General features: G+C 43.7%; 5 protein-coding genes across 7 annotated transcripts; 2 read left to right on the top strand and 3 right to left on the bottom strand.

The window, feature by feature from the left end:
* Positions 1-1,679: 1,679 nt before the first annotated feature.
* LOC115198872 (podocalyxin) lies at positions 1,680-16,700 on the bottom strand. 2 transcript variants are annotated; one of them, XM_029761258.1, is made up of 8 exons: positions 16,216-16,700; positions 5,127-5,820; positions 4,724-4,929; positions 4,597-4,623; positions 3,465-3,597; positions 3,209-3,252; positions 2,954-3,076; positions 1,680-2,806 (listed from the first exon to the last, which is right to left on the bottom strand). In XM_029761258.1, the coding sequence occupies exons 1-8, from the start codon at positions 16,285-16,287 to the stop codon at positions 2,612-2,614; spliced, it is 1,494 nt and encodes a 497-aa protein (XP_029617118.1). In that variant the 5' UTR covers positions 16,288-16,700; the 3' UTR covers positions 1,680-2,611. The 2 variants fall into 2 exon arrangements, with proteins under 2 accessions (XP_029617118.1, XP_029617117.1); XM_029761257.1 differs by having other exon boundaries at positions 5,127-5,864; positions 16,216-16,695.
* A 14,192-nt stretch (positions 16,701-30,892) lies between these two features.
* On the top strand, positions 30,893-32,189 carry LOC115198871 (histidine ammonia-lyase-like). The gene is made up of 4 exons (XM_029761256.1): positions 30,893-30,922; positions 31,059-31,096; positions 31,258-31,380; positions 31,844-32,189. Coding segments are annotated over exons 1-4 (288 nt in total). The 5' UTR covers positions 30,893-30,920; the 3' UTR covers positions 31,969-32,189.
* A 1,937-nt stretch (positions 32,190-34,126) lies between these two features.
* Positions 34,127-36,340, top strand: LOC115197959 (histidine ammonia-lyase-like). The gene is made up of 10 exons (XM_029759625.1): positions 34,127-34,273; positions 34,406-34,501; positions 34,659-34,717; positions 34,848-34,928; positions 35,136-35,201; positions 35,378-35,462; positions 35,632-35,766; positions 35,872-35,980; positions 36,084-36,153; positions 36,263-36,340. Exons 1-10 carry the CDS (start codon positions 34,153-34,155, stop codon positions 36,338-36,340), a joined length of 900 nt encoding a protein of 299 aa, XP_029615485.1. The 5' UTR covers positions 34,127-34,152.
* Positions 36,341-36,371: 31 nt separating this feature from the next.
* LOC115198870 (zinc finger protein RFP-like) lies at positions 36,372-38,782 on the bottom strand. The gene is made up of 2 exons (XM_029761254.1): positions 38,589-38,782; positions 36,372-38,340 (listed from the first exon to the last, which is right to left on the bottom strand). The coding sequence occupies exon 2, from the start codon at positions 38,336-38,338 to the stop codon at positions 36,701-36,703; it is 1,638 nt and encodes a 545-aa protein (XP_029617114.1). The 5' UTR covers positions 38,339-38,340; positions 38,589-38,782; the 3' UTR covers positions 36,372-36,700.
* A 215-nt stretch (positions 38,783-38,997) lies between these two features.
* On the bottom strand, positions 38,998-42,174 carry LOC115198869 (nuclear transcription factor Y subunit beta). Of its 2 annotated transcripts, none has more exons than XM_029761253.1 (7): positions 42,076-42,174; positions 41,321-41,417; positions 40,742-40,872; positions 40,065-40,262; positions 39,872-39,950; positions 39,603-39,682; positions 38,998-39,514 (listed from the first exon to the last, which is right to left on the bottom strand). In XM_029761253.1, exons 2-7 carry the CDS (start codon positions 41,415-41,417, stop codon positions 39,482-39,484), a joined length of 618 nt encoding a protein of 205 aa, XP_029617113.1. In that variant the 5' UTR covers positions 42,076-42,174; the 3' UTR covers positions 38,998-39,481. The 2 variants fall into 2 exon arrangements, with proteins under 2 accessions (XP_029617113.1, XP_029617112.1); XM_029761252.1 differs by having other exon boundaries at positions 42,051-42,156.
* Positions 42,175-57,302: the final 15,128 nt, after the last annotated feature.

Here is a 57,302-nt window from a genome sequence, read left to right as displayed (position 1 = left end):
TTTAAACTCAGTTTTTCACAATTCCTGACATTTAATCCATGTAAAAATTCCCTGTTTTAGGTCAGTTAGGATCACCACTTTATTTTAAGAATGTGAAATGTCAGAATAATAGTTGAGTGATTTATTTCAGCTTTTATTTCTTTCATCACATTCCCAGTGGGTCAGAAGTTTACACACTCAATTATTATTTGGTAGCATTGCCTTTAAATTGTTTAACTTGGGTCAAACGTTTTGTGTAGCCTTCCACAAGCTTCCCACAATAAGTTGGGTGAATTTTGGCCCATTCCTCCTGACTGAGCTGGTGTAACTGAGTCAGGTTTGTAGGCCTCCTTGCTCACACACGCTTTTTCAGTTCTGCCCACAAATGTAATATGGGATTGAGGTCAGGGCTTTGTGATGGCCACTCCCAATACCTTGACTTTGTCCTTAAGCCATTTTGCCACAACTTTGGAAGTATGCTTGGGGTCATTGTCCATTTAGAAGACCCATTTGCGACCAAGCTTTAACTTCCTGACTGATGTCTTGAGATGTTGCTTCAATATATCCACAACATTTTCCCTTATGATGCCATCTTTCTTGTGAAGTGCACCAGTCCCTCCTGCAGCAAAGCACCCCCACAACATGATGCTGCCACCCCCGTGCTTCACGGTCGGGATGGTGTTCTTCGGCTTGCAAGCCTCTTTTTCCTCCAAACATAACGATGGTCATTATGGCCAAACAGTTCTATTTTTGTTTCATCAAACCAGAGGACATTTCTCCAAAAAGTACGATCTTTGTCCCCATGTGCAGTTGCAAACCATAGTCTGGCTTTTTTATGGCGGTTTTGGAGCAGTGGCTTCTTCCTTGCTGAGTGGCCTTTCAGGTTATGTCGATATAGGACTCGTTTTACTGTGGATATAGATAATTTTCGCACCAAAGTACGTTCATCTCTAGGAGACAACACGTCTCCTTCCTGAGTGGTATGACGGCTGTGTGGTCCCATGGTGTTTATACTTGCGTACTATTGTTTGACAGATGAACGTGGTACCTTCAGGCGTTTGGAAATTGCTCCCAAGGATGAACCAGACTTGTGGAGGTCTACAATTTTTTTTGTCTGAGGTCTTGGCTGATTTCTTTTGATTTCCCCATGATGTGAAGCGAAGAGGCACTGAGTTTCTAGGTAGGCTATGAAATACATCCACAGGTAAACCTTCAATTGACTCATGTCAATTAGCCTATCAGAAGCTTCTAAAGCCATGACATAATTTTCTGGAATTTTCCATGCTGTTAAAAGCACAGTCAACTTAATTTATGTAAACTTCTGACCCACTGGAATTGTGATACAGTGAATTATAAGTGAAATAATCTGTCTAAACAATTGTTGGAAAAATGACTTGTCTCATGCACAAAGTAGATGTCCTTACCGACTTGCCAAAACTATAGTTTGTTAACAAGAAATTTGTGGAGTGGTTGAAAAACAAGTTTTAATGACTCCAACCTAAGTGTATGTAAACGTCCGACTTCAGCTGTATCTTTAGGGTCCAGCTTCCCTGGTAGAGTAACCCCAGTCCTAGACTAAAAAGCATAGTTGAAAGGGCTCTTAATAAGTCCAAGGCTTTATCTATGTCCAGGAAACCGGCCCTAGGTAAAATTCTTTCGAACTTTCAAATGACTATTTACAGTGTTTTCCCCTTCATATCTGTAGAAGCTCCTGTCCCAGCAGTGTCTCCAGGGACCCTGTTATTTCACCAGTATATGGCTTCTATACAGCAGCCACTGCCAGGTCCTCAGAGCTGAGATTCACTAGTAGTTTAATTCATTCACCAGGATGATTATTTCACTTTATCCTGATGTCATTTTCTCTAAATCAATACTATTGCGATTTAACCATAAAGGCAAGTAGTGTTACAGTTTTACAAAGTTTCAGCTTCCATTTTCTCTTAAAATATAAGACAATACTATGTACAGGTGCTCAAGTGTACAATTCAATAAACTTTTGGGGATTACATTGATTACAGCATAAAGAACATTTTAGTTTTTAGTTCATAAACTCCATCCTGAAATATTGGTGGTTTGAGTGTTTGGTTTTCCCAATTAAATCAATAACTATGTAGCGGAACATCAAGTACCTTAAACACTCAATGGCTCTTAAAATGGGATTGTGTATGTTTGAGAGTTACATTTCCCAAATATTTAATATCTCCTAAAACTGGGCACAATGTTGATTGGTGTAGTATCCACCAAATGCCCTGTTACTTTTCCATGGCCGCAGCGATGGGACTCAGACACCCGTTTAGGCCGGGTGGGTTTCCAGATCCTGTCTTCCACTGGGTGTTATTTTTTTCCAGATTTGTCAGGTGGCATCTGTGTGTTGTTGCCTTGGGTCTGGTTCAATGGGGAGGAACATTTAAAAGTGTTGCGGATAGAAATGCATTGCATAGAACTGTCACAATTGTGCGATTTCTCAAATCCCATTATTTAAGGTTGTATACATTCTATATAGAATACATTTCTACCTGCAACGTTTGGAGCTAGAACCTTCTACTAAACAGGGCCCTTGTAGCGGTGCAGGGAAGGGCGAGTCAGCTGGTCAAGGGATTATAGTAGCACCCCTGTCTGTTCCAGTCCCCCTCTACAGGTGAGTGTCCTCCTCGTCTGGCATGTCCTCTTTCAGCAGGTTGTCGATGGGGACAATCCAGCTGTCGTTGAACTCTCCGTTCAGGGCCACCTTCTTCTCCTGCATCTCCGGCTGCACCTCCATCACCTCCAACGTGGGGTTGTCATGGTAACCGTTCTCCACCGTCTGCATCTCCTCCGTCAGGTGTTGCTGTTGAGAAAAGATAAGGGGAGATTTTGGTGAGGACCCTCCGAAAGCATAGCTCAACTATTATTAGTAAGTACTTTAGGAAGAATGTGGACATATCACGGACAGACATTATTGATTGTAGAGTAGTTTGGTTTTCTAATTGTTTACTTGGTGGTTCTTCCGATAGGACTTGCGGTGGTATGCAGCGTAGAGGGCGAAGCCTACAATCATGGCCAGCAGAGCTCCGCAGGACGCCAAAATGGCAATCAGGGTCATGTTGTCACTTGGTTTCTGACAGAATAGATGAAAAAGTCAATTAAGACCCACTCTGACACGCCTCCCTCCAAATACAACTTTTACATGTTCTCCAGTAGCCCGTTTATGATGACATTCAGGAAGATATGTACACAATGTTAGACTTACTCTGGTGATTTCCTCATAGTATTGCTGGACGACAGAGTTGTCCACTAAAAAAAAATCAGAGGAAACTTTAATTTACAACAGTTCACTTCTGGTACTTGACCTTGACAGCAATTGGCTCAAACCCTCTCAAATAGTACATATTTAAAAACACAACTCATACAACCAAGACTAGCATTGGGAAATGGGGTGCGTTAGGTGTGATCTATTTAATTGCCTTGGAAGCGTCTGAATAGTGGGGACTGGGTAGTTTACATACCTTTGCCGGTCACTACCACGCTGTCAAAGGTGGTGTGTCCGTTGTTCTCGCTCACAGTCAGAGTACAGTTAGCGTCTTGCATCTGAGACATCAGGTGTCGACACAGCGCCTCCAGGTCCTTCCTCTCATGATTCTGATGAGAGAAAACAAACACGTTTGTAAGACTCCATCAAGCTTTTCGTTAGTTTTCAACTTTTTCTAGTAGATTGCGCCAAATGTTTTCATTGTTTTTTGTCCCGTTCATAAACTATCAACATGCCTTGTTTAGTGAATCTCAATCTATCTAAAGAGATTGGCAATTGCTGAGCTGATGTAATTTCACCATGACATCATTACAGCCATCACTACAATGCTGGTTGTGGTGAGTCGAGGGAAAGGTCAAAGGTGGGACGTCAGCGTTTCCCGTGCAGTGAGGTGTCAGTTATTCTTGGCCTTTCTGAAGTAGAGCAGCTGTTCATAGTCAGAAAGCGAGGGAGAAGGCGAGAGAGGTGTGGGAAAGATGGAATCTAGCGAAATGTCAGGAAGGTTTCCCACTAAGACTTTTTCCACCCAATGCCTGCGGAATCCTTTTTTATAACATGATGCACTACTTCCTGTCCTGGCTTTGGAAACAGAAGTGTCGCTCTGTGTTCTGTGTTGAGAATAGACGGGTTGGTTGTTTAGCAACAAAACCGACGCGTGTTCAACTATGGGTCAAAACAGACGGTTTGCTTAGATTGTTGACAACATGTCTCCAAATGTTTATTGAAAGCATAAATATATTTGCACAATGAACAGTTGTTGGTTTGCTAGCAAGTGAATATTTGCCATATTAGAATAGAAATGATATCATACAAAATACTTCAAGACATGGTATCAATAAGATACAAGGAGCTGAAACGCGCCACCTACGATTCCCCACATGGCAGCTTCTTATTGTTGCTAGCCATCTGGCCATCCAGAATCACAACAACACACTGACTTCTGCCCCATTGATGCATGCACATCGTTGTCAGCTAATGTTGCACTCTGTAAGATGGATCTAACTGCAGCTGAGGATTTGTCATTACATTTGTCATTTGACACCGAATGTAAACGCAGACCTAAACTCGTAAGCAAATCTAGGACGACAGTAGAAAGGAGAAACCCTTACCTCTTCATTTCCTTTGTCATGTCCAAACTGTAAAAAGCAGAAACAATCAAAGTTAAGATCATATTTGTGTTATGATTTTTTGAACCAGGCTGACAAGTCTCTTGAAGTAAAACTCTTTCTGTCCTACCGTAAAGCTCCTGGTAGTGGTCACCGTGGTTGTCGTCTCAGCCGTGGTTGTTAACACCATCCCTCCTTTTGCACGGGTTGTGGTGAAAGCAAAACTGCTTCCTGAAACCACAGGGCTGGAGGTGGAGGGTTGCTGGGATGGAGAGGACAACCTTGACCATGGGATTGTAAGGTTTGGACTATATCCCCCACCAACCTGTGTGAATGCTTCAAGAACCATAAATAAGAGAATAGACAATTTTGTCAGTGAAATATTCTTTCACTTCCATCATGTAATCACACATGACCGCATATGAACATGTATGAGGTGCATGTGATAAGAACTGTTCAGCTTTTAGATTACAGCCAAACTCTATGCTGGGTGAGTGATAGGTGTTTTGAGGTGAAATGGTGGTGGGACTCACCTGTAGTGGAGTGCGGGGGGGTCTGAGTGGGGGTTCCTGAGGTGCTAGTGGAGTGCCGGGTGGTCTGGGTGGGGGTTCCTGATGAGTTATTGGAGTGCGGGGTGGTCTGGGTGGGGGTTCCTGAGGAGCTAGTGGAGTGTGCGGTGGTCTGGGTGGGGGTTCCTGAGGAGCTAGTGGGTTGCGGGGTGATCTGGGTGGAGGTTCCTGAGGAGCTAGTGGAGTGTGCGGTGGTCTGGGTGGGGGTTCCTGAGGAGCTAGTGGAGTGTGCGGTGGTCTGGGTGGGGGTTCCTGAGGAGCTAGTGGAGTGTGCGGTGGTCTGGGTGGGGGTTCCTGAGGAGCTAGTGGGGTGCGGGGTGATCTGGGTGGGGGTTCCTGAGGAGCTAGTGGGGTGCGGGGTGATCTGGGTGGTGGCTCCTGAGGAGCTAGTGGAGTATGCGGGGGTCTGGTTGGGGGTTCCTGAGAACCCAGTGAATTGCGCGGTGGTCTCAGTGGGGGTTCCTGAGGAGCTAGTGAAGCCCGGTCCAGCAGCAGGTATGGTGGTGGACATCACATTACCACTGGACCTCCCAGAGGTAGAGGTGCTCAGCGTGGCCCCAGTTGGTACGGTAAGGTTGGGAGGTGTAGTCCCGGTCCCACTGGGGGGGATAGTGGATGTGGCAGTAGAGAATCCGGTGTTCTCCGTGGGATCTGAAGACTTAGAGGGTGTTGGATCAGCATGAGTACAGTGAAGTAGAAAACCTGGAGTGAACAGACATGAAACAGGATTAACGGTTTAATCCAAAACAAATATTACATAGGCCTAACTAAATGTAATCTACTTGGCATTTTTTCCATTTAAATTGAGCCATCTCTAGTCTCTAGAACTTGGTCCATCGTCAATGTGGGTTGCATACAGTTTTATAAATATTTTGTATTTCCAAGAGAATATCAGCGATGAGATATTGAGGAGCCTCTGTGGTGAACTCTGTGTAAACCTGTTGTGGTTTATTTCCTTCTCTCCAGACAGCTGTACAGTAGTTGTTCTCTTTGTTTCTCTATTTATAGTAAACAGGACAGGATGCTCCACACAATAACCTAGGAAGTACCACACCCAACCTATGGGCTTGCCCTAGCGCACCGTAAACAATCCTGGACCACGTTCTTAGGCTGGGACCCTAGGGATTTAGAACAATGGCTCCTATAGGATGCTCAACCCACACACACGTACCGCCATAGCATTAGGACTACTACTTCCTTACTCATACTCAGTCATACACATACCTGGGTGGACAGTCACACACTAAAAACACTCATACCTCTCTTATCTCACATGTTCATACATAAGGATGTGTACCTACATTACCAACACACTGCACACTAAATAGCATACATTTCAAAGGCTGCATACAGTGAGGGAAAAAAGTATTTGATCCCCTGCTGATTTTGTACGTTTGCCCACTGAGAAAGAAATGATCAGTCTATAATTTTAATGGTAGGTTTATTTGAACAGTGAGAGACAGAATAACAACAAAGAAATCCAGAAAAACGCATGTCAAAAATGTTATAAATTGATTTGCATTTTAATGAGGGAAATAAGTATTTGTGAATCACAATATTGTCGTGCAATATTCATGCCGCAAGAAGATTCATATCGCATGCGATATTTTGAAACACCGCTCAGCCATGTGTAGTGTCCATTTTATATAGTTCACTTGTGGCTGCTTCCCACTCACACAAGCCCCGCCCCATCAAGCAGCCCAGTTCCTCCTCTTTAGATTCACTAGAAGTTTGCATGCTGTTCTGTTAGGCCAAATGCAGTCAACAGATTGTTCCAAGTAACAACAATGACACTTTTTTGCTTTTTAATATAAATCATTCTGTTTCTAGGATTCCAACAGTTCACCCAAGTGTTTTCATCTACAGGTTACTGCCAAAATAAAGGAAACACTTGAGTAAATGACAGAAAGTATATGTAAAGCAGGTGCTTCCACACAGGTGTGGTTCCTGAGTTAATTAAGTAATTAACAACCCATCATGCTTAGGGTCATCAGAGAGGAAGAGGTGAAGCAGTTTTACTCCACCCAAAATCTGTCCACGGAAATAAGCCCACGACGTAAGTAATTTTTGTATGGAGGTCAATGAGAGTGTGTCGAATTTGGTCAACAAAAATGCAATTGCTAGTGTGATACGTGAGGCTTATTTGACCGAATAGAAGTTTCATAATGGTTAGGTTGTTACGAATGCACTTATATATGTGGCATTTCGGCAACTTACCCAAAAACGATTATATCGGAGTTGTGCCTGTTGTCATAGAAATACAGTGCATTCAGAAAGTATTCAGACTCCTTCCCCTTTTCCACATTTTGTTATGTTAGAGCCTTATTCTAAAATGGATTAAATATTTTTTTCTATCAATCTACACACAATACCCCATAATGACAACGCATAAACAGGTTTATAGAAATTGTTGCAAATGTATTACAAATAAAAAACAGATACTTAAGTATTCAGACCCTTTGATATAAGAATCGAAATTGAGCTCAGATGCATCCTTTTTCCATTGATCATGCTTGAGATGTTTCTACAACTTGATTGGAGTCCACCTGTGGTAAATTCAATTGATTGGACAAGATTTGGAAAGGCACACACCTTTCTATGTAAGGTCCCAGATTTGACAGTGAATGTCAGTAGAGCTCAGAGACAGGATTGTGTCGAGGCACAGATCTGGGGAAGGGTACCAAAACATTTCTGCAGCATTGAAGGTCCCTAAGAACACAGTGGCCTCCATCATTCTTAAATGGAAGAAGTTTGGAACCACCAAGACTCTTACTAGAGCTGCTCCCCCGGCCAAACTGAGCAATCGATAGAGGGGGCTTTGTCAGGGAGGGGGAAAAAACGATTAATCAATTTTAGAATGCTGTAATGTAACAAAAGGTGGAAAAGGTCAAGGGATATGAACACTCCAAATGCACTGTAGATGGAGGACTCATCATGGATATAACCTGTTTTAGCATGGACATTGCCATTGAAGGTTCCACCATTTTCAAGTAGTCAACTGGATGGGGATTCCTATGAGTTGGGAGGAATCAGCCAATGAAGACGTTGACTACTTTAAAATGGAGATAGCCTCAATAGCGCTGCCCATGCTGTCACAGACGCTATAATTGCACAGACACAAAGATTAGATTAGTCCTCTATATATCTCTATGGCCTGTTTATCTGCTCTCTCATTAGCTAGAATGGTCCCATCTGATCTCATCTCTTCCTGCCTGCCTGTTATCTTTGGGAACATGTATTTCCATTGTTAGAGCGGTAACTTGAATATCTTGTCAATATAATAGACAGTATTTGGGGTGATGTATAAAAATGGCTCGTTGCCCATTATTTTGGCTACCATGGTTAGAAGAGATCTGTGACTTTGAAAGAGGGGTCTCAAAGGAGCATAGGGGGTTTTGTGTGTGTGTCTCTCTCAATCACCAGATCTCAACCCAATTAAACAGTTATGGGAGATTCTGGAGTGCCGTCTGAGTGTTTTCCACCACCAACAAAACACCAAATTATGACATTTCTTGTGGACGAACGGTGTTGCATCCCTCCAATAGAGTTCCAGACACTTGTAGAATCTATGCCAAGGCACATTGAAACTGTTCTGGTTGGTGGTGGCCCAATGCCCTATTAAGACACTTTATTTAGGTGTTTCCTTTGTTTTGGCGGTTACCTGTATATTGCAAGTCAAATCGCAATATTTGGTTAAAAAAATCACAATTCGATTTTTTTGCAAATATTGTGCAGCCCTAAATTCATACACACAGGATGACATTGTTTTTTAAACAGTGCTCAATAATTTGAAATTCCTCCCAAGGTTACATGCACAAACACAGGCCTACAATACATGTAGTGGACAAACTGTACATGCACACCCACACATAAACCATACACCAACACTCTCACCTCCCACTCCACATGTGCACTGTAGGATAAAGAGATGTGGGGACTCTAATCAACTCTATTCAATCCAACCTCATAACAAGGTTTCTATACTACTTGAATCACTGTTACAACATTCCAACCAGATTGTCAATCTCCATATCAATACATATTTTCACACTCTAATAGTCATTGTATTGTATGTGTGATATTGAGTAGAGCCCCTCCTGTTGACCAGCCTGTTAAAAAGATGCTCACCCAGGATGTAAAGATGTAAATCCAGACGTGGTGGGTTGTCATGGTGATTAATAGTGGTTGTCGGAGGCAACGAGAACATTGTCTAAAACAGCCTCTTATCAGTGTCTGATAAGAGGCTGTTTTAGAGGGGTGGTGGGGGAGGGGAGAGGTAAAATCTTGTTGTCTCCATCGCTCCACTTTGACAGGTAGCCTAAACTGTGGCTGCAATCCTAAACTGCAGACACGCCAATTGGTATCAGGCTCCATTAAGCAGCTTAGCAGTCACTATGAGGAGAGAACCCAGAGACACAGACAGCTCTATAGGAGGGGGAAACTCTGATTTTTATTTACTATGTTAGGTTTAGTCTATGAGACCAGGCTGGGTAGCTCGAGAAAGGAGGCTGCTTCAACATTGTAGTCTAACAGGTGGAAGTATCCCAGCAGGACTGAATGACAATGAAAAAATATGTTTTACAGACAGTATTTCTTTGGTACATTTTTTGACAGCTTTTGAAAATGTGTAAATCAGGAGTGATACAGTTAATTTCTGACATACACCATGCAATGTCTTGGGAGTGGACTGTTCTAAACATCTGTACTGATCATGCAGATATTCCGTGTACAGTATGTATTTGGCCTGGGACTGGTGAACTGCTCCTGTGATTTCCACGTGAGACGTGTGTCTCTATCTGTCTGCTCCACTATCTCCCCTCTACCTCTAGCTGTGGTGTCATATTTTGGAGTGACCCTCTTTGACCCCATCTGTCACCCGGGTGTCTGTTTCTTAACAGGTGACAGCAGCACCCCTGATCCTGATACTATTTAGCTGGGGCTGTTTTTACCAGAGACATCCCCCCCCACTCACACACACACACACACACACCAGGATGGCACCTGTAGTCTCTCAAAAACATTAATTCCCTAAGATGACCCCCCCCAGGAGATGGGACGGAAGGTTCCATCTCCATAGCTTCCCTTTCCTCTGCCATAGGCTCCCTAGCTAGTACCCATGATGCTTAGTAGTGAATAGGGAATGAAGCCTCCTTGATGTAACTCATAGAGCACACCAGAGGAGGTTCCTGTATACCACAGTAGGATTACATTACTATCCCCATGAGTATTGGATGTCTGTCTGTGACTACACAGCATAACTGGGCCAACACAGACAGACCTGCAGCAAGGTCTTATTAGCCTCTCCCTCCACCAGTCTATTATTAAGATGGATCGCTAGGTCATTGGGTCCGGTTGGGTCTGCTACTACAGTGGCCTGTCTCTCTCCCACGAGGGGTGCGACCCGGTGTCCCGGACACTCTCAGGGCCAGACGGTAGTCAGAGGGTGTGAGAACCGACCCCAGGCTCCTTCCTGTTGACTCTGTTACGCAGAGATATGGGCTTCTTTGCTCTCTCACTGTGTGGGTGTGTAGCACATGGGGATGTGTGGCTCAGTTGGTAGAGCATGACGCTTGCAACGCCAGGGTTGTGGGTTTGAATCCCATGGGGGACCAGTACGAATAAAAGTAAACACTCGCTCTGGTTAAGTGTCTGCTAAATGACTAAAATGTAAATGTGTGAAACTCCCTCCTCAGCCTGAAGTTTCCCCACTTGCGCCACAAATAGTTAGCTTTTTGCATGGCGCCGACTGGTAAAATGCTTCAAGAGGTTGGTCACGTGTGCTAGTAAGGCAGAGGTCGTGGGTTCGAGCCTCGGTGTGAGCCGAATCAGGAAGAAGTGGTACACGCTAAGCAAGCAGCGTGACGTCCTTCACGTGTGTGCCTGACTTAAACCCAGAGAGCATGAAACACTCTACACACACACACCCTGCTCTGACTCAAGACTAACAGAGACACACACAGAATCCTAGTAAAATACAGTCAGTTACTTCCAGATCTTCAAGATGGAAATGCAGCAAGATGATGATAAGGCCTCTAAATGCCATTCACCATAGGGCTGAGTTCTCCAACTTCCCCAGTGTTTATGTTCCTAACTCATGCCTGTGACAGTGTTACGGCTTGGCCTGTCCCACTGTGACTAACGAGTCAGTAATAGGGTCAGAGGGGTGTCTCCCTCACCCCTGCCCTCCCCACAGGGGTCCTGTTGTTGGGTCCCGGCGGGCGTCAAGCACAGTCCTGTTTCGTGTGAGAGCCTCCATCCGTACACAGTTAAAGCAGAATGACAATCGGCCTGGAGGGTGGAGACTTGTTGAATTGTCCTGCCTTCCTGCCAGCCATATTGTAAAAATAACCTCCGGGCCCCAGGCCCCACACAGACTACTGGTAGAGGGAGGGGAGCAGAGGCTTATGGCAACCAGCCTGGGCACCATCAGTGGACATCTTAAAAATAAAAAGAGCCTTTCTTTATGCTGAGTCCTAAGGGTGTGTGTCTGCCGGTCCACTTGTGTACTGGCATGGGTATGTGATCCTGCCTAGCTATGTGTGTATTCATCTCTGTCCCTGTATGTGTGCCAGCCAGGCCATCCCATAATAAGGCCAGATTTATGTGCGTCTGAGCGTGAACATCCACCATGCGCTGCCAGAGGCAGGAGAGTAAATAAATGTAGCTTTCCCTCCCCAGCCCCGGACGCACAAAGCCACCCTGTTAAGTGGGTGACGGCCCACACAAAAGTCTAGCTTGCCCCGCGTTCGGCTCTGCCAGGAGGGGGTTACTCCCTCAACCCCGGCCCCCTGCTGTGGCCCAGGCTTTTTAGGAGCCCAGTAGTCCCCCGCCTTCCTGGGGTGTCCCATTGAGAGGGGTAATTCAGAATTGGAACTGGGGGAGGGAAGGGAGATGAAGAGGAGGGAGGCCGTCTTTACACAGGACTTATCCAATAGGCTCCTCCGTTAAGGAGAGGGGCTGTGAATGTAAAATCACTGTATGAATAAAAGGGAGAAAGCGGGAATGAGGAATGGGGGAGGTGGGTAGAGGAGAGAGAGGGTGGAAAAAGGGTGTTGGTCTCTGATGGTGTAAATCGTATTTTATTTTGTTTAACCTTTATTTAACTGTCTGTAACTACACAGCATAACTACACATGAAGATTATTAGTTGCCACACGGCGTGGGTTCACACACCCAAACACAGGCACATTTCTAGTGCTGTGATGCCAGGGTGATGTTTGTGTCTATGTTGAGCTGTGGTGTGCACATATGGTCCAGCACTTCTACAGAACTTTAGTCTATAGAGGTCTGGGTCGTTCCACGAAATTAGTCCCTTCTGGGTAGTGTAACTTAGTGAATGAAAAAAAGTTTGATTTCACCTAATCTAACATTCCATCATGAACAGCAACTTAATAAAAGTTTTAATCAAGAGATTAAATTTAAAAAAAAAAATATATATATATATATATATAAGTGCCAAATAAATTAACAGGGTTGACGATTTAGTCATAAATCAGCCATAAATCCCCTTTTGACAGGGTTGATAAAACAATTCTAGCCCGTCTATCTACGGGTAACAGGGTAGACATGTTATGCTCAACACCCTAAGTTTTCCACTAGAAAATGGCCAAAAAGAGTAGAACCTGTTCACCTGCTTATACACTCTGATTTTACTCATGTTTATGTCGAAAGTATTTACAAAGGAGTAGTTTCACCATATTAAAACGAGAGTTTAGTTCACGTAACAGGGTTGACCTTAAAATGAGGGAGAGGTTTTTTTCACTTAAAATGATTCACTAATCGCGTGAATAAATAATACTCTTCAGGAATGACTTTATCAAAGCAACAAAATAGCTAGCGCTTTACAATCATGTTGAAAACTTGGGCTCAAACTTTATTTGGATAGTCCCTCTGTAGATTCTCTACAGATGGTCATACTATCAGCAAACCAACTGTTGGTTTGCAACTGCTTGTTAAGGTTAGGGTTAGCTTTAGAATGAAGGTTAGGATAGGGGTTAAGGGTTAGTAGATAGTTCATGTTACAGATGGACTATTCAAATAAAATGTTACCAAGCTTGGAGAAATGTTGGGGTTAAAATCTTCCTAGAAGTCACAGAGGGTGCACAGAGGGACATGTCAAAATGCCGAATTTTGGTACTTTAGCAAGTCTTTATTCATAATAAAAATCAAATGAATTGAATGTTCCGTGTGGTCTATATTAATAGGCACTACATTTTAAAGAGACATCCGGAACTTTGTCGACTACCTAAGTATTTTTTTAAACCTCCTGCCTTGGGCGGGATGTGCCAATGTTTAGTTCATGCATGCATAATCTATTAGCAGAATTACTGTTATATCTCAATTAGCCATGAAATCCCTAGATTGAAAGCTTCTGGCAGCTGTGTGGCACCATTTTGAGTGCTGCAAGTTTGGCCAGCCCACAAGTTGCACAGTGAAATAAGGCTGGCCCAGGCCTGCCCAGCGTTATACAATGAGGCACATATATGATGTAGTATACCATTTTCGGTGACCCATTTTGGCTCTAGTGCGCTACTTTCAGAACTACTGGGTAAAAGGAATGCAAATCTTCCGGAAGTTCTATTTTAATATAACAGGTTTTTACTACTTAAAATATCAAAGAAACTCATTTGGTGGAACGACCCGTCTATTGTCTTTAGTCCTGTGTGTTGACTGGCTTTGAGCTAAACTAAGCAATGCAGCAAGGAATGCTGTATGCTATTAATCTATTGCCAGTAAATACATTAGGCAAGGAATGTTGGTAGACAACAGTGTGGAGCAGTTGACATCATGGAGGAGTTTGGAGTGATACAGTGGTCACTGACACTTCAATTAAGGCCAACTCTTTGACACACACACACACACACACACATGTTTTGTTTGCTTGGCACTTATTACGAAACATCCGCTCTCTGTTTTCTTAGAGGCAAAGTAGAAGGGAGTTGCCAGCCAAGGCAGAGAAAGGAGTGTGAGGAGAGAGTGAAAGTGGGAGGGAGAGACCTTGTACATGTGCGTGTTCCTGTATGTGTGAAATGAGAGAGAGAGAGATGAAGCAGGGAGGCGGTAGAAATGAGGAGGGGAGCTGGGTGAAGGTCTGTGATGCATGGTGCCAGCCACTGGCCTGATTAATGTCCACCTGGCCTGGACATGTAGGAGTGTAGGCTGCTCTGGGGTGAAGATAGAGGTGGAGGGTGTGGTGGTGCTTTATCATCCACATCAAACAGTGATGAAACACAAGGCTTTACTACACTTACTCCCTAGAGGAACTGGAAGCCTCCCTCTCCTGTACTGTTCCCCAACGCTGCTGTTAAAACTCCAATCCCCTGAATGTCGATAGTGGATCTAAATCCCCTGGCTGCCTCTGAAATGGCACCCACCCTTTATAGTGCACTACTTCTGACCAGCGCTGTAATGGGCCCTGGCAACATTACAATGCACTACTTTTGGACGGCCCGTAGGGCTCAGGTCAAAAAGTAGTGCCCTATAGAGGTAATAGTGTCATTTCAGACGCACAGCCTGTTTATTGTCCTGTTTCCCCACACTTTTATTAGGTGAATTTCCAGGGGAGTGAAGGAGTGAGGACTCCGTCTCCCTGTCCTTGCATTTGAGTGAACCAGGCTGTGTGTGCGCGTGAGGAGATGGAGAGAGCTCATGGCCGGCTCGTCTCAGGATGGGAATCTGGTGCCACACCTTCCTTGGGAACAGGGATGTTGTTAAATGAGTTTTCCTATCTATTGTTCTCCGCTAGCGCTCTCCCATAAGCTTGGCCTAGGGAGGATAGCCGTGGCTGCCAAGCCGCATCCCGATCATAACAAAGATCCTGGCTGGGTTTACCTTTTAGGAAAACACATCACATGACATGACCTTCATGACCCCAAATAGAGGATGAAAAGGACTGGGAAGTGGTGTGTGTGGGGTAGGCTCTGGAATGATATGGTCTGGTCTGGGATATTTTACCTTTTCTTTTAATAGCACTATGGTTAGTTTGCAGATTGAAAATGTTTTATAAATGGTTTGTGTTCTATCAAATGGTATTGGAGGTTGATTTGTATCCAAGGAGGACATTATTTTTATTAGTGCCTATATGCTTGGCAAGTTAGTTTTAGGCCTAACTCATTATGTGGTCTAAAAAAGTTTTGGAAAAAGGGCTGACCGTGAACATCCAGTCTGTTTTTGTTCGGCGACAAAAAAACATAAGCCTCTACTTTTCATTAATTTACAGTGGAAAGAGGCAGGTGCGACCTGCGCGTAATTAAAGAATAACACTCAGCCTCACCATTAGGCATGAGGGTCGTCTCGAGCAGGTCACGGGGGCACTCATTATGCGGTCCCGTTGTCTCCCTCCCGGCTCTTGAGCACAGTGTGAGTGGAGAGGACCAGGGCGTGAAGAGGGGGTAGATGTTTCAGCTGCGCGGCCCTGGCCCTGACTCCCCGGTGCCACTCCCTCAGGTGCCAGTCTCTGCCTCGCACTTACAGTGCAACTCCCCCTCACTCACTCCTCGATACCGAAATTAGAGCAGCATGTTGTGAAAGCGCGCAGCTGGTATAGACTCTCACTAGTATTGATGGGATAGAGGGCTAATAAGATAACGGTTTAATAGGAATTATATTTATTTATTACTTTTATTATTTCCTAGCAACATGTTCTTTTAGCACCGATGACGGAAGAAAACGACAATAAGGCAATCATATAGACGGACTATAACGAAAACGATTTAATTTTTTATGGAAATTCCATTCCATTTTGTTTTACAGATTAGGCTACACACTTCAGTGCACCATTAACTGTAGGCTATTGATGTGCGCACCTGTTGCTGAGGAGAAACACAGACACCTCTCATAATCAACATTGTTTTATTTAGTTGTTTTTCTTTTATTATGAATTGATAAATTATGATACCAAATGTGATCTCCTCCTATGTTAACTTCTCTCATTGAATGTCTTCAATTGCTCAAATAAAGGAAAGGTGGTGATGGGTTCTTGTGGGTCCCCAAAAATAAAACCAACTTTGATCAAGTGAAATAAAATAAATAAAATACAAAGAATAGACACTTACCAAGTGGAATAAGTGCCCACGTGATTCGCATTTTCGTTTCCATTCTGTTTTTTTTACGCAACTTTGTTTCATTCAGTGTTGCTGCAGCACCAATCCGTGGTTTTAAGTATTCAGAATCAGAATGTTGAATAAAAGTAGCGGATTCTTGCTGGAGACGCGTTCCGTTACGCCTATCTCATTGAATTTGTATTTGAAGTAAATTATTTTCCCAAAGTTATTGTTTTGCTGAAAGCTAAGAATGCTTTTGTTTGGCGCTTCTCCCCTTCTTTTCTCCCCCTCTCTGAGTCGGGAATTTGGGGGAAAGTTTTTCTCCGGTCTCCTTGGCTGCGCTGATTGTGTTGTTGTTGCTGGCTCCCTCTCCCGGAGTGGCTTGAAGACGTATTGTGCTTTCAAAGCGCAAGCCCCGTGGCCAGTCCAGACCCCAGTCTTCTTAACAAGTGTTCAGCTGTTACTCACAGGCCCATGGCACTGCCCATTCCAGCTTGTCATGCGAGGCCAGGGGAGATCCAATAGAAAGCGTTTTTGGGTGGACTCTCAAACTGACCAACACTTTGAATAACAAAGGAAACGACTCCCAAAGACTTATGTTCCTCCAGTTTGCCTTATTCCAATAATGGTCAATGAAAATAAATAACTGACGATTCTTAGCATGCTACTTCTTTCAGACACACGACATGGTAAGACATGTTTCCCAAATCATTCATATCTATAGTCCTCCATTCATTCACCATATTAGCCAACAATGATAGATTCATTTGCTTGGGAAAGTGGCATATAACCAGCAGGTGTGATGTTTGTCTTTTGGATTTGGTGATCCAAGCCAGGCTGGTTGACCCTAAGGAGAGAGCTGAGTTAATTCCACTCAGAAGCCATGACAACGGGAATTCACAGGCTTTCCTGGAATTGCTTCGAAAGCGCTTTTGATATGCCCTCTTCAAAGATCAGTCAGTCAAAGACATTTGGATCCAAAAGTTAATTTATTTTCTTTTTTTCTTTTTTGCAAAAATGCTTGATTTGCCTCAACTGGCAGCTTCACGTGTTAGACAATATTTAATTAATATCTTGAATAACCTCTACATCAATCCCTACTTGTAGCACATGATGTCTGATATAAGATCCAGTGGCTGGTCTGGTGATGGGAAATTGGGGGGAAAATAGTGGAGATAAGATCATGGGTGTGGAGGTTTTCCTGGGCGTTTCTATGGTCTGAAATAGTCGCTCATTATTAAGCTGTTTAGATGTGGAGCTTTCAAAGCTATACTAATAGTACTCCCTCCCATGGTCCATGTCAGCCTGGGTTATTCGTTTACCTTCAACAATATACAACTTATTTGGCTGAAAGAACACTTAAGAGTTTAGTGTAGTTTAGTGTAGTTTATGAGTGTGGAGTGGTGGTACATACACGGTGTGTGTGCCCTTGTTCATTTGTGATTGACTGTGTGTGCGTGTGGCAGAGAGTCGACAAGTGTTTTTACACCTGTACGAATCTATGGAGCTTGTGTATGTGTGAGTGAGCGAGCGAGCTGGTGTGTGACTGCCGCCAATCGTCGCTAATGCCAGCAGCTGGTCAGAGGAATGCTGTGTTGGTGTTAGGGATCCTCTAAACTCCTCAAATGTTACACCCTCCAGTACCATCATCTGACTGAGGGCTGATGCTGCACCTCACCTCACCAGGCTGGCCAGACACAGGGCTGGGAGGGGTATCACAATGGGGCTGCTGACAGGGCTGTCATGTAACCATGAACTATCATTTTTGTCTCTCAGCTCCCTTCAGTGCCAAGTCGCCCCAGGACTGTGAGCACCTATGGACATGTAGTACATTGATTTCATCTTTGTTTATTAAAGCTGTCTTTATCTATTAATCTTTTTCATTTGGCCACTCCTATTGATGGTGCGTTATAGAAATACTATAACTTATTCTAAAACTAGATTTAAATGAAAAAAGCTATGTTGTAAAACTTCTCAAAGATCAATGTCAGTTTGGCAGATTAGCCATGTGACTGTGTGCCTGTCCCAGGTGATGTATGTGATTGTTGGTACCAACATCTATGTCACAAAGGGGAAGTCGACCCAGGGATAGTGTCCACCCAGTTGCTGTGAACTCATACACATTCTAAAGACATGATTACTTAACCACAATGAGTTGTATGTGTGTGTGAGAGAGCGATCTGCTGGCTCTGAGCCATGCTTTCTCATGTCCAGCGTTTGGAATTCCTCTCCCGTTAGCTCACTTTACCGTGCCGGACGGCGTCCCGAGGGTTTTGTCTCTCTCGCCCCGGAGCAGCACTCACTCGCCTCATTAGCCTCCTACAATGGTGCGGGCATGCCTGGAATGTGTGCACGCGTTCTCTCCTCAAACTCTCCCTCACACCTTTCCAACAACCCTTCTCAATTCGGTACTCCTCTCCCCTTACATACCAATCCACCCCCCTCAGTCCCTTCCTCCACCTGTACCCCTACACCTCCTTTTGTTCCTTCCTTCCTTACGCCCCAAACGCCGCTACAACTCCCTAAGTCCGACTTACACCTACATCCCCCTACGTTCCTCCACATCCCTCCATCTTCCTAGACGTCCTCAGTCTCTTCAGAGAGACACCGTGGGAGGTGCCTCTAGGTCTCCTTCTCACCTCACCCACATGAATATCTCCCACGTCACAACTCCCCGCTTAACCACAGTGCTCCCCTCATACACCCTTACCATGTGAGTCCCCTCCTTGGACTCGCCAAACACAGAAAGTCGAAGGCCAGGTCCTCCCTTATATGATGAATTCCATGTTTGGAAGCACAGATTGGTTTATCAGGACATTTATGGCAGGGGTTAGTTACATGTGAGTGTATTGATGGTGAATGATCCTGGTAGAACCATGTGAAGATGGGCTGTTGTGGTGGACACTGTTGCCCAGGTTTACTCAGTAAACAAAACATTGATTCAGTTACCGACTAACACTGAGTATCCACTGGTGATGGAGATGAAATGAATCAGCCCATAAAATGAGATCATTTTAAAACACTGACCGAGATTAGATTGTGCAACAGGTGCTTAACAACAACGGATTCATTTGGTAGCTTCTCCATCAACATGTTTCCCTGTTCAATTTCCATTAGGATGTCTCCAATCCTAAAGTGATGGAACTCTCCCCTGATTTACTTTCAGAAAACAAAGAAGGTGATCAAACAATCAGACTTGATGAAGACTTCAAGTACAGGAATTTTAGTCTGTAATTGGGCACTGTGTCCTCTGCTGCGGTAACATCAGGGAGACTGAGGTATGTGTAGGAAGAAGTTTTGCTTTAGTACATCATTCACTCTTGGATTTTTGCCCCCCCCCTTTCCATGGGTAGATGAATCCCAGAGCCCTGTTGGGAGACAGCATCTGAGGCCTACGTACTCCTAAAAGTATTCCACCTCCACTGCATCCTGCCTGAGCAGGTCAGGGGGAGAACTGGGCTGGTATGGAGGGGGAGACACCCTGACACACAAGAATGTAACGATTTGTTAAAACATCTACAACACATCAAACACAACCTTTTATACAACGCACACCCTTCGAACCAGAAAACACATCCTTTTTGGCTTGAAATTTGTGCTCCATTTGAGTAACTCTTCCGTGTGTATCTGCCTTTCTGAGTATAAAAAGCTGCTGGTGCTTCATCCAGGAGGTTACATATTTAGTTTACATATAGCTGAAGGATTGCATGCAATTTAAACTAGGTAAATGAAGAAAGGGACGTTTCACAAATATAATTGAAGGGGAGTCACCTTCTTTACTTACACACTGTGTTCTCCAAATCAACGTTTATGAAATAGAAACAGGGCAGCCGTGTCTGTAGGCGACATCTTGATAGTTTCAGAGTGTGTGTGTGTGTGTGTGTGTGTGTGTGTATGTATTTATTATGGATCCCCATTAACTGCTGCCTCGGGTTCAGCAACATTAAGGCAGTTTATACAATTTTAAAAACATTACAATACATTCACAGATTTCACAACACACTGTGTGCCCTCAGGCCCCTACTCCACCACAACCACATACTGTATCTACAGTACTAAATCCACGTGTATGTATAGTGCGTTTGTTATCGTGTGTGTGTGTGTGTGTGTGTGTGTGTGTGTGTGTGTGTGTGTGTGTGTGTGTGTGTCTTTTCCAATGTTTGTGTTGCTTCACAGTCCCCGCTGCTCCATAAGATGCTTTTTTACCCGGTTTTTAAATCAAATTTTACTGCTTGCGTCAGTTACTTAATGTGGAATAGAGTTCCATGTAGTCATGGCTCTATGTAGTACTGTGTGCCTCCCATCGTCTGTTCTGGACTTGGGGACTGTGAAGAGACCTCTTGTGGCAGTAGTCAAGGTGCGACAAAACTAGGGCCTGTAGGACCTGCCTTGTTGATAGTGTTGTTAAGAAGGCAGAGCAGTGCTTTATTATGGACAGACTTCTCCCCATCTTAGCTACTACTGCATCAATATGTTTTGACCATGACAGTTTACAATCTAGGGTTACTCCAAGCAGTTTAGTCATCTCAAGTTCCACATGATTTATTACAAGATTTAGTTGAGGTTTAGGGTTTAGTGAGTGTTTTGTTCCAAATACAATGCTTTTAGTTTTAGAAATATTTAGGGCTAATTTATTCCTTGCCACCCACTCAGAAACCAGCTGCAGCTCTTTGTTAAGTGTTGCAGTCATTTCAGTTGCTGTAGTAGCTGATGTGTATAGTGTTGAGTCATCCGCATACATAGACACTCTGGCTTTACTCAAAGTCAGTGGCATGTTGTTAGTGAAGATTGAAAAAAGCAAGGGGTCTAAACAGCTACACTGGGGAATTCATGATTCTAACTGGATTATATTTGAGAGGCTTCCATTTAAGAACACTCTTTGTGTTCTGTTAGACAAATCAAATTTTATTTGTCACATACACATGGTTAGCAGATGTTAATGCGAGTGTAGCGAAATGCTTGTGCTTCTAGTTCTGACCATGCAGTAATATCTAACAAGTAATATAACCTAACAATTTCACAACAACTACCTTATGCACACAAGTGTAAAGGAATGAATAAGAATATGTACATAAAAATATATATGGATGAGTGATGGCCGAACGGCATAGGCAAGATGCAGTAGATGGTATAGAGTACAGTATAAACATGAGATGAGTAATGTAGGGTATGTAAACATTATATAAAGTGGCATTGTTTAAAGTGGCTAGTGATACGTTTATTACATCAATTTTTCCATTATTAAAGTGGCTGGAGTTGAGTCAGTATGTTGGCAGCAGCCACTCAATGTTAGTGATGGCTGTTTAACAGTCTGATAGCCTTGAGATAGAAGCTGTTTTTCAGTCTCTCGGTCCCAGCTTTGATGCACCTGTACTGACCTCGACTTCTGGATGATAGCGGGGTGAACAGGCAGTGGCTGGGGTGGTTGTTGTCCTTAATGATCTTTTTGGTCTTCCTGTGACATCGGGTGGAGTAGGTGTTCTGGAGGGCAGGTAGTTTGTAAGTAACTCTTTATCCCCATTATAGCAAGGGGTGTAAAGCCATAACACATACGTTTTTCCAGCAGCAGACTATGATCAATAATGTCAAAAGCTGCACTGGAGTCTAACAAGACAGCCTCCACAATCATTTTATCATCAATTTCTCTCAGCCAATCATCAGTCATTTGTGTAAGTGCTGTGCTTGTTGAGTGTCCTTCCCTATAAGCGTGCTGAAATTCTATTGTCAATTTGTTTACTGTGAAATAGCATTCTATCTGGTCAAACACAATTTTTCCAGAAGTTTACTAAGGGTTGGTAACAGGCTGATTGGTCGGCTATTTGAGCCAGTAAAGAGGGCTTGACTATTCTTGGGTCGAATGACTTTTGCTTCCCTCCAGGCCTGAGGGCACACTCTCTCTAGTAGGCTTAAATTAAAAATGGGCAAATAGGAGTGGCAATATCGTCTGCTATTATCCTCAGTAATTTTCCATCCAGATTGTCAGACCCCGGTGGCTTGTCATTGTTGATAGACAACAATGTGTGTGTGTGTGTGTGTGTGTGTGTGTGTGTGTGTGTGAGAGCTCGTAGTGTAGTTGTGTGGAGGAGGTACACTACAGGCTCAGTGACAGGACACAGAACACTCCACACCTTATCAGAAGCCTGGTTCCGACCGGTGCCACTCCTGATATCTCTGCCTGTTCCTGTACATGATCATGTGTGAAAGAATGTGTGAGGGAGGTTTTTAGCTGGTTTCTAACTATTGAACGCTATGTTGCTCACCCTCCTCTCTTTCTCCTCACCTCTATCAGGCGGTGGGATGGAGGTAAGGACGTGACTTAGGATGACCCGGGTGGCGAGTAGTGGGGTGACGGGTTGGTATCTGGGGGTGAGGAGTTGGGTTAGTAGTTTGGGGGTGGGTGACATCTCTGTGGGTCCCATGGAACATTTCCAAGACCTGGGGTCTGAGAGGAAGCTATCAAAGCTGAGGAGGTATCAGTGACCCCTACAGCCCCAGGGCTTATCTGGAGGTGCTACTGTATGCGAACATCACCACTGACACTACAGATAGTAAACGGGACAGCCAGATCTACACCAGGTCTCTATTTGACTCAGCCTGTCAATGAAGCTCCCTTTCTGGGTTGAGATTCTTGAGGAGAGGCTACTCGCGAGCAGTCTCTGGACGTGTCTTGGGGAGAGGCCTGGACTAGGCTTCCCGCTGTGTGACGGATGAGATGGATATAGTTATGTTATTTTTAGTATGTCTTGGATGGGATGAAGCTGGAGAAAAACGGGGAAAAGGAAAGGGTGGAGGTTGGTGCGTGTGTGTTTGAAAGGTGGATATGCAGAATAGAATTCCTCAGACACAGAGAGGAGACATGGCAAGGGGGTCAGGATGTGTGTGTGTGTGTGTGTGTGTGTGTGTGTGTGTGTGTGTGTGTGTGTGTGTGTGTGTGTGTGTAAGCATTGTTGTGAGACACGCAGACACAGAAATGTTCTGTTTATTCACAGACTGGGAGCGGCACAGGAAGTGGCCAACGGGAGCGTCCCGGGGAAAAGCGAGGGGCGATCCCACGTTTCTATAGAAGGAAATGGAGCATGTGGGAGTGTACTTGACAGAGACCACTTCCAGTCTGGGGGCCCAAGGTAAGACTGGCTGAGCCACTGGGGGGAGATGACCGCAGAAATATTTGGAACACGGTCATGTTAGCGTCATTCATAGGAAGTCATGGTCACTATAGAAGACTATAGTCATACTTATAGTCATGATGTCATATCACCTGACTGTTTCAGCTTTAGCCATCTCTGGTTCCCTATTAGTAGCTATGGAGCTTGCCAGGCTTGCTATCTGTGTGTTAGCCATGCACCCAGCCCTGAGGCACTAAGGAATAGCAGCGGTGGTGAAGGAATGTCTGTCATCTCCTCTTTCTCTCCTCTCCCCTTCTCTCCTCTCCCCTTCTCTCCTCTCCCCTTCTCTCCAGTTGACAGGTGCACAGCTCCTGTCAACTATGTACACTACCCAACCACACCTGAGGACTGACCAGCCCAAATCCCTTTAACTTTCTCACACACTTTCTCTCTTTTTCTTTCACTCTCTCCCTCTCACACATACACCACTTTCAACCATTGCTCACTCCGCTTCCCCCCCGCTCTCTCTTACATACTCTCCCTATTTTCCTCCCTCTCCTCCCCCTCTTCTCCCTGGCATTGATCTTCTCAGGTTTAATCTCCCATCTCCCCCTGCCCCTTGCCCTACCCCATGCATTCCTCACCCATCACCTCCCACACACCTTATCAGAGATGGCCGTACGGTTGTCTGTGGTTTTAACCCATCAGCCTGCAAATCATGTGGAAGTATGAAGCTCAGACAGGGACAGTAGAGTCCGTGGAGGATGAGAGGTCAGAGGAATGGTTAGTGTAGGGCAGCACCTCAGTTAGGGGGGTCGACTATGGATGGAGCTGTGGTGGTCCCAGTGTTTAGTAACACCCAGAGCTATGGCCCTGCGCTGATAGGGAACAAACTGTCCTGTGTGGTATTGGAGATTGTGGACTCTTAATTGTAAATTAAGGCTCACACACATCGCACAGAATGTGGATCTAGCGTTTGTCTGCCGATTGTTCAGTGCGCTGTGTTTTAGGGACCACCCTCCTTTTTCACGTGATTCCATATGTAAAATTGGTGCGCACTCTGTTCTCAAGTTACATTCAGAAGTGCTAAGTACTCTCGGCCAGCAAATGTTATTGGTGTGTCTGAGCCCTTAGAGGGATAATAGGCTTTGTCTTATAACTCCCACACAAGATGTTCCTGCGACCTGAAGGTGTGTGTGTGTGTGCGTATCTAAAAGAGCCAGGCACCCTGCCTGCGTCTCCCTGGTATCTCCGTGCCTTGCTCCAGCTCCAATTCTCACTCTAATTGACTGTTCTCCGCTGCTGGAATGTTGTCTCTGGAATTCTGCAGTAGTCTATTATCTGGCCAGAGCGCCACCACGCTTTACGCTAATACCACTCTGCCTGAATACCATCCCATAGATACTATCCCATGGATACCACCCCATGGATACCATCCCACGGATACCATCCCACGGATACCATCCCACGGATACCATCCCACGGATACCATCCCATGGATACCATCCCATAGATACCATCCCATGGATACCATCCCATGGATACCACCCCATGGATACCACCCCATGGATACCATCCCATGGATACCATCCCATAGGCATGTCTAGAGTCACTGTTACCCTCTCCGCAGGCCAGCCATATCTGCTGTTTCTTCTGACCCTGATTAATGGCTGTTATGTGTAACCACAAGATGAGAGATTTCTCTGATACATCTCCTTTTATTAGGCTTTGTCCCAAGTGTGGGCTGCAAGTGTTCAAGTGCCTTAAACACGCTGACATTTTGAAAATCTTGAATGAAAGCTGTGCTATGCCGTACAGCTCAAAAGTCCCCTTGGAATGGAAGCTTTTCGCTTCTGTTCTAATCTATTTGAAATGTCAAAAAATGCCAAAATTGCTCTCCTTCGTTGCTTTCTCAGAAACTGATTTTAACAGAAAGAGTCAGGCCCCCACTTACTGACAACTGAATCATCCCACATGTTCTATTATTATTCAACACAGCTCCACCCTATTTCTATAGACACCCGTGACGTATCAGCTGCTTACTCCATTACATTTGTAGTTTCAGTACAAACAAGTACACTACAATCTACCTGTCTGTCTTTGCAGACAGATACACGTGTTTTTGCGTACTTTTGAATGGTCTACATTCAGTATTTGCACAAATGATTATCCAACGCATGAAATAATCCAATTTATTTTGGATCCGTTCCATCTTTATCATATCAGACCGTTATGGATCATGAATGTTGTGACTAACTTGGTGGGTCACACAGGACAATTCCCTCCCTTTACTGGACACAATCTGCTTGGTGGCTGGGTATAGTAGACCTATAATTGCACAATCCTAGAATGAGGGTTGGGTAAGCTTTGGCTGGAACTTGACTGTAAAGCTGACCTTTTTCCATTAATACCATTTCATCAATAAGATGCAGTATAAAGAGGGAACTGATTTGACAGCAGCATCACCTGAGGAGGCAGATGCTGGCTAATCAAGGAGTGGTAAAGGAGTCATGTTAAAAATGTTGAGTAAGCCTTTACACTTTAATTTGATATTGTGTTTTATTGTCATTTTATTGAATATTGGGTGCAGGATTTTTAAAATTTAATATATATATGTGTGTAGTTTATTTATATATATATATATATATATATATATATATATATATATATATATATATATATATATATATATATATATATATATATATATATATATATTGTGTGTTATATATATATATATATATATATATACACATACACATACACATACACACACACACAGTGGATATAAAAAGTTTACACACCCCTGTTAAAATGCCAAGTTTTGTGACGTAAAAGAATGAGACAAAGATAAATCATGTTAGAACTTTTTCTACTGTTAATGTGACCTATAATGTGAACAATTCAATTGAAAAACAAACTGAAATCTTCGAGGGGGGAAAAAAGAAAAACCTTACAATAACCTGGTTGCATAAGTGTGCACACCCTCTTATAACTGGGGATGTGGCTGTGTTCAGAATTAACCAATCACATTCAAACTCATGTTAAATAGAAGTCATTACACACCTGCCATCATTTAAAGTGACTCTGATTAATCACAAATAAAGTTCAGTTATTCTAGTAGGATTTTCCTGACATTTTCTTAGTTGCATCTCAGAGCAAAAGTCATGGTCCACAGAGAGCTTCCAAAGCATCAGAGGGATCTCATTGTTGAAAGATATCAGTCAGGAGAAGGGTACAAAAGAATTTCCAAAGCATTACATATACAATGGAACACAGTGAAGACAGTCATCATCAAGTGGAGAAAATATGGCACCGCAGAGACATTACCAAGAACTGGACGTCCCTCCAAAATGTATGAAAAGACGAGGAGAAAACTGGTCAGGGAGGCTTCCAAGAGGCCTACGGCAACATTAAAGGAACTGCAGGAATTTCTGGCAAGTACTGGCTGTGTGCTGCATGTGACAACAATCTCCTGTATTCTTCATATGAATGGGGTAGGGTGGCAAGACGGAAGCCTTTTCTTGCAATGAAAAACATCCAAGCCCGGCTGAAGTTTGCAAAAACAAACATCAAGTCCCCCAAAACCACGTGGGAAAATGTGTTATGGTCTGATGAAACCAAGGTTGAACTTTTTGGCCATAATTCCAAAAGGTATGTTTGGTGCAAAAACAACACTGCACATCACCCAAAGAACACCATACCCACAGTGAAGCATGGTGGTGGCAGCATCATGCTTTGGGGCTGTTTTTCTTCAGCTGGAACCGGGGCCTTAGTCAGGGTGGAGGGAATTATGAACAGTTCCAAATACCAGGCAATTTTGGCACAAAACCTTCAGGCGTCCATTAGAAAGCTGAAGAGGAAGTTCACCTTTCAGCACGACAATGACCCAAAGCACACATCCAAATCCACGAAAGCATGGCTTCACCAGAAGAAGATTAACGTTTTGGAATGGCCCAGCCAGAGCCCAGACCTGAATCCAATTGAACATCTCTGGGGTGATCTGAAGAGGGCTGTGCACAGGAGATGTCCTTGCAATCTGACAGATTTGGAGCGCTTTTGCAAAGAAGAGTGGGCAAATATTGGCACATCAAGATGTGCCATGAGAATAGACTCCTACCCAAAAAGACGGAGTGCTGTAATAAAATCAAAAAGTGCTTCAACAAAGGGTGTGCACACTTATGCAACCAGGTTATTGTGAGTTTTTTATTTTTCCCCCTCAAAGATTTCCGTTTGTTTTTCAATTGAATTGTTCATGTTATAGGTCACATTAAATGTGGAAAAAGTTCTGACATAATTTATCTTTGTCTCATTATTTTACATCACAAAAACCTGCCATTTTAACAGGGGTGTGTAGACTTTTTAAACCCACAGTGTATATATAGGTGTAGTTTGAATTAAATATATATAGGTGTAGTTTAAATTAAATATATGTATGTGTGTGTGTGTGTGTGTGTGTGATTTTGTTGTCAGCACATTCAACTATGTAAAGAAAAAGTATTTAATAAGATTATTTCTTTCATTCAGATCTAGGATGTGTTGTTTAAGTGTATGTATGTATGTATGTATGTATGTATGTATGTATGTATGTATGTATGTATGTATGTATGTGTGTGTGTGTGTGTGTGTGTGTGTGTGTGTGTGGACACTTCTGTACAAGGATATCCCACACAACCAGTAAAAATTGGTGTACACTGACTGGGGACCAAGACAGAGATATGAGGTGTTACTGTGAGACAGAACTGTTCATGTACAGGGGCTGGTTGCACCAGTTACACATTTAAAAAAAGTCAGTCTTACATTTTTAATCGGACGTAGAGTAACGACCAGGCACAAGCCTAACTGTTGCAACAAGCCCTGTGGTGGGTAGACCAGTTAATGAATGAAAATGCTCCTATCCCCTGGCTTTATAAAGAATTGTCTCTTGTCATTGTCACACAGTAGCTACCTGTCTTTACTGCTCTTTGATTGTATCCATCTCTCTCTCTCTCTCTCTATCTATCTATCTATCGATCTATCGATCTATCGATCTATCCGGCACATCGATCGATCCGGCACATCGATCGATCCGGCACATACATCGATCGATCGATCGATCGATCCGGCACATACATCGATCGATCGATCGATCGATCGATCGATGTATGTGCCGGATCGATCGATGTGCCGGAGCACAACTACTTTATCAACATCGGTAAGGACGAAACTGCCATTGGGAAACACCTGTCTAGATCCCAAAAAGGTGAGTATCTGCATTCTGTTATTATCCTCTGCTTGAACAATATTCTATTCATTGGTATAAATAAGGGGGTAGGGAGAAAAGGGTGGGAGACTTGGAGGGACATAATTCCTTTTAGTCAAAATGGTTATGGAAAAGCAAATCATATTTGACACATTTACCACAATGTAACAGCTGACTACATTGCTGTGTGTCTGTCTGCATGCCTGTATGCCCGTCATTGACGTTGTCTGTGTGTGTGTCTTGTTGCCTTCCAGTACCTCTCTCTGGATGGGAACAGTCTGAACACAGCTGATCTGGTCCGTTTGGGGAAAGGCCTGTTCAACATCAAGGTATGATGTAAAGAAGACTATGCTTCATCAAAGTCCAATCAGACCGTTATCAGCCGTGCTGGCGGACTGCTGTCGGTTAATGTTTGAACTCCTCTGTTTTGACACCCAGCTGACCTGCGAGGCTGAAGGGAAAGTCAATGAAGACAGAGAAGTGATAGAAACCATCATAAAAAAAATCCGAAGTATGTATAGATTAATAGAATATATAGCTATAGATTAATAGAATATATAGCTATAGATTAATAGAATATATAGCTATAGATTAATAGAATACATAGCTATAGATTAATAGAATACATAGCTATAGATTAATAGAATACATAGCTATAGATTAATAGAATACATAGCTATAGATTAATAGAATATATAGCTATAGATAAATAGAATACATAGCTATAGAATATATAGCTAGAGATTAATAGAATACATAGCCATAGATTAATAGAATATATAGCTATAGATAAATAGAATAGATAGCTATAGAATATATAGCTAGAGATTAATAGAATACATAGCCATAGATTAATAGAATACATAGCTATAGAATACATAGCTATAGATTAATAGAATATATAGCTAGAGATTAATAGAATATATAGCTAAATATTAATAGAATATATAGCTATAGATTAATAGAATATATAGCTAGAGATTAACAGAATGTATAGCTAGAGATTAGCAGAATATATAGCTAGAGATTAATAGAATATATAGCTAGAGATTAATAGAATATATAGCTAGAGATTAATATAATATATAGCTAGAGATTAATAGAATATATAGCTAGAGATTAATAGAATACATAGCTATAGATTAATAGAATACATAGCTATAGATTAATAGAATACATAGCTATAGATTAATAGAATACATAGCTATAGATTAATAGAATACATAGCTATAGATTAATAGAATATATAGCTATAGATAAATAGAATACATAGCTATAGAATATATAGCTAGAGATTAATAGAATACATAGCCATAGATTAATATAATACATAGCTATAGATTAATAGAATATATAGCTAGAGATTAATAGAATATATAGCTAAATATTAATAGAATATATAGCTATAGATTAATAGAATATATAGATTAATAGAATACATAGCTATAGAATATATAGCTATAGATTCATAGAATATATAGCTAGAGATTAACAGAATATATAGCTAGAGATTAATATAATATATAGATTAATAGAATACATAGCTATAGAATATATAGCTATAGATTAATAGAATATATAGCTAGAGATTAATAGAATATATAGCTAGAGATTAATAGAATATACAGCTAGAGATTAATAGAATACATAGCTATAGATTAATAGAATACATAGCTATAGATTAATAGAATACATAGCTATAGATTAATAGAATATATAGCTATAGATAAATAGAATACATAGCTATAGAATATATAGCTAGAGATTAATAGAATACATAGCCATAGATTAATATAATACATAGCTATAGAATACATAGCTATAGATTAATAGAATATATAGCTAGAGATTAATAGAATATATAGCTATAGATTAATAGAATATATAGCTATAGATTAGAATATATAGATTAATAGAATACATAGCTATAGAATATATAGCTATAGATTAATAGAATACATAGCTAGAGATTAATAGAATACATGACTATAGACTAATAGAATACATGACTATAGATTAATAGAATATATAGCTATAGATTACTAGAATACATGGCTATAGATTAATAGAATATATATATATATAGCTATAGAATACATAGCTATAGAATACATAGCTAGAGGTTAATAGCTATAGAATACATAGCTATAGATTAATAGAATACATAGCTATAGATTAATAGAATGTGTGATTCTAATTTGTAAGTCGCTCTGGATAAGAGCGTCTGCTAAATGACTTAAATGTAATGTAAATGTACTTGTGTTTATATGTCTCTTCTGTATATCTGTGTGCTTTTGCCTGTGGTTGTCTATGGTGTCAACACAGGGTTTGAAGAATTTGCCCATAAGCTCATTCCGAAGGATAAGCTCATGTAAGTTGTTTATTATCTAGCTGGAAAGAACTAGTCTTTTCCCATCTGAATAAACATTGTGCGCTAGATCTGTTTGTCAACTGCTAACTGTCAGAATCATTTATTGACAGTGTATGTGTGGGTTTTTTGTCTTCAGGGAACTACAGGCGAATCTGATTCGATCTCATAGTGCTGGTGGGTTACCATGCTTATAGAAACCGAATATATGTCATAATAATACCTTTATTTCCAAGGGACAGATCAGGCCTGTCCTTGACTAAATTGCACCCCTGGTGGTCATATTGAAATACTTTTCTCTGTGTGTGTGTGTGTGTGTGTGTGTGTGTGTGTGGGAGTGGGCCCCCCATTGAGTGTAGAGAGGACCCGTATGCTACTGGCTCTGAGGATCAACGTTCTGGCCAAAGGGTACAGTGGCGTCTCCATGGAAACGGTCCAGGCTATGGTCAAAGCCTTCATTGGTAAACCCAGTCTACAATAACAACATGAATAGAAATTCTGATTCATCAGTTTGACTTACTAATGCCAAGCGTGAAATCTGTTTGTGTGTGTGTATGCATGTCCTGTCCAGGTACATTGTGCTTGTGTGTGTGTGTGTGTGTATCTGTTCATATGCGTGTGTGCGAGAGAGTGCACATGTGGTGCACACTGCGCAGAACATCGGAAGAAGTATCACTGTGAATCATTGTAATGTTTTATCATGTATTGTTTGTTTGTGTCAATTCATCCCTAAGGGATGGGCCGCCAGCTGGTGATTTAACGCGAAAATAAAATGTCATTAATTAATCTATTTATTCATTCATGCATGCATGCATTTGTGTGTGTTCATGTGTGCGCGTACGTGTTAATTCAAACATTTAAAAAAATATATATATGTGTGTGTGTGTGTGTGTGTGTGACGGATCTCTCCCTCTACTCCCCCAGCCTCCTGCCTGTCGTGGGTGTGTGACGGATCTCTCCCTCTACTCCCCCAGCCTCCTGCCTGTCGTGGGTGTGTGACGGATCTCTCCCTCTACTCCCCCAGCCTCCTGCCTGTCGTGGGTGTGTGACGGATCTCGCCCTCTACTCCCCCAGCCTCCTGCCTGTCGTGGGTGTGTGACGGATCTCGACCTCTACTCCCTCAGCCTCCTGCCTGTCGTGGGTGCCAGAGAAGGGGACGGTAAGGGGCTACTGGAGACCTGGCCCCCCTGGCCCACCTCACCCTGGGCCTTATGGGAGAGGGCAGGATGTGGTCGCCTCAACGCGGCTGGGACCACGCCAAAACAGTTGGGTTACCCACAATACAGTGGGGGGAAAAAAGTATTTGATCCCCTGCTGATTTTGTACGTTTGCCCACTTACAAAGAAATGATCAGTCTATAATTTTAATGGTAGGTTTATTTGAACAGTGAGAGACAGAATAACAACAACAAAAATCCAGAAAAAACGCATGTCAAAAATGTTATAAAATTATTTGCATTTTAATGAGGGAAATAAGTATTTGACCCCTCTGCAAAACATGACTTAGTACTTAGTACAAAACCCTTGTTGGCAATCACAGAGGTCAGACGTTTCTTGTAGTTGGCCACCAGGTTTGCACACATCTCAGGAGGGATTTTGTCCCACTCCTCTTTGCAGATCTTCTCCAAGTCATTAAGGTTTCGAGGCTGACGTTTGGCAACTCGAACCTTCAGCTCCCTCCACAGATTTTCTATGGGATTAAGGTCTGGAGACTGGCTAGGCCACTCCAGGACCTTAATGTGCTTCTTCTTGAGCCACTCCTTTGTTGCCTTGGCTGTGTGTTTTGGGTCATTGTCATGCTGGAATACCCATCCATGACCCATTTTCAATGCCCTGGCTAAGGGAAGGAGGTTCTCACCCAAGATTTGACAGTACATGGCCCCGTCAAATGGTGCGGTGAAGTTGTCCTGTCCCCTTAGCAGAAAAACACCCCCAAAGCATAATGTTTCCACCTCCATGTTTGACGGTGGAGATGGTGTTCTTGGGGTCATAGGCAGCATTCCTCCTCCTCCAAACACGGCGAGTTGAGTTGATGCCAAAGAGCTCCATTTTGGTCTCATCTGACCACAACACTTTCACCAGTTTTCCTCTGAATCATTCAGATGTTCATTGGCAAACTTCAGACAGGCATGTATATGTATTCTTGAGCAGGGGGACCTTGCGGGCGCTGCAAGATTTCAGTCCTTCATGGCGTTGTGTGTTACCAATTGTTTTCTTGGTGACTATGGTCCCAGCTGCCTTGAGATCATTGACAAGATCCTCCCGTGTACTTCTGGGCTGATTCCTCACTATTCTCATGATCATTGCAACCCCACGAGGTGAGATCTTGCATGGAGCCCCAGGCCGAGGAATATTGATAGTTCTTTTGTGTTTCTTCCATTTGCGAATAATCGCACCAAATGTTGTCACCTTCTCACCAAGCTGCTTGGCGATGGTCTTGTAGCCCATTCCAGCCTTGTGTAGGTCTACAATCTTGTCCCTGACATCCTTGGAGCGCTCTTTGGTCTTGGCCATGGTGGAGAGTTTGGAATCTGATTGATAGATTGCTTCTGTGGACAGGTGTCTTTTATACAGGTAACAAACTGAGATTAGGAGCACTCCCTTTAAGAGTGTGCTGCTAATCTCAGCTCATTACCTGTATAAAAGACACCTGGGAGACAGAAATCTTTCTGATTGAGAGGGGGTCAAATACTTATTTCCCTCATTAAAATGCAAATCAATTTATAACATTTTTGACATGCCTGATCCTTTCTTTATCAGTGGGCAAATGTACAAAATCAGCAGGGGATCAAATACTTTTCCCCCCACTGTACCTCTCTCTCTCAACCCAAAGACACACCTCAGATTACCAACATGTTTTTGTTAGATGAATGACAGAGATAAAATGTATACATTAAGGCCCCTAACTCGTCTCCTTCGTCTTTCTTTCTCCTCTCCTTTATTCTTTCTTTCCTCCTTTTCCAGGTACTGCTGTCATGGACTCACACCTTTGGTACTGAAGCCTAAAGAGGCACAGTGTTAGAGCTGTAGCAATAGGAACTCTCTTGTTTTTACTATTTGTTAAATTTTCTATCAGGCATTGATTAAGTAGTCTTGTATACTGGTTATTGATAACTGAGGTTAGATGATATCATATCAGGGATATAATCACAGTAGATAGTGATGTCTTTGAGGATCAAGTAAGGAAGTAAGTGTTTTGTCGTGCAGGGCGTCGGTCTGATCAACGGGACTCAGATGATGTCATCTCTGGTGGCGGAAGCAGTGGAGCGAGCTGTGGGCGTGACCAGGCAGGCTGACATCATTGCTGCCCTCAGCCTGGAGGCCCTGTGGGGCACCACCAACGCCTTCCACAGCGGTCAGACACACACACACACACACACACACACACACACACACACACACATAGTGAATTCATTGTTAGAGCTTTGATACAATAAGAAGATACCCGTTCCATTCCATTGTGAACGGGTTTGTTCTGCCCTTCCAGACATCCATGCAGTGAGGCCACACCCTGGTCAGATAGAGGTGGCTCTGAGACTCCGCTCTCTACTCCACTCTGACGTCTTCCCCTCCCAGATCTCTGGTAAAGTCAGGCAGGCGAAACACACACAGAAACACACACTCAATTCTTGTCCTTCTTAACATTTTTTGTCCAAATTAAGATGTTTACTTTGGTGGAAACCTTAACACTGCTGTTTTGTCGTTTCCTGTCTGACTTCCTTTGTTGTGTTTTCCTGTAGAGAGTCGTAGGACATGTGACCGTGTCCAAGATGCATACACCCTCCACTGTATCCCACAGGTAGAATGTGTGCGCTCGCGTGCGTATGTGTGTGTGTGTGTTACAACTCTTTGTACCCCTGCAGTGAGGGGCTGGAGTGAACTAACCCTAGTACCAGTGTTTATTTGTGTGTCTCTCTCCTCTCTTGTAGGTTCATGGGGTGGCTAACGACACCATAGCCTTTGTTAAGATCATCCTCTCCACTGAGCTCAACAGTGCCACTGACAACCCTGTATCCTCCCACTGAGTTACATTGTTATATTTACTTGAAGACGTCATGTCTTTCTTTGATCTCCTTTTAGACCCCTCCTGTGATTATATAAGTTCACCACAATGGGGAGCCCTTGGACTAGCCCACATCGGCTTTGGTTTCCTGTAAACAGCTTATATTAGAGACTCATAATGTTGTCCCAAATACGAAACCTTAACTCTCCTACAGATGGTTTTTGCAGAGCGAGGTGAGACTATCTCTGTGGGTAATTTCCATGGAGAATACCCAGCCAAGGTAGTCACAGACAAACAGATTCACTCCATACAATAAACTCCTCGGTTCCTTCAGTACTGTTCCCCCTCTTTCCTAGACTGGTTATAGATATGCTTGTATTGCCTTACCAATGATCACAGGAGTTGGCAAGGCAGCACAAACTGATCTGGGACATGGCTAACCCTCTCTCTCCCCGGGCTCTAGACTACCTGGTCATCGAGGTCCATGAGCTGGCCAGTATGAGTGAGAGGAGGACAGAGAGGCTGGTCAACCCCTCCCTCAGTAAGTTGCCTGCCTTTCTGGTCCAAGACGGAGGCTTCAACTCTGGCTTCATGATTGCACACTGCACTGCTGCCGCCCTTTGTGTGTGTGTGTGTGTGTGTGTGTGTGTGTGTGTGTGTGTGTGTGTGTTCTAACAGAAAAGTGTGTTTGTGTCTCTGCTCCTCTGCAGTATCTGAGAGCAAGGCGTTGTGCCACCAGTCCTCCGTGGACTCCCTGTCCACCAGCGCAGCTACTGAAGACCACGTCTCCATGGGGGGCTGGGCCGCTAGAAAGGCCCTGAGAGTAGTGGAACACGTAGAGCAAGGTAACTCGTACAGTCACATGGCATTGGTGTGTGATGTGCTCGTCCCATCAGATATCATGCATACAGAGTTAACCCTGGGAATAAAAAGGCATCCCTGCTTTTCAGTTCTGGCCATAGAGCTGCTCGCTGCCTGTCAAGCCCTGGAGTTTCTCCGCCCGCTCAAGTCCACTACCCCCCTGGAGAAAGTCCATGAGCTAGTGCGTTCTGTTGTCAGGTGAGAATGTGAAGCTCTGATTCGAGTACTGCCCAATGTTGTTGTTCTGGAAAGGTGTGGGGGGAGTTCTACAGCACATCCGTTTATTCTTATTTCCCATCAGGCCTTGGGATCATGACCGTCAAATGAGTCCTGACATCGAGGCTGCTCACACGCTCCTCAGGGAGGAAAAGGCAAAAGACACACCCCATCTCAGTATTATATTCATCATTCCAGCTAATTGATAACGAGGCAGATAAAAATGAACTTCTCTGTTTGTTTCTCACCCGTGGCCTTCTCTAGGTGTGGGAGGCGGTTCGGCCATACATGGACCAATACCGAGACAGGCTCGGACTGAAACCACTCCCACTTGATGACTAGGATATTTTTATAAAAATGACTCAAGTATTTCTTTCTTCTACTGTATGATTCCAAATGCAGGATTCAAGTTTATTAAAGGTTATTAAAGATATACAGCGCAAACAATAAATGAGCTTAAAAAACAAACATATTGCTTATATTATCTCAGGATAATCCTCCAAAATGTACTGTAACTCCCAGATATGAATCATACCTTGTTATGAGCCTGGAGAGATGTTCTTATATCTAACAAGGCTGGTGGACCCAAACAGCCACTACCAGTAATTACATTACAGTGAAATATTCTCCCTGGTGTATGACAACAGACTATGATTATTCTACATTTACTAAATGTACTGGTCATTTAGTTCAGTTTAGAACTCAGTCTGTGTGATTGACAGGAGAGATGATCAGAGGGACAGAGTATCCACCTTTATCATTGCCAGGGCCAAGGAATGGATGGAGTTTCTCAGTGAAGGTGTAGCCAGTGAAAGAGTAGATATGAGACCTGGCCTCCACATCATAAAAGGAGACCTGACCCTCCTCATAATCAACAAACACACCCACCTTCTGGGGCTTTTCTCTCAGGTATAAGGGGACACGGGGGGAGGTACAGGCTGAGTACTTACACTCATCCCTCAGGACCACAGCCCAGAATCCATTAAATGGGCTCTTTGTGATCTTCCCCTTCCTGATGATGGATTCTCTGGCCACTCCTAAAGTCCATGTAGTTTTCACCTGAACATTCACCTCATAGTAAAATCTCCCAGAGGAGAAACCCTCCTTTCCTAGGACATTTAGAGCTCTGTCAAACCTCTTTGGATTATAAGGTTTATTAGGCCGTGTGCCTCCATGTCTCACCTGTTTCCCATCCTCAGACATGATGAGAGACGGATGTGCTGTATCAGGATCCAGAGTCACATCCACTGCATACTGCTGAATCCTCTTCAGTTTGACTTCAGGCAGCTTCTCCATCTCTTTATTCAGTGTCTCCTCCAGTTGAGACACAGCTCTCATCACAGTCCCCACACACAGATCACTGTGAACACTGATGTCAGACCAGTCTCTGGTGTCTGGAGGGGTGCACAGGGATGGAAAGCTCTGGAGGAGGTGGAGGTGGTCCTCAGTGTGTGAGAGCTGCTCCAGCTCAGTGCTTCTCCTCTTTAGCTCAGTGATTACCTGCTCCAGCTCTTTAATGAGCCCTTCAGCCTGCGTCTCTGTTGCTTTCAGCTTCTCCTCAATCACCTCAATGAGCTCAGCCTGGCTTCTCTCAATGGAGCGCACCAGAGCAGTGAAGACCTGTACACTGTCTGATCTCTCTCTCTCTGCCTCTCTCTTGCTGAGATCTACTGAGTGTTTGATCTCCTGAACCTTCTGCAGTCTCTCCTGGATCATCTGCTGCACTTCTGCCTCGGTCTTCCCCAACTGAGCCTTCCTCTCTCCATACTCTTCCTCTAGAGGGACAGTGTCATGAGTCATGTGGTCTGCTTTCAAGCACAAGACACAAAGACATGTCTGGTCCCTCCTACAGAACAGCTCTAGAGGTCTGTCGTGCTTCTTACACATCCTGTCTTCCAGGTTCTCCACAGGGTTGATCAGCTTGTGTCTCTTCAAGGCTGGGACTCTCTGATGAGGCTCCAGATGAGTCTCACAGTAAGAGGTCTGACACACCAGGCAGGACTTCAGGGCCTTGAGCTTCATCCCAGTGCAGACATCACAGGACACTTCTACAATCATGGCAGAGCATTGGTCCGGGCTGCTGGTAGCTTTCACTTCAACTGTCTGTCTGAACTGAGCAGCCATCTCAGAAATTAAAGTATTGACGAACAGATCTGGTCTCTTATCAAATGTATTTTTACACATGGGACACTGGCACAGGTCATTGCTATCCCAGTACTTTGTGATACAGGCCTTGCAGAAGTTGTGTCCACATGGACTAGAGACTGGCTCAGTGAACACATCCAGACAGATAGAGCACAGGAACTGCTCTTCAGACAGGAGACTGCTGGAGGCGGCCATATCTAGACAGAGACCAAAAGTGAAACCATAAACCATTTCCTGGAATCAGCCAGCTCTTGATAGTTTCAGCTTTAGAGTTGTCAGCATTGTCTTATCTGATGATATTAACGAATGTTGATACATGATGATACAACATAGATAACCGTAGATTGAAAAGAGTAACATAGCGTAGAATCTGCATCAATAAAAAAGGAAATATACACAGTAAACACAGTAAAGCTTAACTTTCCATGTCAATCTCTCTACTCACCTGTATGTTTTTGTGGATGATATGTCTGTCCTTTCTGTCCTTGGTGTCAAAGAGTTGGAGAGTCAGCTTGTAGTAGCTATTTAGTAGATTTCTGAAGTGCTGGACAGTTTGGTCCCGTAAACAAGATACTGTACGTCTCTCTACTTCAGTTTCAGTACAACAAAGTGACGTTAGTAATGCTCCTCCCCACCAGATACTGCTGTGTGATTCTCTTCCTGGAACACTTAACCCTTTACATGGCTCAACTGTAACTGATTCTTTTGAATTGTCATATTGATTAAAACAGTATTAATTGATGTCCCGTACCGGGAAGAAATTACATCTATTTTCACCCCTGGTTATTAGTCGCTATGATAAAATTGGTGTAATCATTCAGATGTGTGTAAAGAGATCGATGACAACCAGAAGGTATTGGGTCATTTGGATTTTTATTCAAAGGACTTACGTCACTTTAAAGCACATGGTACTAGTTTGTCCACGTCGAAAAGAGCTGACATTAAGGGCACCTCTTCTCATGGTTCAAATAAAAACCTTCCCATTCCACCTCCCAAACCTGCATAAAACAATCAATGTACAAAAACAAACTAAGTGGTCCGAATAGCATTAAAAATCAAGTATCCCAAACTGGTTGAAAGCTGCACTCAACCTTGTGGCACCTCATGACTACGTAGTACATTTAGAGAACAGACTTACATTTACATGACAGGGTTGTGTCAACCACCACATCCCTTCCCACCCATAACAGCCCCCTCCAAGACCTCCTGTCCATCTGACGATTGCCTTTGACCTTTTGACAGTGGGGTCATGCGCTCAGCCTATGGTTAGCCTACGGTCGCCAGGCCTGTGTCTGTGCAGTCGATGGCCGCCGCGGTCAGAGCAGGCGCAAGGCCTCGTCATGAGAACTGGATCTGCTGCACGCCAGGAATCTACAGGAGCAGACAGAGGCAATGGAGAGAACAGTCATGGATATGTCGTAATGGTCTCGTTCTGGTTCAAATGTCTGATGTCACTTACCTGTTGATATGAGGTGGTGTACACCATGACGTTCTGCTGTTGGCCGTCGGCTGTTATTATTCCGGCTGGAAGTTGATTCGCTGGAATGGAGGGAAGAGGACGTTACAAAACCGTCCACAGCACAAGAATATAATATGCCATTTAGCAGACGCTTTTATCCAAATCGACTTTAATGCCTGCATACATTTTACATATGTATGCAGGCATGACTCTAAAGCCTTTACTTTAGTATGAGATGACAAAATTAAGAACAGTTCTGAACCACTTACTGAAGCTGTCGTCTGTAAGCTCCTCCCCCAGGCCTTCTCCCACCGACACACCTGGGATTCCCTTCTCCCCCTTCATCGCCTAGGAAACAACACATTGTGAGAGATTAAATAACATGTGATGTGCGATTGTTCATGGACACTTGGGATTGTGTGAGAGAGACTGTCAGAGCAGAAGAAGTGTGTTTAGTTGTACCTCTCTGAACTTCTGCAGGTAGAGTTTGAGGGGCTCCACGTACATGTCGAAGCCCAGGGTTGACATGGCAAACAGGATGTCCTCTCCGTTGATGGTCTTTCTTTTCTCCTGGTGGCAGCGCTCACTGGCCTCCGACGTGATAAAGCTGATGAACTCGCTCACACACTCCTGCACACACTCCTTGGCGTCTTTCGCTATCTGTGAGACACACACACAATTTAGGACAAAGAGGAATAGGAGGAGAACGTTTGTGGGTCGTATTCACTTGGCACCAAACAGGGGGGGGAAAAAAACAGACTGAAAGCTAAGCTAACAAGCTTGCTAACTTTGTAAATGTGTGACATTGTCACAGATTGGTTCTCATTCCACTTTTATAACACTCAATTCAATACGGACAAATCAGGACTGATTTAACAAAGCCTGTTCGTTTGGGAATATGCCGAAGAATAAAAGGTAAGGGAGGAAAGAATCGGCGACGAGGTAAAAATGAGAACGAATCAGAAAGAGAGCTGGTATTCAAAGAGGATAGCCAAGAATATGCACAGGTGATTAAGATGGACTAGCTGAACTTGTCCAATAACAAAAACATTTTTTTCTGTTAAACGTTTTACAATGGTGTGCAATTATGAATACGACAAGTCTTGCTCTCACACAGCCCACACACACACCATGGTTACCTTCCCGGTCTGTGGGATGCCGTTCTTCATGATGCGTGCCACGTTAGCGATGGGGAGGTAGATGTCCTGCTCCCGGAAGTTCTCTTTCATGCCCCCGTCATCATGGTCATTCAGACTCTCCTCTCCATCATCTTCATCACACGCATTATGTTAAACATGGATCATTAGGTACTGACACTGTTGCATTGAGATGTACAGAAAGTGATAATGTAGTTGTGGCTGCTTTGCAGTGATGTATTGCCTTCTTGCGGTTGTCTGTGCCCAACAATGTTTGTACCATGTTGTGTTGCTACCTTGCTATATTGTTGTCTTAGGTCTCGCTTTGTGTACTGTTGTTGTGTCTCTTGTCGTGATGTGTGTTTTGTCCTAACTTTTATTTAAATCCCAGCCCCGTCCCCGCTGAAGCCCTTTTGCGTTTTGGTAGGCCGTCATTGTAAATAACAATGTTTAACTCACTTGTCTAGTTAAATAAAAAATAATGACACTACACTACATTTTGATTTGGGGCATATTCAATTCATAATACACCCACACCTGGTTCCCCAATTAGGATTGAATGTATCAGCTGATGTCCCTTACCATCTTGAGACTGGAGTACATATCCTCCTGACATGTATTCTCCAGAGATGCCTAACGTTAGCTGGGAGGCGTCGGTGGTGGAACGGTCTTCTTCCATCTGGAACAAAGGACATGGTTTACTCAAATAGCTGAATTGTTGGAAGGCACTTACTGTTGACTGGCTAGCTAGCTAAACCGTGTCTAGTTTAGCTAGCTAGCCAAGTGTTCGCCAGGTTAGGTTGCTAGAAAACTGTTAGCTAGCATGTCTACTGAATTAGTTGAATTTCTCTGACCAAGTGAGTGGTTGTTTGCTAAATGGGAAGCTAGCAAGCTAACGTTAGCTAGCAAATGTTTCGTTCCAAATATAATTTCGACAAATGAAGCAATAGCTTTAGTTAGGTAGCCATTTGACCCTCATACATGCTGATTGACTAATCAACGACTATTGTTGCAACGAAACCACTCTGGATTCCTGGGTACAATTTAACGTTATATAGTAGCCACATTGGTTGTCTCATTGCAAGACCTCTCTGCTCACAATGAAATTCCATATCGGAATTTCGGCCTGTTCTTTGTGTCGAAAACTGAGGCAGGGGGACATGGCATGATATGAAGCTAATTAATAATTTTGACTACACTTCCTGCTCTCAAACTCCTAAACGCAACAAGTACAAATTAGTCAGGGACGGACATTTCCATTCGAGCTAACGAGGAATTGGTTAACAATCATTGGCCGGAGCCAGACACAAACCTGCAATGAAGCCCTGGTTGGTTACCTTCTCAAAACGGCCGTTGGTTGGACAGAAAATGGCTGCAAAAGAACCAGTCCCAGCGCGGAGCGACGCGTCCTCCAAAAATACATTGCACTACCTCCCCCGACCGCCAGGCGGCCGCTCTGTCAAAGTGTCACCCTCCACTACATTACACCTAGTAAGGTGTTCTATTCAAAAGCGACCCTCCCTTTCTCTGTGTGCATTTGTTACCATTTTATTGTTTTAAAGAAAAGCTTTGACTAATACAATGTAATGGTGATGTCATCATGCAGTATGTCTGTTATGGTTATATAAGAACAGGGTGTTTTTATTACATAGCAGACCTAGTGCAAAATTGTATTGCATTTAACACACTTACTGATTGATTGAATATATTATTGTGTATTCACATTATTACAGTGATATTCATATCCATGCGTTTGCCTGTTATCACCACCAGTGAACATCAGCGCAGTACCTTTTGCGCATGCGTTTGTGTACTGTCCCTCTGACAGTAAACCAAAATCGGCACACTCGCTGACCGTCGAGTCAGAAATTTCAGCGAAACTATTTGGAAATGTTGACCGCTGTAACAAACTCCTTCCAGAACTATCTTGAAGTATAGAATACACTTGATAGAACTTTCCAACAACACGTTCCTTTGGTGGGACTCATATTTTATTGAATGTATTTATTTATTTACGTGTGTTGGTAAATTCATATTGTATGCTTCTCTTTGGATCATGTTTCTCTACGAAATCAGATTATTAAAAAAATGATATGGACCCATCCAATATTATTTATTTATTGATAATCAATAGTGTAATCGAAGATGGTAAAGAAATTCTGTGGTATGACGTTCACTCAGACTCATAAAGAAAAAGTGCAGCTCTGATTTTATCCACCAGGTGGCTACGTTGCACCAACACAAATTGAATTGAGGCAGTGCTGAATTGTGAACTTCACTAGTCCCAGTCGAATTGATTAACATAATATCATAAACGGAACAATGGTCTTTGCTTCTGCTGCTGATGCAAATGTTTGTTGAAAAATGCTCTAACTTGTATTTTTACACCCCTTCAATATGTTTCACTCTGAGACCACATGCCGATCTAATTCCAACTCACTATGGCTCAGACATGGATGTTGAAATGGGTGTGGACATAAAATGATGTTTTTCTGTTGCTGTAACAATATCTGAAAGGTTGCAACAATCTATGTGGACACAACATAATTCTCCTTTCCACACTGCCTGCACCAACTTTGATAGAAACACCCATATACTGAAATGTTAAATCCTTTTAAAGATTCCTTTTTTTTATGAGAGCATAATGTCTTTCAAATTCAGAGTTAAACGATATGACACATTTTCTCAGGGGTTATTGGAGGAATTATACATGTGGTGTGCTAATATTCACCCAGAGAGACAAAGAAGCACACTTCAAAGATGTCTCTTTGTGCTCAAGGTTATGATTTAGCCTCATTTCCTTCTCTAATGGAAATATCAAATAGCTAATGCTTACTGTATGACTGTATGGACCCTAATGTTGTCTCTCTCTCTCTCTCTCTCTCTCTCTCTCGCTCTCTCTCTGAGAGAGTTTCTGGAGAGCTACTCTACCTTCCTGTAGGTTTTCTTTCCAACCCCAGCAGTCTCTCCTCCTAGGTCTGAGGAGCACACAAGAGACTGGTCTGTCTTGCAGCAGAGACATGGAGCAGACAAGGCTGTCCTGTGGACAGTATGACTATGACCTGCTGGTCATTGGAGGGGGGTCTGGAGGACTGGCTGTGTCCAAGGTGGGTCGCTAATACTACACAACATCTACAGTACTGCCTGTCTGTGTCTCTTCCTGTCTGTCACTGATCTACCACCGTCTTTATGGATCTGTCTCACCTTCTCTTCTAGTCTTGCTCTTTTTTTGTGAGGAATTGTTCTTTTAATTCAGTTTCAAATTCAGAGAAACTCAATAATAACAATTATTTGAGTTTAATCCATTCTCCCCTGCAGTTTTTCTTAATGATCTTTCTATCTCGATCCCTATATGTCCGTTTGAATCTCTTTTTCTCCTTTAAAGGAGAAACCCTCTTTAAAGGTCAGATATTCCCTCTCTCTACCTGTAGTCAACCTGCATAAAGCTGTGTTAACCCCACTTGGCTGTGAGCCAGCCTACACACACTAACATGTTTATTCAGCAGTCATCTGATCTGGCCAATGCTCACAGTGTGCCCAAGCATACTGTGATAATTATCATATAAATAGATTTTATGCTAATAACATGAGATGTTATATTCTGAAATCCAGAGGTAACTGAAAATGAGAGGAAGGAACTTGACAGTGGGAGGATTTGGGATTTTACTTTATCCGACTGACTCTTTTTACCCCCACCCACTTCTCCGTCTGTATTCCCCCTTTCTTTTCCCCCTTTTCTCTTTCAGGAAGCTGCTGGCTTTGGGAGGAGGGTGCTGGTCCTTGACTTGGTGGCTCCCACCCCTAAAGTCACTAACTGGGGTGTGTGATGCAGACAGTGTTTTCACCATAATGCCTATTACTTTATTACATAATGTCATTTTGTGCTCAATCATTTTATGAGTGGTTATTGACTTTCGCTGTCCGCCAGGTCTAGGTGGTTCCAGTGTGAACGTGGGCAGTATTCCCAGGAAGCTCCTGCACCAAGCCTCCTTGCTGGGAAAAGCCATTCAGGATGCCCGGAAGTACGGCTGGAAGTTTGAGGAACAGGGTGAGAGTTGGAGAGGGTCTGGGGCATCAGTTACAGTGCATGATGTGTATTTGGGGCATCAGTTCTATTATAGTCTAGATATGTATTTTGTTCCATTGAATCAATATTGAATGTGTGTGTTAGTTGTCATTCCGTCAAATGTTATCTTTAGTTATTTGCGTCCTATCCAGAGTTTAAATGCTAGTCGTTGATTAGATGTTTGTGTTGCTATATTGTCTGTTGCTATGTGCTATTATGGTCTGTAGTGTCCCATGGCTGGGGTGAGATGGTGGACACGGTACAACAACATGTGAAGTCTGTGAGCTTTGAGCTGAGGAGGGAGCTGAGGGACAGTGATGTCACCTACCTGAACACCCATGGAGAGATACAGGAGCCACACACTGGACAGGTCAGCATGGGGAGGGGCTTCTGGACCGGTCAGAATAATGGGAGTAGAGGGAGGTCTGGACAGGTCAGAATAATGGGAGTAGAGGGGCTTCTGGACAGGTCAGAATAATGGGAGTAGTGGGGCTTCTGGACAGGTCAGAATAATGGGAGTAGAGGGGCTTCTGGACAGGTCAGAATAATGGGAGGAGAGGGAGGTTTGGACAGGTCAGAATAATGGGAGTAGAGGGAGTTCTGGACAGGTCAGAATAATGGGAGTAGAGGGAGGTCTGGACAGGTCAGAATAATGGGAGTAGAGGGAGGTCTGGACAGGTCAGAATAATGGGAGTAGGGGCAGTCTGGACAGGTGAGAATAATGGGAGTAGAGGGAGGTCTGGACAGGTTAGAATAATGGGAGTAGAGGGAGGTCTGGACAGGTGAGAATAATGGGAGTAGAGGGAGGTCTGGACAGGTCAGAATAATGGGAGTAGAGGGAGGTCTGGACAGGTTAGAATAATGGGAGTAGAGGGAGGTCTGGACAGGTCAGAATAATGGGAGTAGAGGGAGGTCTGGACAGGTGAGAATAATGGGAGTAGAGGGAGGTCTGGACAGGTCAGAATAATGGGAGTAGAGGGAGGTCTGGACAGGTGAGAATAATGGGAGTAGAGGGAGGTCTGGACAGGTCAGAATAATGGGAGTAGAGGGAGGTCTGGATAGGTCAGAATAATGGGAGTAGGGGGGCTTCTGGACAGGTCAGAATAATGGGAGTAGAGGGAGGTCTGGACAGGTTAGAATAATGGGAGAAGAGGGAGGTCTGGACAGGTCAGAATAATGGGAGTAGAGGGAGGTTTGGACAGGTGAGAATAATGGGAGTAGAGGGAGGTCTGGACAGGTCAGAATAATGGGAGTAGAGGGAGGTCTGGACAGGTGGGAATAATGGGAGTAGAGGGAGGTCTGGATAGGTCAGAATAATGGGAGTAGAGGGAGGTCTGGACAGGTCAGAATAATGGGAGTAGAGGGAGGTCTGGATAGGTCAGAATAATGGGAGTAGAGGGAGGTCTGGACAGGTCAGAATAATGGGAGTAGAGGGAGGTCTGGACAGGTGAGAATAATGGGAGTAGAGGGAGGTCTGGACAGTTGGACAAGGTGGTGGTGGGTGTTGTGTACAGCTAAGCATGAGAAAGCAGTTTGGATAGGGAATAATACAATGTTCTCTTTTTAACAGCTTTCCAATTAACCCTAATTTGAAGAGGGAGTGGTTAAAATTGATTGGACACACCTAGTAAGCAATAGTATACACAAGTTGGACACACCTAGTAAGCAATAGTATACACAAGTGTGTATATGTGACAGGTTAAAGGAAATACTAATAGCCTGTTATACATTAAAAAGTATTAGTAAGTTCATAGTATGTGAGGATCTTAAAACATCTAAGGTTAAAAAGATCATGCATTCTGTATTAGTTGATAGAGATTGATAACATTCATATAATTGTGTTAAAGTTAAAATCCATCAAGTGTACAAAAGGTAAGAATTGTAAAAGGAATGTGTAAACGTTATATTGATTACTTTATTTTGTGGTGCCTAATTTAAGGGGAAAAGTGTTAATCTGTGATCTACTAAATGCTCTTTAATCCATGAGTCTGAGACCGATTGCTCTGGTCTCCACTCAAGTTCGCGGGGAAATCGCGGTCTTTTCCTCATTACAGTAAAAGTTCTCGTTGAGGAAACAATACCGTATCACTCTCGTGATTATTTCTCCCCTTTTTCAGGGGCGTAACATTTTTGGAGGCTCCGCTGAGATTGCTGCTCAGATGTCCAGTTTCCACATCCTGGTCGCTGAATTCCGAGCCAGCTAAATCTCCACATAACAACTCAGGCAGGCTGCAGTGAGGAAAGTGTTGCTGTTCGAGGAGAGCTGGAAGTTGGTGGTTAAGTACGTGTCAGCTGAGGCCATTGATCGACCATCAGAGACAGTAAGGACCATCTAATTCAGAGTCAACTCCTGCACAGTAAAAGTTCCTCCTGTTCTGTCAACATGACGACCGCCTTGGAAGAACTACAGGAAGAGGTAGTAGGAGAATTGTGCACCCTGACTAAAGACAAGTTACTAGAGATATGGGATTTCCTTGACATCTCAGGCGAACAGAGAAGAGATGTTCAAGACAAATCCCGCATATCATTGATGACTCACATTATGAGGTTCCTTGAAAGAGAGGAAGCTGCAGAGTTAGAAGATGGCGGCATGTCGGAATTGTTGCTACTTAAAGACAAAATGACAGAGATGATCAGTGGTTTAGATAACAAAACAGGGCAAACTGACCATGATATTGAAACAGCCGGAACACATCACAGAATAGAGGAACTGAGAACTGCAACCCCACAACAAAGGGTGGGAACTGAGCAGATTACTGCAGCCAAAGCCAGTGATTCTCTACGTCAGCCCCAACCCCATGCTAATCTTCAGGTGAGCGTGCCGCTCTCACCCAGTGCACAGCCCAGCTCATACTGGCGCAAAGAGTTTAAAATTTCTGGTCAGATAGGTGAACCGGGCCAGAAAGATAAACTGATTTTTTCCAGCCTTGCCCATCAGATCGTGAATGGACTTAACAGAGGCTATCCTGAGGTAGAAATAGTAGACGCAGTAGTCAGGGCTATTTCTCCAGGCTCACAGCTACGCAGCTACTTGGAAGGTAAACCCCAGCTAACTCTTACCACACTTAGATGTATCCTGCGTTCCCACTTCCAAGAGAAGAGTGCAACAGAGCTTTACAAACAGCTAGCTTCAGAAGCACAGCATAGCAAGGAGACCCCTCAAAGCTTCCTGATGCGCGTCTTAGATTTGAGGCAGAAAGTACTGTTTGCATCCCAGGAGTCAGAATCAGGGCTTAAGTATGACCCTGCTCTAGTCCAGCGCATGTGTTTACACACAGTCCTTACAGGTCTCCAGAGTGACAGTATCAGGATAGACATGCAGCCTCTCCTGCTAGATAGCGAAACATCAGATGAGGTTTTGCTAGAGAAGCTTAACATTGCTTGTGCTAATGAGATAGAAAGACGAAACAAAAGGCGGTTTAATTCTCCACAGCCTGCTACAACGGTAAGTGTAGTCCAGTTAGAAGATACGCCATCTGCAAAGTGTCCTGTGAAGGAAGCCAAAGCTAAGATACCCGCAGAACTGTTAACAGAGTTAGCTGAACTTAAGACAGGTGTAGCTTCTCTAAAAGGTCTCAGTGCAGAGATTGCCCAGATTAAGGAGACATTACGGCAGCCTATGTTTCAGTCATCGCCTTGTGTCTATGCCCCACCTCCAGTTAGGAGGCCAGATAGGGACCCCCAGCCACCTGTTTTCCAGCAGCAGTATTACGGCAACTACAGTCAGCCCCAAGCACCTGACCCTGCGCAGCAGCAATATGCACCTAACCTGTATACCAACCGCTCTGCTCAAGCTCCAAGGAGGTGTTTTGTCTGCCAGCGGGCCAGAACAGATGCACGCTGCACACACTGCTTCCGATGTGGGAGTGGAGAACATTTCCAAGCTGGATGTAAAATCCGGGGAGTCCGACCATCAAGAGAGGCCCCTTTAAACGGGGAAGGGTTACCGCTGAGGGACGAGTGTTAACCGTAGCTACCAAAAAGTCCCAGAAATGTGCAAATTGTGCCAGAGAAGATTCATTTGAGAACCTGAAACAATGTTCATCATGTAAAGAGACACTGTACTGTTCCAAAGTATGTCAAAACCAACATTGGACTAAACATAGGGAAAAATGCACTCACCTGAAAATTGACTCTACCAGGGAAAGGTTTTCCTGCACAGAGGAAAATGCCCACTCTTTACCATCCCTAGCTCAAGGTTGCCACCCCCGTAAGGTCACCTCGCTAGTCGGCAGACAGTGCCTTATTGAGTGTCACCTGAATCGCCACCACCTACAAGCTCTATGGGACACAGGCTCTCAGGTATCGGTCATCGATGAACGATGGAAAGAGAAATCTCTCCCAAACGCAAGGCTGAGAGATGTTTCAGAAATCCTGGACTCACCTGATGGTCTAAGGTTGACTGCAGCAAATGGGACTGAAATGCCGTACCTGGGATGGATTGAAACAACTTTTCGGCTAGCCTCTGAAACTGACCAAACAAAGGAACTGATCATCCCAGTGCTGGTAATGAAAGGCTGTCACCTATCGCATCCCATCATAGGTTTCAATGTTATCGAGCACATCCTGACAATGACTGAAAAGACTAAACGATACAGTGCAGTAAAAACAGCTTTCCCAAGCCTCAAAAGAAACAAGGTGAGAGCTTTTATACAGGCTGTTAGCGCAGAACAGACAGATGAATATGCAGTGAAAACCAAGAAAGAGAAGGTTGCTGTACCAAAACACAGTAGCATCCAGATTGAGTGCCGTGTAGCTTCCCAGCCTTTCAAAGAGGACATGACAATGCTTTTCCAGCCAGACCTGAACCCGCAGTGGCCAGACGACCTTGAGTTCTTTGACACACTAGTCAGAGTCAGGAAAGGTGTTTTTCCAGTTGTCATGCTTGATGTCTCTAACCCCACTGACCACGACATTGCCCTGCTAGGACGCACAATAATCGGTACTGTACAAACCATTATGACTGTGTTACCTGCCCAAGTCTTTGAAAAAACTGTCACCCCAGCCACAGTGAATCACACAAGCGTTCAAACCCCATGTACTGCTACTGAACAGTGGGATCCACCAGTAGGTTTAAATCACCTCACCGAAGAGCAGAGAGAAGTTGTTAGGAAAATGCTTAGAGAAGAGTGCCACTCCTTCTCCAGATCAGACAATGACATTGGCTGTATTGAACGATTGAAAATGACTATTTCTCTAAAGGACTCTGAACCAGTCAAGCGCACATACATGTCAGTGCCCAGGCCACTGTATCAGGAGATGAAGGGTTACCTTTATGACCTCATAGCCCAGGGCTGGGTTAGGAAGTCAAACTCTTCATATTCTTCACCTGTCGTGTGCGTTCGGAAGAAGGACGGGACCCTCCGGTTGTGTATAGATTACAGAGACCTGAACAGAAAGACACATCCCGACCGCCAGCCTATCCCTCGGGTCCAAGACATCATGGACAGTTTAGGTGGTAATTCCTGGTTCTCCCTCTTAGACCAGGGAAAAGCGTATCACCAGGGGTTCATCTCTGAAGAAAGCAGACCACTGACAGCATTTGTGACCCCATGGGGACTCTATGAGTGGATACGTATGCCATTCGGTCTCATGAACGCTCCTGCAGCTTTTCAGCGGTGTATGGAGGAGTGTTTGGAAGGGCTCCGGGATAACATCTGCATTCCTTATCTGGACGACACGCTAGTTTTCAGTAAAACCTTCGACAGCCATGTGAATGATGTGCGAAAAGTTTTGCAGCATCTCAGAGAGTATGGCATTAAACTCAAACCAAGTAAGTGTGATCTCTTTAAACCCCAGGTCCGTTATTTGGGAAGAATAGTGTCTGCAGAGGGCAGCCGAGTTGACCCAGCCGATTTTGAAGCAGTAAGAGCATTGAAAGAAATCAGACCAGAGACTGTGGGCCAGCTCAGAAAAATGCTTGGTTTGCTCACTTACTACAGACAGTACATCAAAGACTTTTCTAGGAGGGCCAGCTGCCTGTATGACCTCCTGAAAGCAGATTCAGAGAAATTACCTCACCACCCACGGAAAACAAAAACAAAGAAAGCAAGTCATGTGGTGCCCTCAAACAAGCCAATCCTGTGGACTGACCAGCATCAACAGGCACTTGAACAGCTGATTGAGTGTTTGCTTCACCCACCAGTCTTAGGTTTCCCTGATTTCACTCAGCCATTTGTTGTACACACTGATGCGTCGCACCAAGGCTTGGGAGCAGTTCTGTATCAAAAGCAAGATGCGAAGCTTAGGGTCATTGCTTATGGCTCTCGAACCTTAACAGCAGCTGAGAAGAACTATCACTACCACTCGGGCAAGCTAGAATTTCTAGCTCTGAAATGGGCAATCACTGATAAGTTCCGTGATTATTTGTACTATGCTCCGACCTTCACTGTATACAGCGATAACAACCCGCTCAGCTACATTCTGTCTACTGCAAAACTGAACGCAACCACTTCCAGGTGGGTTGCAGAATTGGCTGATTTCCACTTTACAATAAAGTACAGGCCAGGCAGAGAGAACGGCGATGCCGATGCTTTGTCAAGGATGCCACTGGATGTAGAGTCACTGATGGAAGAATGTTCTGAGGAGCTTCCACCAGACACCATTGCCGCCACGATACAAGCAGTTGAGGTACAGAAAGAGGCTGTTGTACCTTGGTCACTTTCAGCTGCATCGATGTCAGTATCAGCTGAAGGTGAGACAACCACTGCAACAATCAGCTCGATCCCAAAAGATGGGATAAGAGAAGCACAAGAATCTGATCCGGTCATCCGTCCTGTGCTCAATTTCAAACTGTCTGGTTCCAAACCGCCAGTTAAAGAGCAAAAGGAATGCAGTCCAAAGACAAAATGCCTATTCAGGGAATGGGACAAATTGACAATAGACAGTGATGGCATTCTGTACAGAATTACTACAGCCCGCAAGCAGTTAGTTCTACCAGAGCAGTACAAAGGTAAAGTGATGGAAGAGTTGCACAATAACATGGGACACCAAGGTACTGATCGCACTGTATCACTAGTACGTGACCGCTTCTTCTGGCCATATATGCAATCTGACATCGAGCACTATGTGACTAAAACTTGTTGCTGTGTCAAGCAGAAAAAGCCAGCCCATGAAACAAGAGCTCCTCTGACAAACATTGTGACAACACAGCCATTTGAACTGGTATGTATAGACTTCCTTCATCTCGACAGATGCAAAGGGGGTTATGAGTACATCCTTGTGATTGTTGATCATTTTACACGTTTCACTCAAGCCTACGCCACCACATCAAAGTCAGGTAAAACTGCTGCAAATCTCATCTTCAATGACTTTGCTCTGAAGTTCGGGTTCCCGTCCCGCATCCACCATGACCAAGGGGGAGAATTTGAAAATCAGTTGTTCCATCAGTTAAAGAAACTCAGTGGCATGGCGGGGTCCAGAACAACACCCTATCACCCGATGGGGAACGGTCAAGTGGAACGCATGAACAGAACAGTGTTGCAAATGTTAAAGACACTAACTGAGACACAAAAGTCAAATTGGAAGGAGTCTCTGAACAAACTGGTTTATGCCTATAACTGCACCCGTTGCGAAATGACTGGCTATTCACCATTTTATCTTCTCTTTGGGAGATCACCCAGGCTTCCAGTTGATATGCTCTTTGGATTGTGCACAGAGGCAGGTTCCAGTAACCAGCGAGACTACGTGGAGAACTGGAAACGAGGGATGGAAGAAGCATACGCCATTGCAAATGAAAATGCTCAGAAAGCCGCTGACAGAAGTAAGAAGTACTATGACGCTAAAGTTAGGAGTTCAGTGCTACAGCCTGGCGAGCGAGTTCTGATTAAAAACCTGACACCAAGAGGAGGACCAGGAAAACTCCGTAACTATTGGGAAGATACAATTCACACAGTAGTGAAACAAATGGGTTCAGATCTGCCGATTTATGAATTGAGACCAGAAAAGGGTAGGGGACGCTCCAGGGTCCTGCACAGAAACCTGCTCATGTCCTGTGACCACTTACCTTTTGAGACGCAACCAGAAATGACCAAAGATGACAAAAGTCAGAAAAAAAGGAGACATCAGCCTGAATCAGAGCCTCTAGATTCTGATGAAGACAGCGGTGATGAATATGACCTTCATCATGAGCCGCTACAGGTTCCCACATCTACAGTACCTGAGGGGAGGAATGCTGAACCAGCGAGAGAGTGGGAACACAGGCCCCCACCAGTGAAACAGACAGTTGCCGTGCCAGTCCCTGATACGCAACCAGCACAGCCTCTGGTTGAAAAGCGGCTGGAGGAGACAACAGTTGAGGAGATGAACTTGCCTGCTAAAAATTTGCCTGATGATCGTCCACCAAGTGCCTTTCCTTCATTAACTGCTGCTGCTGAACCTGAGGAACCGGCCTACCAGCTGCCACAAAGAGAGAGACACCCTCCAAAACGTATCAACTATGATCATCTTGGTATCCCTTCCTGCTACAGTATCCAGCCACAGCCACAGTTGTTCCCTGTCTACTCTGCACCAGGAATGGTTCCATGGCTGCCATCACTACAGCAATGTTACTTTCAGCCACCTTACATGTATGGGCTTCAGCAAACATGAGGCTACAGAGTTGACATGTTTGACCATGGACTACTGACTGATTTCAGACTGTCACAAGAGACAATTTGCAGACTATGCATATAGACCATTAAAAGTGATGGACTGTTGATCAATAGTATGAGAAAAGACTGCTTATGGACTGTTTATACAGCTGGTCAACAGATATGGACTGTGAAAATAATTTGTTAGTTATATTTGAACTGTGACCCTTGACCTCTGCTCAAGTACTACCTTACAGAAGAGGATTTCCTAGGTCCAGTGCATACAGACTGTTGAAGAAGACAATGTTGGTAATGTTGGGACAACATTTATTTTGTCGGGGAGAGTGTGACAGGTTAAAGGAAATACTAATAGCCTGTTATACATTAAAAAGTATTAGTAAGTTCATAGTATGTGAGGATCTTAAAACATCTAAGGTTAAAAAGATCATGCATTCTGTATTAGTTGATAGAGATTGATAACATTCATATAATTGTGTTAAAGTTAAAATCCATCAAGTGTACAAAAGGTAAGAATTGTAAAAGGAATGTGTAAACGTTATATTGATTACTTTATTTTGTGGTGCCTAATTTAAGGGGAAAAGTGTTAATCTGTGATCTACTAAATGCTCTTTAATCCATGAGTCTGAGACCGATTGCTCTGGTCTCCACTCAAGTTCGCGGGGAAATCGCGGTCTTTTCCTCATTACAGTAAAAGTTCTCGTTGAGGAAACAAAACCGTATCACTCTCGTGATTATTTCTCCCCTTTTTCAGGGGCGTAACATATACTATTGCTTACTAGGTGTGTCCAATCAATTTTAACCACTCCCTCTTCAAATTAGGGTTAATTGGAAAAGCTGTTAAAAAGAGAACATTGTATTATTTCTTTGTACTCCCTGACGAAGGCCATGCAGCCGATTTTTAAAAACATTGTTTCTATTGAACATGCCATACTAATAAAGGCATTTTAATCAATTATATGAAGAGTGCCTTGGTCCTCCTTTCTTTTTGATGACCAACTCACCCCTTTTACCAAAGAGCACCTTCTGTCTACCAACATTTACTATTGTGTACCTTAGTAGCGCTTCCCTTCCTCCTCTTTCTACTAACTGGGTGAAAGTGTTGTGGTCAGATGAGACCAAAATTGAGCTTTTTGGCATCAGCTCAACTCGCTGTGTTTGGAGGAGGAGGAATGCTGCCTATGACCCCAAGAACACCATCCCCACCGTCAAACATGGAGGTGGAAACATTATGCTTTGGGGTGATTTTCTGCTAAGGGGACAGGACAACTTCCCCGCATCAAAGAGACGATGGACGGGGCCATGTACCGTCAAATCTTGGGTGAGAACCTCCTTCCCTCAGCCAGGGCATTGAAAATGGCTTGTGGATGTGTATTCCAGCATGACAATGACCCAAAACACATGGCCAAGGCAACAAAGGAGTGGCTCAAGAAGAAGCACATTAAGGTCCTGGAGTGGCCTAGCCAGTCTCCAGACCTTAATCCCATAGAAAATCTGTGGAGGGAGCTGAAGGTTCGAGTTGCCAAACGTCAGCCTCGAAACCTTAATGACTTGGAGAAGATCTGCAAAGAGGAGTGGGACAAAATCCCTCCTGAGATGTGTGCAAACCTGGTAAACCACAAGAAACGTCTGACCTCTGTGATTGCCAACAAGGGTTTTGCCACCAAGTACTAAGTCATGTTTTGTAGAGGGGTCAAATACTTATTTCCCTCATTAAAATACTAATAATTTTATAACATTTTTGACATGCGTTTTTCTGGATTTTGTTGTTGTTATTCTGTCTCTCACTGTTCAAATAAACCTACCATTAAAATGATAGACTGATCATTTCTTTGTCAGTGGGCAAACGTACAAAATCAGCAGGGGATCAAATACTTTTTTCCCTCACTGTATTTGTTAGGTTGAGCAGATTGAAGCAGGCAGTCTCAAAGTGCCTGTCTCCACTGATGGGAGGGAGACTTTTCAGGAAGAGTTTAATATGCTGGGGTTTTACATCTACATTTGAAACATTTAGCAGACACTCTCATCCAGAGCGACTTACAGTAGTGAGTGCGTATAGGTTTCGTACTGGTCCCACGTGGGAATGGAACCCACAACCTTGGCGTTGCAAGCACCATGCTCTACCTACTGAGCCACACCGTCACTAACTTAACACACTATTAGTTGTTCCCTCCCATGGAGTATTCTACCTGTGGGTTGTCAGAGGAGAACACCAGTCTCAAGTTTGGAGAGGACAATGTGGAGGTACACATGCACACACACACAACATACAAAACACACACAGTAGTTATGTATTCTATGTCCTTTATTATTTGTTATTGTTGTTTGTATTGTCGAGAAAGAACCTGCAAGAAAGCATTTCATTGGACGATGTATAGCATGCGTAACCAACCCGTACATACGACTAATACAACTTGAAACTTGATCTCTGTAGGTGTATCATAGCTACTACTGGCCATTGGAGTGGACGGTACCTAGAAGGGACAAGATGCTATGCTAAAGTAATCTGCCACATACCTGACCAGGTCAGCACTCACTTCATGACATGTGTTGGGATTTTACGGCTTTACTTTAAATGTCTTTACTCTTTGAGGGCATTCTCTTTCCTCTAAAGCAGGGATGGGCCACTCCAGTCCTCTGGGGCCATCCCTAGAAAACACAGCTGATTAAACCAATTATTGGAGTCAGGTGTGTTAGCTGGGGCAAAAGTGTGACACAAGTCAGGCCCCGGAGGACTGGAGTTGCCCATCCCTGCTCTAGAGGAACACTTCTCCATGTTCATTCAGCTTTTGCCACCGTGTATAGGTGTATTTGTGTGTGTGTTTTCTGTATATTATAGTGTGTGTCTGTGTGTGTGTGTGTGTGTGTATGTGTGTGTTCTGTCACCTCCACAGGAGCGTGTGGTAGGTCTCCATGTGATGGGGCCCAGTGCAGGGCAGGTGATCCAGGGCTTTGCTGTGGCTCTGAGGTGTGGTCTGATCAAACAGCAGCTGGACACCACCGTGGGACTCCACCCTGTTTGTGCCCAGGTCAGTACGCCAGTTTCTTTACCTCTCCATTGCAATAACTAATGTATGGTGAACAATCTGGCACAAAATGGCCGCCGTACATTATCAAAAGTCCAACGGTCCCAGATCAACTGTCTCTGATGGTTTGCTTGCTGCTAATGCTCCCTGTGTGAATTATTCATAGACTTACATTACAAACCACATCACACACAGTCCATATCCTATAAGCTAATACAGGATGGAGCCCTCAGCCCAATGTTCTGCTGGGCTGCTTTTCACTCTCCTGACACTTTGAAGACTTTCTTGAGACTTTAATAAACCGTTTAATGGAGTTTGTAGAAAACTTTAGTTTCCAACTGAGCAGGGAAGATGGGATTTGAGAAGTGTGATGTGGCACATTAATGGCTCACAGAGGTTTTATAACAGTAGTGCTGGGTGGGGTGGCTTTTTGTTTGGAAACTGTCTGAACTTCGCACAAACACATTTTCTCTCTCTTGAAAGGATGTTGAGTCTGTGTTGTTAAATGGTTATTAATTGTGTGTCTCTCCCTCAGGTGTTGACCAACCTGACAGTAACTCAGCGTGCCACTGACACCATGATGGTCAGAGGAAACTGCTGAGGTTAGCCCCCTGCTGTCAATCACGGTTGCCTGTCAGAACATCCTCATTGTTGAGTGACGGGCAGCAGGGCAGCTATCAACTGTCCAATGACGTCTGAGTCCGGAGCTTGGTTGACAGGTGGGCGGGGACTGACACTGCTGCTGCTGGCCCTAGACACTGGGGTCACTTCCTGTTTACATGTTTTTTTTTCTCTTTTAAACTCTTTCTTTTGCCATATTAATGAACCAAACTTTGATATTAACCTATGGAGGCACCTCTGACACCTTTCAGCTGTGAACTCTG

Source organism: Salmo trutta, chromosome 8 (genome assembly GCF_901001165.1).
Source record: "Salmo trutta chromosome 8, fSalTru1.1, whole genome shotgun sequence".
In the NCBI taxonomy this organism is placed as follows: Eukaryota; Metazoa; Chordata; class Actinopteri; order Salmoniformes; family Salmonidae; genus Salmo; species Salmo trutta.
This window is presented reverse-complemented; position numbering and strand designations above follow the sequence as displayed.

Coding starts and splice junctions, on each gene's coding strand:
- LOC115198870 (XM_029761254.1), bottom strand. CDS start 38,338: ATGGCCGCCTCCAGCAGTCTCCTGTCTGAAGAGCAGTTCCTGTGCTCT.
- LOC115197959 (XM_029759625.1), top strand. CDS start 34,153: ATGATGTCATCTCTGGTGGCGGAAGCAGTGGAGCGAGCTGTGGGCGTG. Junction 34,274..34,405: donor CACCAACGCCTTCCACAGCG/GTCAGACACACA, acceptor CTGCCCTTCCAG/ACATCCATGCAGTGAGGCCA. Junction 34,718..34,847: donor CCCTCCACTGTATCCCACAG/GTAGAATGTGTG, acceptor CCTCTCTTGTAG/GTTCATGGGGTGGCTAACGA.
- LOC115198872 (XM_029761257.1), bottom strand. CDS start 16,258: ATGGAAACGAAAATGCGAATCACGTGGGCACTTATTCCACTTG. Junction 5,865..16,215: donor GTGGGCACTTATTCCACTTG/GTAAGTGTCTAT, acceptor TGTTCACTCCAG/GTTTTCTACTTCACTGTACT. Junction 2,807..2,953: donor CCTATCGGAAGAACCACCAA/GTAAACAATTAG, acceptor TTTTCTCAACAG/CAACACCTGACGGAGGAGAT.
- LOC115198871 (XM_029761256.1), top strand. Junction 31,097..31,257: donor GATTCGATCTCATAGTGCTG/GTGGGTTACCAT, acceptor TGTGTGTGGGAG/TGGGCCCCCCATTGAGTGTA. Junction 31,381..31,843: donor TATGGTCAAAGCCTTCATTG/GTAAACCCAGTC, acceptor CTACTCCCCCAG/CCTCCTGCCTGTCGTGGGTG.
- LOC115198869 (XM_029761253.1), bottom strand. CDS start 41,417: ATGGAAGAAGACCGTTCCACCACCGACGCCTCCCAGCTAACGTTAGGC. Junction 39,951..40,064: donor ACCTGCAGAAGTTCAGAGAG/GTACAACTAAAC, acceptor GTTGTTTCCTAG/GCGATGAAGGGGGAGAAGGG. Junction 39,515..39,602: donor ACACCACCTCATATCAACAG/GTAAGTGACATC, acceptor CTGCTCCTGTAG/ATTCCTGGCGTGCAGCAGAT.